Source organism: Thamnophis elegans, chromosome 3 (genome assembly GCF_009769535.1).
Source record: "Thamnophis elegans isolate rThaEle1 chromosome 3, rThaEle1.pri, whole genome shotgun sequence".
In the NCBI taxonomy this organism is placed as follows: domain Eukaryota; kingdom Metazoa; phylum Chordata; class Lepidosauria; order Squamata; family Colubridae; genus Thamnophis; species Thamnophis elegans.
In genome coordinates this window covers 31678563-31750651 of record NC_045543.1, presented here as the reverse complement: position 1 = coordinate 31750651, position 72089 = coordinate 31678563, and the positions used below count along the sequence as shown (strand labels likewise).

At 39.7% G+C, this 72089-nt stretch overlaps 1 protein-coding gene across 1 annotated transcript; it reads left to right on the top strand.

The window, feature by feature from the left end:
* Nucleotides 1–43707: 43707 nt before the first annotated feature.
* On the top strand, nucleotides 43708–69936 carry ADGRF5 (adhesion G protein-coupled receptor F5). The gene is given in 31 exon segments (XM_032213039.1): nucleotides 43708–43792; nucleotides 45263–45343; nucleotides 45346–45411; nucleotides 46787–46899; nucleotides 46901–46967; nucleotides 48140–48231; nucleotides 48233–48259; nucleotides 50283–50341; nucleotides 51907–52043; nucleotides 52835–52981; nucleotides 52984–53043; nucleotides 55646–55821; nucleotides 55823–55856; nucleotides 58947–59111; nucleotides 60218–60436; nucleotides 60645–60857; nucleotides 61962–62027; nucleotides 62030–62122; nucleotides 62728–62927; nucleotides 65105–65284; nucleotides 66191–66315; nucleotides 66317–66541; nucleotides 66543–66662; nucleotides 66664–67221; nucleotides 67223–67539; nucleotides 67772–67797; nucleotides 68400–68441; nucleotides 68547–68606; nucleotides 68950–69004; nucleotides 69007–69032; nucleotides 69856–69936. Coding segments are annotated over 31 exon segments (3915 nt in total).
* The last annotated feature ends 2153 nt before the right edge of the window (nucleotides 69937–72089 follow it).

Sequence of the window (72089 nt, the reverse complement as noted above, 5' to 3'; positions counted from 1 at the left end):
GAGGTAAAAAAATTCTGGAAAAGGATCAAAAATTGAAGAAATAACAAAGGTTAAGTTAGATTGGAAACCTGAACTCTTTCTATTAGGAATTATTATACCGACGAAATACAAAAAAAAAATACAATATCTAATATTACGCATACTTACAGCAGCAAGGATAGCTTTCGCCCAGAAGTGGAAAAATAAACTAAACCTAAATGAAGAAGAACTTCTGCCGGCGATCCATTTTGATTCACGAACGGACTCCGCGGCAGGAGGAGAGCTGGGGGCGCTGGCAGCCGCCCGCAGACAACTTCCAAGCGGTTCAGAGGCTTCTGCCAAGCGGCGGGAGCCCCGGAAGGGAGAGGAAGTTGTCTGCGGGCGGCTGCCAGCGCCCCAACCTCTCCTCCTGCCGCGGCGATCCATTTTGATTCACGAACGGACTCCGCGGCAGGAGGAGAGCTGGGGGCGCTGGCAGCCGCCCGCAGACAACTTCCAAACGGTTCAGGGGCTTCTGCCGGGCGGCGGGAGCCCCGGAAGCGAGAGGAAGTTGTCTGCGGGCGGCTGCCAGCACCCCCAGCTCTCCTCCTGCCGCGGCGAGCGGAAAATTCAATTAGAATTAGATTACTCACCAGTCAGCGCAGCTGCAACCTCTTTCGTCTTTTGGCGAAAGGAAATGGAGACTCGTGCAGGCGTGCTGAAAATTTCCCATCCCAGCCAGCTCACTGATTGGCTGGAGTCCAGGCCAATCCAATCAGTGAGCGGCAGGCTGGGCTGGCTTAAATTTGTAGGTAGTAGGTAAAAGGCTAAAAGCACACTTTTTTTGGTGCTCGCAGCTCCCGCCCATCAGCTGCTAGCTTGCTGGGCTGGCTCATCTGGTAGGATAGAGAACAGAACGATGAGCCAGCCCAGCAAACTAGCAGCTGATGGGCGGGAGCTGCGAGCGCCAAAAAAAGCGTGCTTTTTAAAAAAGCGTGCGGGACGTGGGAAAATGCATTGGAAAGCAGGGGTATCCCGCCAAAAGCGGGACGTCTGGTCACCTTAGGTATGGGTGCATTGGCATTCATTTACACTGTACTGACAACTTCTGCTAATGTGATTTAAATGCATGCTGAGTGGTGAGAAGAAAGTTTGAGAGCCAATTTGGTCTAGCGATGAAGTCACCAGGGGAAAAACAAGGAGACTGTGTGTGTCCCTCTCCACTTTGGCATGAAAACTGGCTGGGTGACTTTGGGTCACTCACTCTCTCGGCCCAAATCACCTCACAGGTTTTTTGTTGCAGGAAAAATAGGAAGAGGAAGGGGTATTCAATATAATTGAGTTATTTGTAAAAGTAATAAATGAAGGATAAAGGAAGTTCCAGTCTTATCTAAGAAACATGAGGAAGTAGACTTGTCACTTGCCCACCTTTTACAGAAAGAGCACTAAGAAAAAATTAATACTGATTTTGATCTCAGATTGAGTGCATACCTGGAATGTGGCTGAAACATGACTGTATAAATAACAAGGGTTTTTTTTCTGTATTCGAGCTGTGATGATTGCACAAATGACTTTAGAACATTACTGCTTTTTTTCCTTTTAAATATCAATTCCCTTAATTGCAAACAGAGATTTTGATAGATTTTTCCCCCAGAGGGCAACACAAGACAATTGTGACCAGAGAAGTTATGGATTCACACCTGATTTAGCATGATGTATGGAAGTTTATAAACAATGATTTAGGGTAAACACTGTGCTTGAACACAGCCATTTGTGGATTAACAAATGATGCCTTACTGCAATTTATGACTCCATTGAGGATCTATGTGTGTGTCCCCCCCCCCACCTGTACCAATCTGGTTACTTAAAAAATCCTAACCCCTAAGAAAAAAACACTCCCATCCCTCCGTGCATCTGAAATTACGGATGTAGTTTTATATACATTTAAACTTTCATTGAATTTTTAGAAATTACACTTGTGTTTTTGTGACAATTTGGCTATATCTCTTCAGCCAATGGACATTTTTGTTATCATTAGGATGCCACAGATTTCACAGTACCATACTTTATAACAAGTTAGAGCAGCTGTTCTGGGAATTTTTTTTTTGAAGTAGTCAAAATATTCATTTCTTATTTACTGCATTCTGATAGCTGTTCTGGACTGTTTATATTGCATTATATTTTTGTTGTTAGCCCTTTAGTGTTATATTTTTTTTTCTATCAAGCATTTTTTTTTGCAAGAACAGGATCTGCTCTTTTTAAAAAAATCAACAGTGTTGATCAACTGGTTGTGAGAGGAGTTGACCTACCAGTCTGCCAATAAATAAAGAATACAAACTTAACAGAACAGGGACAACCAAAACAAAGAATGCAGAGAAAGCAGATAGATCATGAGCTTGTGGCTCCATGTGAATGATCGTAGTGATCAAATATTTTTGGTTTGTGGTTTTGAAGTTACATATTGATATATGCCAAACATGATTACATTTTACTAAATCAGGGCACAATCTTCCAACTTCTCTGTGCCGGAAAATAAGATGTTCAGAAAAATAATTTCAAGAAAAGACAGACAGCCACAGAATGAAAGGAATACAATACTAAAAAAAACATATCTTTTTAAAGTAGAGATTTGAGGGCACTATAGCAGTTTCTTAGGGGTGAGGTGTTCTGCTGTGGCATGGTTAAGTCACCATGTTCAATACATGTTGAAGAATTAGAAATTACAACAGGTATGACCTATACTCTCACCCTCTAGCACTTCCTCTGTATTCCAGAAACATTTCATCTAGCATAAAGGTAGAGTCAAAATGTGTATGTGTTTTGGGTATATCATATTTGAGGTGAAATAGCTATTACCAACCAATGGAGTGGGGAGAGACAGTGGCATCAGACCTTCTCTAATGAAGACTTTAAAGATATAATTATGTATGTGTCTATTTTTTCTCAGTGATCCATCTAAAGAAGCTGGAGCAAGGGAATGTGACGGGACATCAAGATAGCCATTCCACAGTTTAACTTACTATTTTGGCTGCTTTTCATTCTGCATAATAATAGTCACCTTCCAATACGCCATGATATCTCCAGATAATTGCTCTACAATGTTTAGTTGTTTAGTCTTTTTGTAAACATATCTGATATGAGTTTAACAGAGCAGTTTTGTAATGTCTCGTTTGAATTTGAGGCGTGGGAAATTCCTTAAACAAGGCAGAGCTTCCTCCAATTGTTAAGCATAAAGGAACACACTGAAACCAAACTAAAATTCTTCTTTCTTTAACCCATTCATCCAGCCTGAAAGGATAGATTCTCAGATCACTGCTTGTGGCACATACATACTGCCATTATTGAACTCTCACACTGGCTAATATTTATAAACATAATTACAACATAATCCTTTTCCATTCGGTAAGCATAATTAGGCCACATCTTACATTTATCTAAATCTCCCTGAACTTGGTAAGACTAATTTTGAATTGATAAATAAAAATTTATGATATTAGGAGACTGCACACATTTAATCAAGATGTGCACTTCTGTTTGTCTATTTGAATTTGTGCATGTTTTTCTACAAAGGCTATTGCAAATAAAGCACAAGAACATACATACATAAATTTTATGTGTTTTACGTGTTGAGCGTTGCATGCCATCTGTAGTAATAGTACTCCATTATTACTTGAGGAAATGCATGCCTCTTCTTTAACTTGTTAGTATTTCATTAGTCAAATCAAATCAATCTTTATTAGAGTCTTTATCTTTATTTATGGTCAAAGTCCAGAATAAACAGAAAGTGATACAAGAATATAAAAACATAAACATACAAAATACAAAATTAAATTACATAAAAAGCTAAAAGATATTATTTTTTAAAAAAAATCTAAAAGAAGGGGTAAAACAAATACATGTAAAACAAAATACGCTGTGATAACAGTCTAGGTCAGGGCTGTCATAATCCTGGCCCATGGGCCAGATGCATCACGCACTGGCCATGCCCACACCTGGTTTAGTGAAGAGGGGAAAGTCCCGATACATTATCTGATGCTGCCGTGACAACATGAGTTTGAGACCTGACGTAAAATCTGACGTATTTTAAGTGCTGCTGCACAGAACCAACACTATATGTTATAGCAGGGTTGGTATCTGAGAAGTGTAGAAATGTCTTATGTGCCCCAGTATTTATGCAATAATATGAAGTGAGGTTAATACGAGTGACTCAGTAGTATAGGCACTGGAGAAGCACATGTTCTATTGTCCAGAAATGCAGGGACCATGTTTCTCTGCCAGATAATCCTGCTATATCGGCCTTCAAGAATCACTGAGGGGAGATCATGACATCATGCCAAAGTAAAGTCCTTCCATGATTAGGCACTTTAAGATTTGTTAAGTAGGCCATATGAGAGGCAGAGTATCGTGTTTCATTGGAATCATATGGATGAGAAGGAGTAATTTAGTAATCATTTCCAACCACCTCCTCAGTGTGAGAATCCACATTAAAACGTCCCAGAGGCATAGTGTCCTAACCTGTGTTTGGACACATCGAGTGAAGTGACCACCTCCTGAATACTTGGTTTCATTGTTGAAACATTCTTACTGTTAGGATTACATTCCATCAGAACCTTTTTCCTGTAAATCTGTATCCTGCATTGAGATCAAAGAGAACAGGAGTTGACTTTATTCTTTGTAGCATTTTTCAGTCATTTGAATATGCTGTCATGCCCTCCCTGTTGTCATTTCTCAAGGTTCAACATCCTGTATGGGAGCACGATGGCTCAGTGATTAAAGATGCTCAGCTTGAGACCCAAGTGCTTCCATTATTTGCCCCAGCTCCTGCCCACACAGCAGTTCAAAAGTATGCAAGTAGATAAATAGGTGCCACTTCAGTGGGAAGGTAACAGTGTTCTATGCACCATGGTGTATTAGTTGTGCCAACCACATGACCTCGGAAATATCTTCAGACAATTCTGGCTCCCTCGGCTAAGAAACAGAGATGAGCACCGCTCTCCTAGACTCAGACATAATTGGACAGAGGAAACTTTACCTTTTCAACATTCTGCACTCCATCAAACTCTTTTTATAGGACAGTTGTTAATCCTCTGATCATCCTTGTACTCAGATTTCTCTGAATCCTGTGCTGCCTACAATTGTTTCGCTGTTGCATGACTGTCTTCTTACTCATTTTTTAAATTAACTGCTATCCAAGTTGTAATAAATTCTGGCCTCTCACAGTGCCAGTCCTGTTGGGACTAGCTTATTGAACTGGCTTATGTTTTCCACAAGGCCCAAAATTAAACTATAAAGAGTTGATAAAATAATTTAATAAATAATATTTGAAGCTCTTGGCATATATGACAATCATTCAACTATCGGTAATTATAATTAACAATTTGCAGGCTGATCCAGAGATCTTAAACAGTCAATAGTCAACGGGCCATGTCTACATGGGGCTGCCCTTGAAAAGTGTTCGAAGAGTTCAGCTAGCCCAGAATGCAGCCGCGCGAGCGATTGTGGGTGCACCCAGGTACACCCACGTTACACCTATCCTCCGCGAGCTGCACTGGCTACCAATTGGTCTCCGGACATGCTTCAAGGTGATAGTCATTACTTATAAAGCCCTGCATGGCATCGGACCTGGGTACCTGAGAGACCGCCTCCTGCCAATTACCTCCCAAAGACCGATTCGATCTCACAGGCTTGGCCTTCTCCAGGTTCCATCGGCCAGCCAATGTTGGCTGGCAACCCCCCCGGGGGGAGAGCCTTCTCTGTTGCTGCATCGGCCCTCTGGAATGAGCTCCCCGTGGAGATCCGGACCCTTACTACCCTCCCGGCCTTCCGTAAAGCTACCAAGTCCTGGCTGTTCCGACAGGCTGGGGGCTGTTGAAATATCCAGCCCCACCTCAATTGTGAATGTTGTGCATTTTTAAATTCTTTGTATTGTCTTATTTATTTCCCTTTCCCTATTTATTGTGAGCTGCCCAGAGTCCTTCGGGAGTGGGCGGCATACAAAACTAATAAACAACAACAACAACACACGTTCAGCTAAATGACAGAAGGATTAGAAAGAGCATATGCAAGAAAAGGTGAGGGATGCATGGAGTGACATCAAGGTTTTGTGCCAGAGCAAAGAAAGTAAGAGCTCTTTGGAATAGCATAACACAAATACAGGTGTGAAAAGAAAAGAAAGGACATAGAAATGGAGAATGAAGAAAGAGAAGGTTGTATTTTGGGGGACAAACAAATTCTGGTGTGAGGAGAGAGCATGAGCAGAAAGAAAAAAGGGTGTTTGTTTGTTGCTGTCTTGGAAGCTGTTTTAGCCTCTTCTGGAAGAAGAAAAGAATAGGGGCGGGGGAGAGAGGAGAAAAGAGAAGAGCTCAGTTAAGCAGGATCAGGTGAAAACCACTTCTCTTTCTTTGGAAAAATTAACAAGTTAAAATTAAACTAAACTAGGTTCTCACTTCAGAATTTGGGGAAGTCAAATTCAAATGAGGTGTTCTTTACCATAATGATCATTCAAGCAGAAATTCTCAATCAGTATCTGACCCAGGGATTCACTTAAACACTGATATTTATTGGGTATATTTTAATTAATTCAATAACTAAAGCTAACTGGGATTACAAAGGCATTTTAAAGACAACGAACAAATAAAAAAAAATTACCAAGACCCTTCCTGAAACAGTAATTAATAAGTGGCATAGAACATTTATCATTTAAATGAAAATATATTTAAAGTGCACTACTCCTTTCCAATGTAACTTTTTAAAAACCTTTTTATATTTTATTTTTAGGTGTATGAGAGAAGATGAATGCTTAGCGGGTGGGGGGGGAGAGTTAGTGAGAGGAAGTTCTTTTTGTTACTAACAATACATACGACTTCTGTTTTAGGGCAAACCTAGACGTGAGACCAAGCTCCATTATAACTGCATTTATTTCTCTATTTTGAATGGGCTACTATCAGAAGCAGAAGCTTGATTCTTTCATTTCATCTATTGCCATTTGTTAGCTAAATATCTTCACTGCCAGCAGCTGTTAAAACAACTCTTGAATGTCTTAATCCATGTTGGGCTTTGTTTGCATTGGTGTGCAAATGAATTTCCTTGGGGTTTTCTCAGGCAGAGCAAAGTTTCCTTTGATTGTTAAAAAAAAAAGAAAAAAAGCAATCTTGAAATATTTGTAAAGATTTTGCCTCAGCTTGCTTCAATTGTCATAACAATGGTATTCATTGGAATATCATTTATTTTCTTCCCTCTGCTTTTCCTCTTTTAAGGAGTGAAGAACTTACTATATTGGTTATTTTGAAGAAAAGAAAAACTAAAGCTCTGGTTCAGGGTCCCACAACTTTCTTTTCCCCCTAGTGACCTGCATCATCCAACATCATTAGAACAGTAATTCAGGATATTATTTTCAGTAGAAAATTAAATCAGCAATAAAGACTCAGATTCCTATTATCTCTTCAAATAAAAAATATGCCCAACTTAAACACATTTCTTTAGAAAACTAAAGATTGATTAGAGATCTAAAGAGATCTAAAATTTGATGTATAACATCTGGGGTGATTTTTTTTTTTTTAGTATGGAAAGGATTCAATTATTTCCTGGCAAGTTGTTATTTTTGCACAACAAACAAAACATGGCATGGCCCTATATTACCACTAAAGCTATACTGATAATTATTAATCATTTGATTTGTTTTGCCTAAAATGTAGCAACCTACCAATAAATAAGAATGATGCATCTTTCCATCTCTCCTCTAAGATGTATACAACAGATCTGTGTAGTTCAAATGTGTGACAAAAATGGACATGGACCAGTGGTTGGTTTCTGTCGGTTCGCACCAGATCGGGAGAACCAGATGGTGAAATTTACCGATCTGGTGAGAGGAGGTTCGACCAGTGGACCCGGAAGTAACTTCCGGAACACCTGACCCTGTTGCTCCTCGCTCACCCCCGCCCATCTGGAAGCCACTCCACTGCTCGCTCCCCCCGCCCGTCTGCACTATCCTAGCCCAATTCGGTGTCAAGTCCCATACCTGGGAGTGGAGGTGGCAAACGGAGAAGCATGGAGAGGTCCAGCGGCACAATCCACCAGACAGCAGCGGCAAGCTCAGGAGTTTTTTCCTGGATTTCTGTCAGGCCTCCTCCGTTCTCCCAAAGTTCTTTCTCCAGAGTGTGATAGCTTTCTACTGGATTCCCCTCTGTCTTGCCTCCTCCGATCTCCCACAGTTCTTTCCCCAGAGTGTGATAGCTTTCTACTGGATTCCCCTCTGTCTTGCCTCCTCCGATCTCCCACAGTTCTTTCCCCAGAGTGTGATAGCTTTCTACTGGATTCCCCTCTGTCTTGCCTCCTCCGATCTCCCACAGTTCTTTCCCCAGAGTGTGATAGCTTTCTACTGGATTCCCCTCTGTCTTGCCTCCTCCGATCTTCCACAGTTCTTCCACCAGCATGTGATAGCTTTCTACTGGATTTCTCTCTGTCCTGCCTTCTCCGATCTCTCTAATTTCAGCCCTTAATCCTCCAGTCATCTATTTTTGGGAGGTTTTCCCCTCTCTTCCCCCCCCCCCCCCCCGCTTCATAGGAGTCCCAATTTTTTTTGGCACATGGCTTGGGGGTGGTGGTCATGTGACTGAGTGTGCATGAGTGACCATACCTGCCCGGTCACATGACTGCCAAGCCACGTCCACAAAATAGGCCACACTCACAAAATAGGTTCTAAAAAAAATTGAAACCCACCACTGGCATGGACCAAGTGAGGAAGACAGTATGATTATGTATGGGTTCTGTATCTTTCACTACATTAGAACCATGCATCTGAATGGTGCATCAGTTGGAATGAGTCTTTTCTCCACATACACTGCAGAATTAGGGAATTCTGGAAGTTGAAGTCCATGCAACTTAAAAGATGCCAAGATTGAGAAACACTGATTTAGGCCTTGACTGCCCAAGTGGAATGCCTTCAGTAGTAGCAGCAAACCATGGTTGTTCAAGATCCAACCAAAATCTTTCTCCTAATGTGTAAGTTTTTTATATATCTTTGATCTGGAAAAAGATCATGATATCAGATAAAGCCATAGATAGTAATTTTATTTAAGCCAAATGCTGATTTTGGAACATTTTATAACTACAGGTATCTCGATTTAGATATTTGAGCACAACATTAGAGTCATCTTGCAATCATTAAGCAGGTCACCATGTGATTTGGCCCTATTTATGTCATTTTTTTCAGTGGTCATTAAATGGACAGAATCATCAAGCAAATCAAGTTTAACTTATGGGTGTTTTTGCTGGCAATTGAAAGTAAACACTGGAAACTAGCAAAACATGTTGACAATTGCAATTGTGTGACCATAGGACATTACAAATGGCTGTAAAGGTGAGCTGTTTGCCAAGCACCCAATATGTGAACACATAACCACACAGATGTGCATGCAGACCTTGAAAACTAGTAATAAGTAGCTTTTGTGATTCCATCATTACTTCAAATGTTCACTAAGCAAGTAGTTATGAATCATGGACTACCTTTATACTTACTGCAAATTATTTGCTGCAAAGGAAATCAGATCCTGCTTCTTGTTATTTTTATCTTTTCTTCTCTCTGTGTGTGTGTGTGTGTGTGTGTGTGTGTGTGTGTGTGTGTGTATTCTTTCCCCCATTCCTTTCTTTATTCCGTATTAGATTGTGTTTGTTTTTATGTTATTTTTAAACATAAAACATAAATATAAAATAATCCTGCAATGCCCACCATTATCATTTAATGTTCTCCTGATAGTAACCTTCTGCACACTGTCATTCACCAATGCAAGAGAGTCTTTTGGCTCCTTAAACTTTATCCTGTGGTTCTTTGAGACTTCCCAGAATATCAACATATATTATTCTTGGTGTCAATTTGGTTGATCAACCACTCCTGAGAAAGGTAACAATGGGATTGTTTCCATTTGTACACAACCTGCCTAACAATAGACTGGTGGAGTTTACACTCTTTGAAAATCACTTTATATTCTTTTCCACCCTGGTGAACATCAACAACTGTTTCTGGGTTGTTGTTGTTGTTGTTGTTTTGAGATCCTCAAAAATCTTCTTTCTTTGAGTCATGATACACTTCCACGTATCTGTTTGGTGAAGATCAGACTTTGGTAGTGAATAACCAGAATGATAGGACTTTCCACACCCAAGCCTGATTAACACCCCATCTCATTAGGAAACACTTAATTTCCCCTTCAAGTGAACTGATCCCAGTAGTTCACATACAAATATGTGGCTTTGCATCATTTTCCTCAAAAAACATATTTTTGACTAATTTCATTAATTAGGGTTTTTTTTTCTAATTTTAAGACTTGTATGGAGAACAGATTTTTGGGTCATCTTTATGCAGGAGTTTTAAACATTCAAAATGGCGCATAAACTTCTAAGCAATATTGTGCTTAGAAGGGAGCTTCTTGCCTACAATACTTCAATTGTACTTCTGAAAAGCAAACCTTTCAATAGTTAAGCATCGACTGTTGATGTGTTGCAGATATAATTTTACATTTTATCATCATAATGCTTACATAATAGCTTAACCTAGTCTAAACTGGGATTTAAGATTTTTAAAAGCTAGAATCTTTGCATGTCAGTCACTGCATACCATTTTGTACTTGGAAATGTGGTTGCTAGGTGTAGCAGTGTTAATATTCCATTCAGGAAACTGTTTCAGCCTCATCTACTAAATTTTATAAATGTGGAATAGTAACACCTGCCTGCCTGACCTCTCTGGCAGGACTGGTCAGGCTTGGCTGCCGTGATGCCTTTTCAGCAACTTTCTGACAATAACAGGAAAAGGGCTTTTAGAAAAGTTTAATGAGCTGCATTAAACAGGAAGTATCCTATCACTAGACTTTCTAGGGCTTCACTGCTTTTCCAAACATTCAGCCATCATTCTCCAGAGCCCCATTCATTCTGGATATCAGTTCTTCAGCAAATATCTTCTAGCAGGGCACCTAGCACTTTCCCTGGGACACAGATATTGTCCAACTCCTCTGCTGTATTCTCAGAGTTTATGGAATTGAGGCACTGTCTTCATCCTGCCAAAAAAGAAGGCTTGAGTCCTTCTGAAATCTTTCCTTTCCCCCACCTTACATCACTGTCCCAGAAGGCGGACAAAGATACTGAGAGTACCTTTGGAAGTAGGTACTTAGTAGCATGTTCAATGGCTTGTATTTTCAAAATGAAATTAACCCAAAGTAATGTTGGGTGTTCATGTTTGTTTAGCATAATTATCAGATATATTATATTATCAGAATTATGCAGGTGGTAGCAAGTGCACCATTTGTAGTGGCAATTACAGTTTGGGAACTTATAGGAGGAAAGTTGAAAAACTTAATCCCAATTATGTTCATAACAGAAATTATACAGGACATTTTTCCATTCAATGTAGGTACATTCTTCAAAATACAGGAGTTATATTTATTTCCTCTTCTTTTTCTCTTTTTAGTATGTGTACATGCTGCAGGAATCTAAAATGGCTGCAAAAACATTCTGCATGGAAAGCTTAGAGACAAGCTTCATAAGGACCCTGTCCATTTCAGTGGAATGGGAAGGCTGATATGCAGTCTAAGGATCTCGTCTGCTATTTCTATAACTTGTAAAATATCCCCCAAATACTTTCTATTCAAGTAATATGGCATAAATGATACATCTGAGTACAATTTTCGGATTAGCTTCCTACCGTACCAAACGTGTCTGCAGCAAGTATAATAAATCCCATTATTTCCTACCAACAAATAGAACCACAATAAAATCAACTAAAAATGGAAGGGGGGAGAGTTGTATTGTATGTAAAGAATTACTACATCTCTACATAAATACACAATACTAGGGATGAAAGTCTTCTTGAAAGTATTTGGGTGAATATCAGAGGAAAAAGAAATAACATTGCCACAGGTATGTACTACAAGCCACTCAACCAAGAGGAGGAAATAGATGCACTAAACAATTAGCCGAGGTGTGCAGGAAACATACCACAACAGTAATGAGGGACTTTAACTGTCCTGACATCAACTGGAAGGCAAAATTTACAGCGAGTGGGAGAACAGGTTTCTCACATGCTTTGCGTACAACTTTGTCACCCAAAAAGTAGAGGTGGGAACTAGAGGGCCAGCTATATTGCTTTTAATTCTCACCAACAAAGATTAAATGATAGAGGAGGTTGAAGTCACAGGTACTTTGGAGGAGAGTGACCATGTGATATTGGAATTCAACATAATGTAGTCACAAGTAATAGAACAAAGTCAAACTAGTCTTACAATTCTAGGCTGCATAAACAGAGGGATAGAATCAAGATCACAAGAAGTGTTAATACCACTTTATAATGCCTTAGTAACTACATTTGAAATACTGCATTCAGTTTTGGTCGCCACAATGTAAAAAAATGTGGAGATTCTAGAAAGAGTGCAGACAAGAGCAATAAAGATGATTAGGGGACTAAAGGCTAAAACATATGAAGAACGGTTGCAGGAACTGGGTATGTTTAGTTTAATAAAAAGAAGGACTAGGGGAGACATGATAGCAGTGTTCCAATATCTCAGAGGTTGCCACAAAGAAGAGAGAGTCAAGCTATTCTTCAAAGCACCGGAGAGCAGGATAAGACGCAATGGGTGGAAACTAATCAAGGAGAAAAGCAACTTGGAACTACAGAGAAATTTCCTGACAGTTAGAACAATTAATCAGTGGAACAACTTGCCTCCAGAAGTTGTGAATGCTCCAGCACTGGAAGTTTTTAAGAAGATGTTGGCTAACCATTTTCCTGAAATGGTATAGAGCCGGGATGGCGAACCACGGGGAGTCATTTGTCAGGGCACGAAAGGCGTTACCCCGTCAGCTGGCCAGCATGCATATGCACGCTGACAAACTGAGTTCAGCCTTTTTAAAGCCATTTTTTGCCCTCCCCAGACTCCAGAGGCTTTATAGGAGCCTGGGGAGGGTGAAAACAGCCCCCCTGGCCCTCCTGGAGGCCCTCCAGAGGCTTCAGGAGCTTCCCTGAAGCCTCTGGAGTGCAAAAAAACAGCCCTATGGGCAAACCGGAAGTTCAGGAACGGAAGCCTCCGTTCCCAGGAAGCCTCCTGAAGGTCCCTGAAGGCTCTGGAGAACTAAAAATGGCCCTACGAGCAAACCTGAAGTCCGGTCCCAAACTTCCGGTTTGCTTGTAGGGTTGTTTTTCATCCTTCAGAGCCTTCAGGGAAGCCTCCAGCTTAAACCAGCCCTACGAGCAAACCGGAAGTCCAGGAGGGCAAAAAAAGCATGCAAAAAATGGGGGGTTGTGCCTGTCATGCGCACATGCATGCTGGGGGGGTTCATGCATTGCATTGTTGGTGTGGCACGCCCACGCATGACCCCCCCCTGCGCTCCCACCACATCAAAAAAGGTTCACCATCGCTGGTATAAGGTTTCTTGCCTAGGCAGGGGGTTGGGCTAGAAGACCTCCAAGTTCCTTCAAACTCTATTATTCTATTCTATTCTAGTCTCTTAGAGACTTCAGAGAACTGATTTCCACAAACTTAAAGCTTGGGAAAGATTTCATGGATGGAAATCCTAGATGGAAAAACATGAATACCTTGAAAACTAAAAAGTGAAATATCAAGGGCCTAATACTACAGAGAAATTCAAAGAAAAGATACTAGGCAAGATGTCAACCATCCAGTTGGCAAATGCAGCAAAATAAACTCTTGGAACATTATTTTACCATAACTTTACTGATAGATCTATACAGGCACAGAAGAAGCAAAGCTTGCTCTGAGGGTTTTGTGCAAAAAAACAGCGTAGTTAATTTTCCTTTTACCCTGTTTGGGCCACCTACTGTCCACCAATCCTACAAGTTCTTTTTATTTTGAGAAAACAGTCTACCCCCTTGTGAAGTTCCCATTGCACAACCTTGAAGTATCAGGATCTTCTCAGGCTGTAACAGTGTTGGGTTCTGGATCCCATTCCAACTGGTACAGTTTGAACGGGCCCGCGTTGCCCACATGGACGCACGCAGCGTGCACATGCATTGTAGCTGCCAGCGATGCTTCCGCAAGCCTGCGTGATGCTCCAACCTTCAGGGCCAAAAGTTGTTTTGTGAAATACAAGGAAGTAAAAAAAAGTGACAAACTGATACCTTTAATCTTGGTAGTCAAACATAGTGAAAATGGATGAAGGAGATTAAAGCTGAAAACCATGCCAAGCACACCCAAGTTCAAGTGGTATGATGACTACACAAAAAACGTACATTTAATCATCTTAGCTATGTTGGATTTATAATTGTGATCCTGGTTTTTTTATTGTTTGAAATGTTGGACCCTGTAAATCTCAGTTTGGACCCCAAACACATTTTGTTTCTTTTGTTTGTTGCTGAAGGACCCTTTAAAATTACCAGTGATTTGTTATTCAGGCACCAAAAATGTTTGCCCTTTCTCTCAGTTCTGGTCTCTCATAATGTTCTGTGCACATGGGTGTATTATGTTGGTTTTCAAAAATCATATGTTGACATGGGTTTACCACAACATTTAAGGCTAGGTAGGCTGAATCTGTGGAGGTTATTTTAACTAGGCCTCATGTAGAGTTTTACTGTCACAGGTTTAAGCTTGTATGCCACTCATAGTCACTGCTGTGAGATTGGTAGTTTTATAAGATGTTTAAATAAATAAACAAAATGTAAGTTGCATGTATGAATTATATAACAGTTGATGCTGTTTTGCTTACAGTGACCCATTGGTGACTCTTTTCTCTACCCCAGCAGGATATACGTCAATGTTTCTTTTCAGCTCCTAAATCTTTAGCATGACAAGCTGGCACTTCAGGTCTTAACAATTCTTACTGTTTTTCACTACATAGCTTTATCTCAAAGGGTCTCATTCTCACAAACTCTCCTATTAAAGATTGTTTGGGTTAGGCTTTTGTTTTATAAAGGTCACTCTACACTCTATGGCTGGAAACACCAATTACTTGTGAGACGTGTTGTTGCCGTTACAAAGTCATTTTGTAAAGAAATAATATCAAAACAATGAAAGAGCACAGATTTTCTAAGGAGATATTCAGAAGAGGATGGGGAGAAACTCTCTGGGCCCATGAGCTCATGGCTCAAACCTGAAAAGCTCTTATAGACATTACTACAAAATGGCTCATTTTATTCATAGTTCACTGGCAAGTAAGCCTTCAAAAAGAAAATCAAATGTTTAATCTCTAAATGATTTTGGGCCCTAGAACCGAACCCTGCAATTGCCATTATTAAAGTATCCACTTCTGAATGTGATGGTACTCTGAAACAAACCTTTTCCCTAAGCATCTCACATCTACAATTCAAGAAAATAGCTCCTCACGAAGAAACTTACATTTATATCCCACTCAATCCTCATTTCAACAATCGTATTTAGAAACTAATACAACATGCTGCCTTGCTATGGAAACTATGGCTCCAGTGAACAGCCTTTCTCCAACTCTCCCAGGTTTACAACCAGTTGCTTGTCTCCTTTTTCTTCTAATTTTAAAGGCAATTTCTCTGGAAAGAAAGCCTGCTGCTCTCCTTCCCTATTTTTGCCATCATTGTGAACTTCTCTGGGCCAATAGACTGGGATCCAAGAAAACATTCTGCGGGGAAAAGAGATGATTAGTGGTTGGAAGCCAGGGTCTGTCTCTCAAGTATTAAAAAGCAAAATGATAAAGTCAGAAAGGACAAGAGACTTCCGACCTGATGAGGGGGATGCTGAGGGAGTTGCTAGGATGCCTGTGTAGGCTTGTCATGCCAGGTCAGACAAAGCAAACAGAGAGACTGCCCAACTTTGCTATAATCTAGAATTTTCAGGACATGATACAACTTTGTGAGAGAGGGGGCAGCAAATCAGTGCATCATTGGCCAGGGTGTTCATTGAAGGTTGGCTAAAGCCATGTTGCTCCCGAATGCAACAAACTTTTACTTAGGATATACATTGTATATTGGGATAGTATATATACTATCCCAAGTTTTTTTAGAGAGCTCAGGCAGAACGTACCACAAATATTTTCCCCTTCTTTTACTGAAAACATCAGTAAGAATGCCTTTGTGGTCTTTGAATTGCTGCCTTTTTGTGACACCACAGCTTAGGCAGCCATTTTATTCTGCCTTGTCAGCAAGTTGGCTGTGCAACCTAGTAAAGCATCTGTCTTCAGGTTGTGTATTTGCAAAGATGTGGTATTAAAAGGTAGCAATCAAGCAAAATGCTGCAAAGTACCCTAAGAAGGAGAAAGATGACATTTTAGTCTTCTGCTTCCCATATGAGCATCCCTAATGTTCAGACTGAACATTTAAACATATCACTGGAAATGGCACATAAGCAGAATCGTATGATTCTTCTGACTTTTACCATTATGAAATAACAGTGTATTACTAGATAATTGTTTTTCTTCAAGCATGATGTGGAAGTACAATAATTGTCTCATCATAATAATTATTGGTGCTTAATTTCCCCTTACAATCAGAGATAATTCCTCAAAATTAAGTCCCATTAGCTGCAATACCACTTCTGAAAGTATGCTCAGGATTGCTGCTTTCAGCAACTATAGTTCAGCAACTGAAATTATTCCAGTGAACTCCTGGGATTATGAAAATAGTGACCTTTTCATACTTTCCTGAATTAGTTTCCTCCTGGCTACCAGCATCCTGTAACTTAATTACTTTTAGTTCCTCACAGTTTCCTCCTGAGTCCTTTGCATAATTTATTTCTGCACATCCAGAGAACTGGAAATAAAAAATATTTTAAAAAGAATAAATCAAGTCCTTGTTGCCAGGTCTTCTGCTTAAACCTGTAAGAGGAAAAAGTGCCTTCTAGTATTTAGATTGATACCTGAGGGTCAACTTCTTCTTCTTAATCATTAAAAGCATTTCTGCTTTCATGACTGCATGTAAGCATGATTGTCTAGAATTGTTCCACGCTTTTACTATAGACAGCAAGAATGATAATCTTCATAATTATGGCCAGCAATTATCATGGATCAGCATAAGTAATTTTTCTGTGAATTTAGAATACCAATACTGAACTTTATTACTCATCAGGGAAAATGAATTAAATCTATTGATCAGTTGGTAATGACTGACGGTATTCTTCAAGTCTTCCAAAATAGTCACGTATTGGTTCTTTAGTTTGCCTTCTGACCAAGAGCTTGCGCTTATTCAAACCTGCTAACCAATTTTTAGCCTGACCTTTGTTCCAACATCACAATACAGGAAACAAATTTCTTGCCCGGTGTATGATTTCACTAATTTGTAATGCCAATTATTTTTGCAGTAGGTTTTCAAACTGCCCAGGTTTCATTGCAGCATTCATGGGGATCATTTCTTGTTTTTTTCCTTAGCAGATTTTTCCCAGGAAAAAAAAAAAGGATCAAAGTCAAAGCATAAAAATTGGAATGGATACAATTGGAAGATGACATTGCCTAGGGCTACTCTGTCAAATCACACAGAAATCTGGAATCATCTGGAAACACATAAAAAGGAAAGGAAGTTTCCAAATAAAGAGTTATAATAGTTTCACAGTTAGATGTCTTAAACTAAATTCTATATTCTAAGTCATATCACTTAATAGGCTATTTAAGCATATTGCATCCAGGACTATTATCAGACACACTAATGAACAAAAATATTAGGAAGTATTTCACATTGGTACAAGTTTCTGTTAATGCAAATAAATGATTTCTGGCAATAATCAGGAAATGATAAAAAGATAGGAGATATATTTCTGTACAGAATTTTAGAATTTTGAAATAAGACATAGAAATGGAAAATGTGTTACAATAGAACAATAATGAGTATTACTTTGGGGAAACTATTTAAACGTATGGCAATAAAGAAAAATACAAAATATCATCTCACTAATATTTTATAAAAGCTTTATAATATGAGTTCTGATCAATGTCAGCTACAGCAGGACATCTTTGTTTATTTAGGCAGTGTCAAGTTATTTGGAATTTGTTGAGGAAAGAAAAGTGTTAGATAAGATCAAGGAAATAGCAGGGATAAGGAGCATTTCTCTTAGGCAATGAAGGTTGTCACACATGTTTATTTTGGCTTTGGCTGGAATTGCTCTGCAATTGATGTGCCTTGCGAATCAACAACTACAGCATCCTTGACAGACTGGAAAAGCAAAGCTTTATTTAACAAATGGAGAAACCACTGGACAGTAATTGTTGTTTTCCCTGGTATATTGTTTTTTGCTGTTAATTAATGCTGCCTGCTGCCCATAGTCTTTATGGCATTGGACAGCCTTACATTTGACTAATAAATACAATTTAAAAAATGGAAGGACAATAGATAAGTATTTATTTACAAAAGTCTAACATGAATTTCTAAGACTATGAATACCTTTATTATGGTGTTATGAATTCTGCACAGTCGCAGTAGATTCAAATCTATTTTCTTTTTCAATCACCACAAAACAGAAAGGCACTTTAGGACAAAAGGAATGCATAGTTCAGAAAATTATGTTGTTGAATATTCCATGCAGAAATGAGCATTTTGGATGGCAGATATAAAGGAATACCTATGGCATTTAGGCAATGCCCTTATGCCTGTGATGAATTTTAAGTCTATAACATGTTTTCCTAAGGTATAAATTCTATGCAGAGCTGAGCTGTCAGTGAATTTGCTTTCTAATGACAAAACTGCCTGATTGCCAAAATACCTAGTTATTTTCTGACAGTATCCTGAAAACCACCCTTTTAATTGCTGAGGTTTTTGTTTTAGGCCTACAGCTATGTTGCATCCAGATTTATCCATAAAGGCATCCCATCTATTAAACAATGTTATTATATTTTTGGACTGTGTTTTTAACTAGAGAAAATGGTTCATGGAAGAATAGCTACTCCTGAGCCGCAGTTTTTACCCACATGTTCACTGTCACCCATCTTTCCACAATCATTATCGGATGCTGTTGATCTAAACAGCAAGAGGACAATCTAATCACAGATTTTAGTCATTGTGTTTAATGACCCTCACAGAAATCCATCCATTAAATGTGAAGGAGCTTATTTCCTTTGCTTGAACTTGCCTAATACATTCTTGACAGTCCCAAGGCACATATTAGAAGGCTGGCAGGAAAGGACATAACTCTTTCCTGGATTTTTTTTTTAACCTCAAAGAAACACTCATATTTGTGAACTTTGTTTTGTGACCTCAAGAAACTACTGCACAGAAAGCCTCAAAATCTTGTTTCTGGTTTGCTTGAAGTGCAAATTAAGTTCCACCGCATAAGCTTTGTTTCTGATCCAGATCGCACATGCGTCTGCGGGTACTCTGTGCATACCACACCGTCTGGATGTCCCTGGCCATTTCTTCCCTCCTCTTTTGTACATCCACTGAATAAAAAAAAGAGAATAAAAACTGAATGTGAAATTCTAGCATTGCTGCCTTTTAGTATTATTATTCTTGTATTTATATTTCACCATCTTTTACAGCTCCAGACTGCATATATAATGCTCCTGCCTCCTTCTTTTGCTACATCAGTCCTACAGGGTGGGCTGGGCTGAAAGACAATGACTTGCCCAAAGTCATCCAGCTGGCTTTCATTCCTAAGAGAGATTAAAACTTACGCAATAGTTTTAGTTTAGCACCTTAACCACATCTCCTAGAAGAATGAAATATTTTGAGAAATATTTTTTAAAAGGCAGGATAAAATATTTCCCCTAAAGGAGAATCATGTTTTTAGAGACAGAAACCAGCTCCATGCCCCCAGCAAATATTTGGTGCCCTTTAAACACTGGGCAAGCCTATCTAGAAAATAAGAGACCTTCAGCTCCAGGGTGTTTAAGGCATGACCCTCCAGGACCTAATAGAATTATCTAGCAGAAGAGCTCACACATAGCACAATCACCCTCCAGCCTTCAACCAAACTTCTCAGACAACCTACAAGGTTAGCTATGACCCCTACAACAGCCAATAGAATACATGCCCTTGCACAGGAACAGGAAGCTCAAGGGCAAGGCCCAAGAGAAGGTATAAATAACCCTCACTCTCAACTCCATGTGGTTAGTTGCCTAGGACAGTGTTTTTCAACCACTGTGCCGCGGCACACTAGTGTGCCGTGACATAGTGTAAGGTGTGCCGTGGGAAAATTACTTTATATATAGTCAATATAGGCACAGAGTTAAAAATTTTTAACATTTTCTAATGGTGGTGTGCCTCGTGATTTTTTTCATGAAAAAAGTGTGCCTTTGCACAAAAAAGGTTGAAAAACACTGGCCTAGGACCTCAAACCCATGTGGTCCTGTTCATCAATAAATCATCTTTCCAATCAGTCTCCATGTTTCCAGTGTCTACCAGCTTGGAACTGAATCAGATGGATATTTCTTCCAACACCACTATGCTAAACTAAAATAATTTAGTTGTTTATAAAACTGGGCTTTCACTCTTATGGGAATCTGGATGGGATTCACAATTCTACAGAACTGTGGAATCACAGTCTACAAAATTGTGCTGCTGTTCTTCCATGAATCTTCTGTATAGCAGCTTGGGCAGATGAAATTAGATATTTCTTACCAGCAATATCAGTGCAATCTTATATGCCTAAAGCCATCATATAGGGATGCAGGTACCTATACAGGTGGAGGTAAAAGTGATTTGCTTTTTGAATCCTTTGGTCCTCATCCATCAGATTGTCTTTTTTCTGCCTACAGTTAATGTAAAGTATGCCAGTTTGGAAAAAAATTGCTTATGAAAATGAAGTTGGAAGGTTTTTAAACCTTACCTCTGCCAGGGGAAAAACTAATTATTGAGCATAACTGCACAATAACAATTGAACAGACAGCACACCACAAAAAACTCACTTTAGGATTCAGAGATTTATTAGAATTTAAAGCATAACAAACATCAAACACTTACATTAATGACATTGCAATGAGGGTCAATCAGAGAAGCAGTCAAATGGGTTAAGTTGAGGCTGATTGGCAACTTCCTATTATTCGCCTTTGCCTTTTATACCTTAAAACCACAAACCATATGACTTTCAGGATCTGTCCCTAATGTCAAAGCAACTAAGTCAGTTGCCCCTTTTTCCGATCATAATCATGCAACTTGCCAACCTTGCCCACCTTCTCTTGCCAACCTCAATCTTACACCATTGTAATGTTACACCATTGTTCTTTTGCCAAAACCATTCTTGCAATGTTGTCCTTTTCCTATGTGCTATTAATACCTATTTCCCTAATTCCCTCAACCTCAATTCCTCCTATTCAGTAGAACAAGGAACAGAAATTGCAAGCAAACAGGAACCATACCTTAAGACATACTTTTCAGCTAACAGACAAAGGAAATAATATATTACAACATATTTCTAAATATGCAGTTTAATATTCAAGTTTAGTTTTCTTATAAGTACTCAAGACTAAATAGTCTATCTTTTCTATCCATACTCAGTCTTCAAAATGGTCTTTTCATGTTAGTCTATTGGTCAAAACTGGCAATCTGTGAGACTCCTTAGTCAGGGTCCATAAAATATCTAAGATCTTACAGACCCTGACCAAAAGAGGTCCTCCCCCCAGGCCTCTCCTCAGAGATCCATTTTCCTTTCTCACCTCTAATATCTAATTAAAATGAAATACACTTGAGGTGGGCTTTCTTCCCTCCTTAGTGGTCCTTCTTTCTCAATTAAAATGCTTCCTTTAGTAAAAAAAAAAAAGTATCTCATTTTTAAACATTTGATTAATAAAAGGCGAATAATTTGTTCTCCGTGAAATGAAATGTGGCTTATCATTGCAATAAGAGTTCAATCACCTGTGTGTCAATTAAGATTTACTTCCATGGAATACAGGCTGTTGTCAGGGGAGCACAGGAGGAGCAAGGAGTATTATGTATATTTGCTACCTTGAGTTATTTATTAAAAAATAAATAAAGGCAAGATAAAAATACATAAATTAATAGGCTACTCCACCCCAGAGACTGATGAGCAGCACTCTTGCAGAGCCTGGAAAGACTGATAGGCTCCGTTGTTGCACATGAGCCTGTCTATTTTTTTCACAGAAAAACAATGATCACTAATATTACAAGTCTATAATAAAGATACTTGTCGAGTTGGGAAGTGTGGTGCAGACGGGAGGGTAGTGAAGGTTCAATTAGAGCTTATTCTGAGCCAGAAAGTAAGTTGATTTTTATAGAAATTGCCATTGCTATTTGAATATAATGTTTGGAAGGATATATTCAGGGAGTTCGAAGGAAGGCGGAGCAAACATGAGAGGAGCACAGAGGATAATAAAATATATATATGGACACGGGTAGAGGCAGGATGAGAGGAGTTAGAACGGAAACTGTGAGAAATATTTGAGGTGTTTAAATTGCTTTATAGAGAAGGAGGTAAAAGAGAAAAATTAAAGGTTTGGAAATGGACACATATTTAGATAAAGAGATAAGGCCCCTAGCTACAGTAGAATTTTATTTGATTAACTCACTTGGTTTCCACATAGTTTGAAATCCTGCAAGTAATAAATTAACTGAGATTAGGAATGATGCACATTGCTTAAGTTTTAATAATGATGGGAAGCTGAGCTTAATGTAGAGAGTTTATTGATTTTTCCCTTTTTTTTTTTTTTCTTTCTTTATTATTCTTTTCTTTTTTCCTTTATTTTTTATCTTTTAATTCTTAATCTATTCGGTTTTAATATACTCCAGACTGTGCTTGATAAAGAGTTATGCCGGGAATGGGATCTGGGAAGTCGGAAGGGGGCTAGGGAGGGGGGGTTCATGGGGGGGAGGGGGGGGAGGGTGGAGATATAGTTTCAATTTTCAAAACAATAAGAATGCACTTGTATACTGTTGCTCTTTTTCTTTTTTTTTTTTCTTTTTCTTTTATTTTCCCTTTTTTTTCTTTTCTTATAATTTTAGTGTAAAATACAAATTGAATAGATTAATGCATAGTAGAAATACACCGAAGTGAGGAGTAGAGGGAAAGAAGAGGGAGGAGTCAAGAGGGAGTAGAGGGGAATGTAAGGAGGGTGAGATGGAGGGAAGGGGAGAAAGGAATGTCTGAGGGGGAGGGGAAGTAGAAGAGGGGAATGTTGGAGGGGAGAAATGAAAGTTGGAGGGGGAGAAGAAAGGGTGTATGGAGGATTGAAGTGTTATGTTGGTTTTCCATGGTGGTATAAAAGATGAGTTGTGTTTATTGCTTTTTCAATTGCACAGTATATAAGTGATTGTATAAAAAGGAAAAGGAAAATGAAATAAAATAGTTTTCACATCAACAATAAAGATACTTGTCATTCTTCCTCTAACTTCAATCCCAACCTAGCATTTGTCTTGTTGGAATGACCCTGACTGAAATCTATCAACCAAAGCCAGTTCTATAAATTAAGCATTTTTATATGATTTGATTTATGTTTTACTTTTAGTCATATTGACCATAAGAAGGAGGGTACTATATGACCAGTTTCATCCTTGGGGTAACCATACTTCCTTGGAAAAAATAAAGAACAAACCTGAAAAAGGAGCAAATCTGAAAGAGGTTCATATGAAAAAAAACCTCAATTGTTTATGTTTATAACTTTCCTTTACAAATCCAAATTCATGAAAAAAAAAAACAAGAAAATCTTTACAAAAATGTATGTTCTAATTAAAATATTTAAATCAAGCATTGCATATTAATATATTTTAAAAAGATAATTCAATCACCATACTTTTTGCATGAATGTGAAAGATTGTGCATTAAATGGTACCATTTGTATGATACACATTAAATGACTAAAAGAAAAAAAATGAAAAAATTAAAGAATAACTATATCTAAAATATAGTTTTCTGAAAAAAAAGGACTGTCCTTTATAACAAACGAGGTATAGTCACTGTGGACCAGTGTTTCTCAAACATGGCAAATTAAAAATGTGTGAACTTCAGTCCCCAGAATTCTCAAGATAGTAGCTATGTAGAAAATTCAAGTTGTCAAGGTTAGGAAACACTGCTGTAGACATAGCACAGCATCTGTATTTCTATGGTCAGAGCTTAGGAGAAGGTGGGCTGCATGTAACATTCTGATAAATTCTATGTCAGGCCTGCAGTTATATTCCTTTTAGAACAGTGGTTCTCAACCTGGGGGTCACAACCCCTTTGGGGGTCGAACGACCCTTTCACAGGGGTCGCCTAAAACCATCCACCTCCACCAGCGTCACCCATGCTCAGGAGCACGTCCTGAAGTGGCAGGTGCATGAAGAGCGCCAGGTGGTGAAGCAGCCTCCTCCCAGCTCCGGACACAACCTAGACGCCGTCCCACCCGGTCTCCATGCCAGGGAAAGGCTGAGGCGCTGAAGGGGGAGAGAGATGGGTTTTTCTGGGTGGTGGATCAGCCTTGGCTCCGACAGACATCCAAAGTGAGCGCGGTTGGTGGTGCTGCTTCAGCCCAGCCACCTGCACAGGGTCTCAAAGACGCCCGGAGAGCAGGAGACTGGCAGGGCAGTTGGGCCACCCACTTCAGCTGGCGGGACGGGCTCTCACCCAGGCAGGCACATGCCAGGATTCAAGCCACCTTGGGCCTGGATGCTGCCTTCGCCTCCCCCGCCACCGGTCCTGTCCTGCGGGCTAAACTGAGTTCAGAGGCTTTTTGGCCCCCGGGAAGGCCTGGAGGGGAGAGGCCAGAGGGGAGGACAGGCCCCGCCCACCCATTCCTTCCATCCCAAGGAATTCCACTCGGGACGGAAGCACAGTTTGATGTAGCTTAAGCCTCCATTTAAAATCCCATTTAAAGGGCAACTTCTTAATCTGTGTTTAAGAAAAAAAAAAGAAAGAAAGAAAGAAAGAAAAGGGAAGGAGGGAGGAATGGAAAGAAAGAAAGAAAGAAAGAAAGAAAGAAGAAAAGGGATGGAGGAATGGAAAGAAAGAAAGAGAGAGAAGAAAAGGGAGGGTGGAATGGAAGGAAAGAAAGAAGAAAAGGGAGCGGGAATGGAAAGAAAGAAAGAGAAAGAAAGAAAGAAAGAAAGAAAGAAAAGGGAGGGAGGGAGAAATGGAAAGAAAGAAAGAAAGAAAGAAAGAAAGAAAAGGGAAGGAGGGAGGAATGGAAAGAAAGAAAGAAGAAAAGGGAGGGGGGAATGGAAAAAAAGAAGAAAAGGGAGGGAGGAATGGAAAGAAAGAAAGAAAGAAAGAAAGAAAGAAAGAAAGAAAGAAAGAAAGAAAGAAGAAAAGGGATGCGGGAATGGAAAGAAAGAAAGAGAAGAAAAGGGAGAGTGGAATGGAAGGAAAGAAAGAAGAAAAGGGAGGGGGAATGGAAAGAAAGAAAGAAAGAGAAAGAAAAAAAGAAAGGGAGGAGGGAGAAATGGAAAGAAAGAAAGAAAAGGGAAGGAGGGAGGAATGGAAAGAAAGAAAGAAAGAAAGAAAGAAGAAAAGGGAGGGGGGAATGGAAAGAAAGAAAGAAAGAAGAAAAGGGAGGGAGGAATGGAAAGAAAGAAAGAAAGAAAGAAAGAAAGAAAGAAAGAAAGAAAGAAAGAAAGAAAGAAAGAAAGAAAGAAAGAAGAAAACTGGGTGGGTGAGTGGGGGGAACGGAATGTAAAAAAAAGTAAATGTAATAAAGTGAAACTCATGTAAACCACAAACTGCTGCTGATCGTCTCCCAAACCAAGATTGGCAGATTAATCACTATGCTTTAATTATGTTCAATTTGTAATAATGAAAATGCATCCTGCATATCAGATATTTACATTATGATTCATAACAGTAGTAAAATTACAGTTATGAAGTAGCAATGAAAATAATTTTATGGTTGGGGGTCACCACAACATGAGGAACTGTATTAAAGGGTTGCAGCTTTGGGAAGGTTGAGAACCACTGTTTTAGAATCTTTGGCCTGCCACACTTTCTCTCTCTCTCTTTACTATGCTGTTTCATTAGTGGGCAATTGGGAGGGGGGAATAGTAAAGAGTAGAATTGTGGAATGTGTTGTTATCATTCCTTTCTAGAAATCAAAGTCATCTTTTGTCTCCGCACCTCTGCAACTGACCGGAACTAGATGGGTGGAAATGCTAGCACGGCCAAAGAAGATTGGACCATGTGATGGATTTATGGGTGTGGGGATAAGATCATGAATTTCCAACTGGGTGGAATCCCAGGAAGCTTTTAGATTTGGGATTCCACAGTTTGTGCCAACATGTCTGTCTTATTAAATTGAAACTTTAAGGATAGCTCTGCCTTGGATTCTGATTTAATTCTGCATGATATTTGGAACGCTGACATTCTATATATTTCTTCCTGCAGCAATTGAATGCCAGGATCTGGATAAAGTGAATGTGCTGTATATAATACAGTAGCCATCTAAATTGTAAAGTTCTGTGTGTTCAATTCCTGGTAGAGGATTTCAACCCTATTGAATAACATTTGGCCTCCTCCTTTAAGTCCCAATAAGGATTATTCCTGGTATAAAAACACCACACAGATTATAAATTTGCTTTTAGGAGGGATGTTGGTAGAAGAAATGTGTTTAATTTTAACATTATTGTTGTTGGGGATATTGACAATCCAGACATTATCAGTACAGTGATGATTTCCAATTAATGTCTATAATCTCCTTTTAATGTGAAATAAGACTTTCAACAGAGCTGAATTGCCTAAACAAAAATCAAAAGCAGAGCAATTAATTTTACATTCTCTGCTAGTTTATGGCTTCTATTCTACTTCTGAAGTAAAGACAATATAAAAATGATAATAGTCTTTACCTCATTTATACATTCTAGAGGCAATGCCAGTGGGTAGGATCCATTATCACTTGAGTTGAGTTGAGTTGAGTTTATTGGTCTTGTATGCCGCCCACTCCCGAAGGACTCCGGGCGGCTTACAATAAACAAGGGAAGGGGATAAATAAACAAAACAACACTTTAAAATAGACAACATTCACAGTTACTGTGGGGCTGGATATTTCACAAGCCCCCCAGTCTGCTGGAGCAGCCAGGACTTGGTGGCTTTGCGGAAGGCCGGGAGGGTAATAAGGGTCTGGATCTCCATGGGGAGGTCGTTCCAAAGGGCTGGAGCTGCAACAGAGAAGGCTCTCCCCTGGGGAGTCGCCAGCCGACATTGGCTGGCAGATGGAATCCGGAGGAGACCTAACCTGTGAGATCTAATCGGTCTATGGGAGGTAATCGGCAGGAGGCCGTCTCTCAGGTACCCAGGTCCGATGCCATGTAGGGCTTTATAGGTGACGACCAGGACCTTGAAGCAGGTCCGGAGACGAATGGGTAGCCAGTGCAGCTCACGGACGATAGGTGTGACGTGGGTGTACCTGGGTGCACCCACAATCACTCGCGCGGCTGCGTTCTGGACTAACTGAAGTCTTCAAGCACTCTTCAAGGGCAGCCCCATGTAGAGCGCATTACAGTAGGTCACAAGGGCGTGAGTGACTGTCTGAAGGGCCTCCCGATCCAGGTAGGGTCGCAATTGGTGCACCAGGCGAACCTGGGCAAAGGTCCCCCTGGTCACAGCCGACAAATGGTGTTCTAAAGTCAGCTGGGGATCCAGGAGGACTCCCAAATTGCGGACCCTCTCTGAGGGGCATATAATTTCACCCCCCAGCCTGAGAGATGGAATACTTGGCCAATCTTTGGGAGGGAACATCAGAAGCCACTCGGTCTTGTCTGGATTGAGTGCCAACTTGTTTACTCCCATCCAGACCCTAACAGCCTCCAGGCACTGGCACATCACTTCTACTGCTTCGCTGAGTTGGCACGGGGCGGACAGATACGACTGCGTATTGTCTGCATATTGGTGGTACTTAATCCCGTGCCGGCATATGATCTCACCCAGCGGCTTCAAGTAGATGTTAAATAGGAGGGGGGATAGGACCGAACCCTGCAGCACCCCATAATTGAGGGGCCTTGGGGTTGACCTCTGCCCTCCGACCAACACCAACTGCAACCTGTCCAAGAGATAGGAGGAGAATCACCGAAGGACGGTGCCTCCCACTCCCACCTCTCGCAACTGTCGCAGAAGGATACCATGGTCGATGGTATCGAAGGCTGCTGAGAGGTCAAGGAGCACAAGGATAGAGGGGTGACCCCTATCCCTGGCTCGCCAGAGATCATCGATCAGCACGACCAAAGCAGTTTCAGTGCTATAACCAGGCCTGAAGCCCGACTGAAAGGGATCCAGATAATCGGTTTCATCCAAGGACCGTCGGAGTTGAGAGGCCACCACTTTCTCAACAACCTTCTCAACAAAAGGCAGGTTGGAGACTGGACGATAGTTGCTCAAAATGGCTGGGTCCATAGATGGTTTCTTCAGGAGGGGTCTCACCACCACGTCATTTAGGAAGAGCGGGAAAATTCCCTCCCGGAGAGAGGTGTTAACTATCGTCCGGATCCAGCCGCGTGTCACCTCCCTGCTGGTCAAGACCAGCCAGGAGGGGCACGGGTCCAGTATACAAGTGAAAGCACTCACCGCTCCCATGGCCTTGTCCACTTCATCAGGAGAAACAAGTTGAACCTCAATCCATAAAGTATGCTTAAGACCTTCCCCCGGTACCTCGGCTGGTACCGTACAATTGGAGTCCAGTTCTGTCCGAATCTGAGCGACTTTATCCATTAAATACTGAACAAATTCCTCAGCTCTACCTTGTAAAGGGTCATCCGCATCCCACCCTTTCAAGAGGGAGCGGGTTATTCTAAACAAGGCGGCTGCGCGCGATTTGGCGGATGCAATAAGAGCGGCAAAATGCAAACATTTCGCCGCCCGTATTGCCACGAGATAGGCTCTGATAAAGGCTCTCATCAGTGCTCAGTCTGACTCAGATTTACTCGTCCTCTAGCGGCGCTCTAGGCATCTCTTTTGGCGCTTCATCTCCCGGAGTTCCTCGGTAAACCAAGGGGCCCTCCTGGATCCGCTGCCTCGGAGAGGTCGCAAAGGTGCAATCTGGTTTAGAGCACCCGCTGTCGCTGCATTCCAGGCAGCGACTAAGGACTCCACCGGATTGTGGACGAGAGTGTCAGGTATTTCTCCAAGCGCCGTCTGAAATCCCATAGGGTCCATCAGGCGCCTGGGGCAGAACCACCTAATTGGTTCCCCCTCCCTACAGTGGGAGATTGGTTTCCAAAAGTCAAGCCTCAGTAGGAAGTGATCAGACCATGACAAGGGCAAGGTCTTAATGCCCTTCAACTCTAGATCACATCTCTACTGCTCCGAGAGAAATACGAGGTCAAGCGTGTGACCCGCTGAATGAGTCGAACCCCGAATTACTTGGGTCAAGTCCATGGCTGTCATGGAAGCCATGAACTCCTGCGCCCCGTCAGAGCGTTCACCAAGTGTAGGCAGGTTGAAATCCCCCAGAACCATAAGCCTGGGGAACTCCACCGCCAACTCGGCTACTGACTCGAGAAGCGAGGGGAGGGCTGTTGCAATGCTGTTGGGAGGTAGGTACATTAGCAACAAACCCACTTGACCACCAAGGTCCAACTTCATCAACAGGGACTCACACCTGACAAGCTCCGGAGCAGGGATCCTACGAGGAACTAAAGACCTTCGGACGATGACAGCCACTCCCCCACCCCTTCTCTGGGGCCGCGGCTGATGAAGCACCTGAAATCCTTCTGGGCACATTTCAGTGAGGGGGACTCCTCCCTCCGGGCCCAACCAGGTTTCAGTAATACATGCCAGATCTGTCCCCTCATCTAAAATTAGGTCCCAGACAAGGGGAGCTTTGTGAACCACAGACCTGGCATTTAGCAACAACAGCCTGAGACCAGGGCCCTGACAGTTCTCGCCATCTGGCCCTGGAGTGGAACTAGCAGGGCCGGAAGGAGGGATCTCTGTGATGTAGCGAACCCTCCTTCCCCGGTAATGGCTAGCCCTGAAGTTCCCATCGTACCTGCCTCTCCCCATAGTGACCGTAATGCTCCAGCCCACCCCCGCACCTGTAGACCCCATATCCCCTCCCACAGCCTCCGCTCCATCCGGCAGGCAATTTTTGTCACTCATTCTGGGATGGGAGGTAGGCCTGGGCCCCCTACCACTTCTGCAATAGCACTCAGTGGAGGAGGCACCAGGCTGTACTCTCAGTCCTCACATACATACACAGCCACTCATCCATGCAATCCCCACGTTTGTTAATTAAACCCAAAAAATACAACAATATGAGGTTAAAAAGGTGGGTACAAACATCAGCCAGGCACACCATTCACACTACATTCCTAAAATGTGCAGAGCACTGCGCAAGTACGGTTAAGAGAGTCAATGGTGCGGAAGGAGGAGGGAGAGCTGCTCCGCCACTCTCCCTTCCTCAGGTCCTGAAAAGCACCCAAAGTCAAGGTCCAAAAGAAAGCCGTGTTGGGTGGGCGATTGTAAAATAGAGGGCAGATGGAGTGATGTCCCTGATAGTTGGAATAATATTCTTGGGGTAGCGGTGGGCAGTCATAGTCACAACAAAAGGAGCAGAAGTCCGAGAGTCCAAGTTCGTAAACAAAGTAAACAGAGAGAGCCAGATGGTAAAGGGACTTTCCTCCCAATTAGTAGTGCAGTTTTATGAAATTTTAATCAGATATAAACTTCTGTGGTAAAAGAAGGAAGGAGGCTCCGTAATCGCAGAAGAAAGCAGGGGAGGGTTGCATTGCAAAGAGGCTCTGATCGAGTAGAGCGGATGAACTGAAAGATTTTGATCCGCTGTTGGGAAGGGCAGATTCTTTCTGGTGCAAGTGGCATCAGGAAACTCAGTGTTCTTGCTTTAGGGATAGTGACATTCAGTTTCTTCCATTGTTTAGATTTGTTGTCTAAGCAGCAACGCCCCATTCAGTTTCACGAGCAGGCTATATTTGATGCAACTTCCTTTCAATCTGCAGCAAAACAAGGATCACAGCAGCGAACAGGAGAAGGAATATACAATCACCCCAGCTTTTTTAGAAGAACTGTCCAGGACAAGCTGGCAGGTAAGAATGGAAGTATAGAATTTGTGTATGTACTTAATTTAATTTGTGAAGAAATGAAATTTAAAATAGACTGTCCTTGTTGTAACTTTGCTCTGGTTAGCTCAGGCAAGAATGTGACAAGTTTGAGCAGGAAATAAAGAATGGATTAGGAATTTGTAGGAGGTATGCACCTTAAGAGTCTTCACTCAGGAAATCAAGTTTGCAGATAGCTAAGTGGCTGACATTTGAGGACAAATCAGTAGAGCATATCTCTTCAAAAACATCCAAAAATCAAAGTTACACTGGAAACCAATCATCTGATATAGATACTTTAGAAAAAGAGCTAGATTAGGAACAAAGTAATATTTTGACCCTTTCGTTGAATCTGAACTTGATTGCAACTTTTGATTTTTTTTAAAAAGGGACTTTGCTATTCCCGGTGTCCGCATGTGTTTTAAAACTCCAAAATATTTCCAAGTTTTACTGTATTTGGTGCTGCCTTTGAAATTATTGCTTTGATTGTGTTGATCTCTAAAAAATATTGTTATGAGTAGTTCTTGTAGAACGTTGCAATCTAATTCAGTGTTTTTCAACCTTTTTTGTGCAAAGGCACACTTTTTTCATGAAAAAAATCACGAGGCACACCACCATTAGAAAATGTTAAAAAAATTTAACTCTGTGCCTATATTGACTATATATAAAGTGTTTTTCCCACGGCACACCTTACACTATGTCACGGCACACTATTGTGCCGCGGCACAGTGGTTGAAAAACACTGATCTAATTTACTCATAGGTAATAGTGGACTTTCCTCCCAATTAGTAGTTCAGTTTTATCAAATTTTAAAGAGATATAAGCTTCTTTGGTTTTAATGGACGTAACTCACAATGATTAACTATGCTTCAAAGTGCAGCTGGAATAATGCATACAACTGTAGATTAAATAACTAAAAATTACATGATGACTAAAAAATGTTCACCCTAAGCAGCAAAACATTCCTAAGGATTTAGATATTGTTATAGAAATCCAGATGCTTTGCACTGAGTGTGTTGATTGACAGACAGATAGATAGATAAAAAGACCGCATGTTTTTTCTAGTCTCTGTGAGTCAAAGATAGAGTTTTGTTGATGTTCAATGACCATAGTTTCTAATCATATTTTGATGGCCATGTTGCCTTTCCTCCGCCCCTGTAAAATAATTCAGTTGCACAGGCCTAGATTCTAGATGAAAATTATCTGTATTTTTATTGCAAGAAAAAAAATGAAAACAATGACTGGGATGGGAACCCCAGTTATTACTTTCATACTTTATTGACATCCATTCACTTGCACAATTGGTTAACAACTGGGTAAAGACATATGACTATTTGGATTAAAAGGTTAACATTGTGTGAGACACTGGGAAGTTAATCAGGTAAAACTAGAGGAAATGTGACTTATCAGAAAAATTTCCTATTTCCTTTTGAGAAGCATGCCTCTCATTTTAGATGCGTAAAGCCTAAATGTAATAGCTTTTCAGTTCTCAGTCTGCTTCCTGAGGATTTGAGGGCAATAGCTTTTTGCTACTCTGGATACTTAAACTGAGGTGACTCTCAGTACAAGATGTGAAAAATCATGGAAATAGGAATAAAAAGAAGACTCTGAAGTGATAACTTTTGACAATACCAGAGACAGAACAGTATTAAGCATATCTGTGAATTAGCTTTCTCCTTCCAAAATGGCAAATCAGATGCCTATGTGAAGGCTACAAGACCAGAGGTGGTATTCGGCCAGTTCAGAGAACTAGTAGCGGAAATTTTGAGTAGTTCGGAGAACCGGCAAATAGGCTGGCCCTGCCCCCGCTGCCTCCCAGCCTTCCAGCTGATCTTCTTCTGTTGCCCTGCACAGGAGAAAGGAGCTGGAAAGCAGGTTAGTGCGGTGGGGAGGGAATGGGGATTTTGCAGTAACCTTCCCCCAGGAGTGGGGAGGGAATGGGGATTTTGCAGAATCCTTCCCCTGCCCCTCCCACAAAGCCACGGCCACAGAACCAGTAGTAAAAAAAATTGAACCTCACCACTGTACAAGACCAATGACATTCTCCTATTCCTGAACTAATGGAAAACCGGATACTTACTAATTTCCGTATTGGGATTCATAGCTGAAAAATTCATGAATTTGCATTTGAAAGCTACTTTAAATAAAGTTCCAGATTCTGTAAACACTTATGAAAGAACAAGTATGTGACTGTACTCTTTTCCTGACTTCACCTCATTCATCTGAGGCACAAGGAACTCTGGTGGTCCACTGGGCATCATGCAGCCCATTGCAACTAGCTTATCAGCTGCATACCTTTCCTGAACAGGGTGGCCTGTCTGTGGTGGTTGTGCTCTGTCAACATTTAGTATACCAACGCCCCACAACCTTTTGGGCACCATGGACTAGTTGTATAGACAGAGGTTTTTCTATGGACTAGAGTGGGTGTGATTTCATGTGATGCTGCATCACGTGGGATGGGACTTTGCTAGTTCGCATGGCCTAGCTACTGGCATGCTGCAGACCGATGCCGGTCCACCAATTGGAGATTGGAGATCCCTGTTATATATATTTCTGCAAGGACTTTATCTAGATTTGTTCCTGAAGATGATATAGAGGCTGGATTGATGATTGAAGGATCCTTTAGATGGTTTGGACTTTCATATAGTAACACTTTTCTACCCCAATATTAAGATCTATGATGTAGGCAGGAAACTCACCTCAAGGCCTCATGACTGGGCAAAAATGCATTATCTGAAAAGGGAAACAAAGCTTTTTCTTTGAAATACAATGGTTTGAGAAAGCCCTTCTCCCCCAGCACCAGATTGGCCCACACTGTTGTTCAGCAGTTCCAGCTGAATATTTGGTTTTCTCTTAGAGCATTTGTTGAATGTCCCTTGGGAAAATCTTTGTGTTTATATTGTACTAACTGTTTTACTCCTGAACAGTTTTACACCCAATTTTTATTGTGTTGCAAGTATGCAAATCTTACCCCATCCTCAAAAGCTCCCATCTTAAACACGATGGTTCTCCTTTTGCATCATTTCGGTTTCATAATGCTGTTTCCAACAGAGCACAGACCAGGACATAGCCAAAGATCAGTTTGTTCCAAACTTACCTAAGACAATGCAAGAGGGTAGACGTCTTTGGGGTGATGCTCTGTTTTCTATAAAAGTCAAACCTTTCAGCTCCTCTGTGCATGGCTCCCATTTGTTCCTGCGTGGAGAAAGGCAGGTCTGCTGTGTCTTGTGTCTTACCCTTTCGTTAGTTGATCTTCACCTTTCTTTATCTGATTAATTGTGCATTTGGAGCAGATGCTATTGAAGAGAAAATTATATCTGTCATCTACTTCGTCACAATTACATCTTTTCATAACATTATGATTTCTTACGTTAAGTCATCACTATTTTGTAAAAGTACTAAACACCTATTCAGTATTCCTATAGTACCCTTGATATTATTGTTGTAAGCTGCCCAGAGTTATGATCTAAGGTGGGCAGCCATACAAATCTATAAACAAAGAAGCAAGCAAACAAAAGCCCGCTGGGAATATGCTATGTATCATTTCCCCCTTGAAGATGGAAATGAAAAGAGGATCAGACATCAACTGCATTTTAGTTTAAAGCTCTGGATGGCTTTTTCTAGGAGTGTATTTTAACAAGCATGGGAAGAAGATGGAATGCTTAGGCATCCAACATGGCCACAAGGCAACTTTCTGTTTCAAGTCCTTAAGCACCACTTCCTTCCAGGAAAAAGACAAACCATGGAAAACATCCTTCTAAGGCTTATCCAGACAAAACTACTTATTAATCCTCTGTGACTTGTAAGCCATAGTGTAGTAGTCAAGCCATGAGGTGACTTGTCTGATCTCTGAGCATGAGCAACTTTGAAGAGCAGAAATGTATACCAATTTAAGAGATTAAAGAAGCAATTAAGAAAGAGATTAAAGAAGAAAATTATAATTGGTAGGGTGACTGGCACAGGTAGGCTGTCAGCACTAAAAAAAATACATAGAAGAGAAACTAGCAGTACCATGACTGATGATGAAAGAAATTAAAACAACAAAAGCAATATCAAATATATGGAAGGAGGCATGTATAATAATACAAAAAGGGAATGACCTGAGGAAACCTCAAACATATAAACCAAATTCTTTTTGAATATTGATTTCAAGATGTGCACTGTATATTAGCTGAGTGTATGAGGAAATACATTCTCAAAATTATACACAGGGATCAGATTGTTTTATAAAAAGGAAAATAGCACCTTTTTCATAAATGCACTAGAATTTATCAACATTGGGAGAGAAAAAACGACTACAGTACTATTTTCTACAGAAAAAAGCTTTTGACAATTTGGAATGATCTTTTTTTTTTAATTTGGAGGTCTTAAACAAAATATATCCCAGAAAAGAATTCAAAAGTTGGAACGAGAGTACGTGCCAACAATAAACTATGAAGGTTTATTTAAACAAGAACCCTAACTGAAAACTTTTCAATTAGTGTCCACTTGTATTGGTATTTGTAATTGTTCTGCTGAAAAAGATCTGGAAAGATAAATATGCAATTTGGATCAAAATCCAAGGCAAGGAATACAGGATGAAAAGTTATACAGATGATGTGGTATTAACAATTGTAAAACCACAAAGCTCTATACAATAAAACTACTCATATATTTTCTTTGATTTTCCAGATGCAAAATCAATGAAAAAAAAAAGCCCACAACAAAATAATAAAGCATCTAACTTCCAAAGGAAAAAATATAAAAAAGTGACCAATTGTAGAAGAACAATGAATGAATGAATGGTGAAATGTATAGAACTTTACATGACAGGATGCAGTAAAGATGTATTTCAATAACAACGAATTATGGAAGGAAATAAAGTAAGATCTTGAAAGGCAGAAAAGCTTAGAATTTTACTGGTTAAAAATGACTGTATTACCCAATATAAACTTTTCAATTCAAATATTAGCAATTCAAGTCCCAAATTAAAATATGGCAGGATTAGCAAAGACAATTAATATATTTACATGGAGTTGGAAAAAAGGAGACAAGAGTAAATTTCAAAGTTTGCAAGACGTAAAAAAGAGATGGTATAGTTTTTCCCAATCTCAGATTATATAATAATAATAATAAACTGTCTATATTAAAAACAGAACGGATAAATTTCCCCAAAAGCAGAATATCAACTATAAAAGGAGCAGGTTTTGAGGATGTATTTATGTATATATGTATGTATGTAAAAGAAAGTCTGTTAACATTTGGTAGGATACATACTACCATTTCACCATTAGCATCACTATCAAATCCTTTTTATTTCAAAGACAGTTACAATAAGAAAGATTTGGTACATATGGCAATATGATACATCTTCTAATTTATGTTAGATTACTCTACAAAACTTTCTATCCAATATTTGTGTTTATAATTTCAACATATCTTTCTTTTTCTCTTTTTTCTTTTTTATATGAATACTATCTTTAAAAAATGGGAATAGTCAAATAATGAAATCTCAGTCGGAGGCAGAAATGTACAGGTAGTCCTTGACTTGCAACCATTCATTTAGTAATATTCCAAGTTATACCAGCACTGAAAATTGTAAGTTTTTCGCACTTACAACCATTGCAGTATTCCCCATGGTCATGTGATCAAAATTCGGACCGCTGGCAACTGACATGTATTTATCACATTGCAGTGTCCTGAGTCATGTGCTCACTTTAGGTGACCTTCTGCAAGCAAAGTCAATGGGGAAACCAGATTCATTTACTAATTGTGTTACTAATTTCACAACTGCAACGATTCACTTAACTACTGTGGCAAGAAAAGTTCTGAAATGGGAGAAAACTCACTTAACAACTATTGCTTAGCAACATAAATTTTGGGCATAATTGTGGTCATAAGTTGAGGACTACCTGTAATTTGAGTAAGTGCCTCTCCCTTGTTCAGTAACCTGATAGTAGAAGTAGTATCAGCATTCATAATTCTGGCATACTGGTCTGATCTACCTTGAAAAGCTGATACCAATCATGCATGTTTAATGTGCTTTCCCTTCAGCCTGCAACAGCTTCACTTAGTAGGCCAAGGATAGGGTTATAAAGCTAGCCTAGGTATCATCAGCATTCTCACCCATTTAGCTCACCCAGCAGCTTTATCTGGATGTTAAACCAGAGAGGATAAAATAACAAACTGTAAAACACTCTGCTAAGTAAAGGCCCAGTGTAAGACCTTTCCCAGCCAATCAACAGTGCCTGGAACCGTCCCAGCTGAAGGAAGAGAACCAGCACAATAAAGTGTCACCTACACCCTATCTCTGAAACTGTCCTGTTCCAGGCCACAAACTCACATAGTTGCTAGGTGAGGAAAGCAACTTACTTAAGTCTGAGTTGAGAAAGAAGAAAATGTAATCCACAAAGCTTCTTGGTAAGAAAGCTTTCCTGAGTGGTTTTGCTTTCAAAAAAAGCACATTGAAAAGTAGTCAGATCCAGTCCAAATTTCAGAGAGCCAAGTCAGAGTCAGAGATTCACAAGAATGATACACCAGAGCAGGAAATCAGATAGTTGCTTTTAATGGAGAAATGTGTTAGTGTTATATCTGAACTCAGGTTGCAGCCAACTGTCTTTAAGAGAATTACTCCCTTTCTTGGCAAGGAGCCTCATTGAGCTTCTTTGCTCTGCTGTCTGCTCTACTTGCCAACTATGAAAGTTTGGAGACCGTATATCATCAACTGGCTGCTCCAGCTGTTCTGATAGTGCCCGAGTATGATCAGCTTCAGGTGATTCCTGGCTTAGTGTCTCCTGAGGATAACATTCCACTGGTTCAGCTGGAATAGCTTCTTCAGAGTCTGAGTCCTGGGCCATGACAAAAACTGATCCAGAAGAATACCATGGTTGATGGTTTTGAAAGCTACTGGGATATCAAGGATGTGTACACTTCTTTCAATTTTGTCTACCATCCAAAAATTTGATCATGCCATTGCTTCCATTCTCAGGCCTGGATCCAGATTGAACAGAGTCCAGAAAATTTCTTCATTCAGAATCCCCTCCGCAGTTGCTGTGCAGGGGTGGGTTCCTGCCAGTTCCTGCCAAATCTACAGTGCCGTTTAGAACCGGTTCCAGCTCCCTCCCCCCCCCCCGCTCATCTGCACATCATCAAGATGAAGAGCGAGAGGAGGAATTCTGGGAGTTGAAATCCACAAGTCTTAAATCTGACAAGTTTGAACACCCCTGGGTTTTTTTTTCCTAAGGGTTAAGGGTGCAAGGTCTTGTAACTTGACAGCTTTAAGACTTGGACACTTCAATGCCAGAGTTCCTGAGCCAACATGACTGGAGGAGGAATTCTGGGAGTTGAAGTCCACAAGTCTTAAAGCTGTCAAATTTGAACACCCCTGGGATTTCTTTTCCTAAAAGGTTAGGGGTGCAAGGGTCTTGTAACTTGACAGCTTTAAGACTTGTGTGCTTCAAATGCCAGAGTTTCTGAGGCCAATATTTTGGTTGGTAAGCAAGAGCATTGTTAAGTGAGTTTCACCACATTTTACAAGTTGGCCACGGCCACCCAGTCACATGACTGCCAAGCCACTCTCACCCAGTCACATGGCTGGCAAGCCACTCCCACAAAGCAGGCCACACCTACAGAGAGGTTCTAAAATTTTTGAAACCCACCACTGTTGCTGTGCAGCCAACTTCTCACAACCTTTCCTAAAAAGAAAAGAAAAGAGGACAAAAATGTGCCAAACTGTCTACCATTGGCTTCTTAAGGCTGAACCAGAGGTGGTATTCAGGCAGGTTCTGACCAATTCTGGAGAACCGGTAGCGGAAATTTTGAATAGTTTGGAGAACCGATAATACCATCTCTGACTGGCTCCACTTCCATCTATTCTCTGCCTCCCGAGTCCCAGCTAATCAGGAGGAAATGGGGATTTTGCAGTAACCTTCCCCTGGAGAGAAGAGAGAATGGAGATTTTACAGTATCCTTCCCCTGCCACGCCCACCAAACCATGCCCACCAAGCCATGCCCACAGAACCGGTAGTAAAAAAATTTGAATCCCACCACTGGGCTGACCACTGCCTGTTTAAAAGGAGGAAGAATCAGGCCCCTCACTCATGGAAGAATTCAATCACATGTCACATCCCGAGTGGTCTTATCAAGGCAGGTTGGGCATCTACTATATAGCTCCCAGGCAGGAGGATCCCATCTGCTTCCTCAGCTCTAAAAGGACCCAATTTCTCCTGGATAACTAAGCAAGACTATAACTAACTAAGCAAGAAGTATCTCCACTGAACCTACTCCAAGACAGGAATCTAGCTGGGAGCAGATCTGATTTTGTGATTTTGTCCAACAGAAGCCAGGAATATTCTTAGCCATAAAAGCCACTAGTTGACCTTTGCTACCATATTCTCTTCAAATAATTGTTTGATGGAGAAAAAAGAGGATCAAAATATCGTGCATTGAGCTCCAATGGCAAAAGCAGGCAATAATAAACAATAACTATAGTAAATACAAGGCATTTCAAAACAACAAAGGAGAGTTTCCTATCTCGTAGAAAATAGGGAATGGTGCTGACTGTTAGGAAGTTACTTAGGACTTAGGCCAGTAGTTTATTAATTAACCTTCCCAGCAGGGTTGTACTGAGGATAATTGGACAATTGTGTATATTATTAGTTGCCCTAAAGTTGAAAGGTTTGGGTAAAACAACAAGTTAATAAAAAGTGATTGTATTCATGTTGTTACTTAAAGCCAGGATTTGCTTTATTTGGATTTGCTTTATTTGGTTTTGCCTTATTGTGTTGCATGCAAGATATGAATAGTTGAAATATAGAGGTGCTTGCATTTTAATAATGACAGAAAATGTTTGACTATTGAATACATCTGAAACATGCATGTAGAAGGTGGTATGAAAGACAAGTGAGCATTCTTTTTCTGTGAATAAAAAACTTGTCAGGAAACTTCAGAAGCAATCTAGTAGTACTTTATAAGAGTAATACATTTATTGTAAGGCACAAGCTTTCAAGAGCTACAACTCAGTTCATCACATGCATGGAGTGACTTAAGTGATGTAGGATTTCAATATATTGTGATGAAGTGGAGGGGGAAGAGAGAATAGTTATGCAGATGAAGATAGCAATAGCAATAGCAATAGCAGTTAGACTTATATACCGCTTCATAGGGGCTTTCAGCCCTCTCTAAGCGGTTTACAGAGTCAGCATATCGCCCCCACAGTCTGGGTCCTCATTTCACCCACCTCGGAAGGATGGAAGGCTGAGTCAACCTTGAGCCGGTGAAATTAGAACCGCTGAATTGCAGATAACAGTCAGCTGAAGTGGCCTGCAGTACTGCACCCTAACCACTGCACCACCTCGGCTCTGATTTCATGGCAGACCTCATGTTCCTTACAATTATCAAATATAATGTGCTACAAATCTTACGTGTGTATTTGTTGCGGCCCATACTGATGTTGTTGATGTATAGTAGATGGGGAGGCAGAATAGACATTTGGGTTTGGGCAGTCTGGTTCCCATGTTGGTGTACCGTATTTTTTGGAGTATAAGACACACCAGACTATAAGATGTACCTTAATTTTGGGGGAGAAAATCAGGAAAAAAATATTTATGCCTCTTTCCCAGAAGCATCCATCAGTATTCATCTGGCTAACATCTTTGCTGCCTCAGTTGGAGCCTGATTCCCGAAGCTACCTGGAGAACTGCAATGAAAAGCCTTTTCAATGAAAGAGTTTTGGGGCTGCAGGGTCCCCTCCCCGATTCCAAAAAGGGCACGTGCAAAGGCCAAACAAGTGCATCGTGTTTCAGGTGGCAGGCAGCTCCAGCATGCGCTGCCACCTGAAAATGCTTTCCTTCCCAGTTCCCCAGTGCACATCGCAGAGCCACGCGCCCTCCTCCTCTTCTACAGACTCACCGCCTGTTTTCTCCTGGCCAGCACTGTTGGCTGGGGGAGGCAGGGAGAAAAGCGAGAGGGCAGCGCAGTTGGGTAAAGATGCAGAAGCTGGGCGTGGACACAGGGCAGGCAGATTAGAGGCAGCTGGCCGATTGCCGGCTTAGTGGCTTGGCTGCTGGCCACTGGAGTGTGCAGGCAGCAAAGGAAACCCGCGTCATGACTCTATTAAGATGCCCATTTCACGATGGGGTACAATTTGGTGTTGGCAGGTAGGGCAGGGAATGGGGTGGTCTGGCAGGCCACTTCTTAGAACCCACTTCCTTAAGTGTCGTTGCCAGCGACCATGGTTTCGCATCCCCTCTCCTGGATAACAGCCAACAGGAGAGGAGAGGCAGCGCGCCGGACGAAGTTTCACCATCCCCACCCCAACAAGTGAAGTGGAGGGGGATAGTCCAGCAGCGCCCGGGGCACTTCTTCGCCACTGGCAGGGATGCCAGGCACCCCATTCGTGGTGGGGCACAATTTGGGGTGGCAGGTGGGGCAGAAGATGGGGTGCCCGGCATCCCTGCCAGGGGCAAAGAAGTACCCCTGGTGCTGCTGGACTCTCCCCTCCCCTCGCTTGTTGTGGCTACCTCTAATCTGCCTGCCCTGTGTGTGCACCCAGCTTCTGTGCCTTTGCCCAACTGTGCTGCCCTCTCGCTTTTCTCCCTGCCTCTCCCAGCTGACAGTGCTGGCCAGGAGAAAACAGATAGTGAGACTGTAGAGGAGGAGGAGGGCTGCGTGGCTCTGCGATGTGCACCAAGGAACTGGGAAGGAAAGCATTTTCAGGTGGCGCGTGCTGGAACTGCCTGCCACATGAAACATGATACATTTGTTTGGTCTCTGTATACCCCCTTTTTGGAATCAGGGAGGGGACCTTGCAACCCAAAAATGCTTTCATTGAAAAGGCTTTCATCACAATTCCCCAGGCAACTTCAGGAATCAGGCGCCATGTGAAAGTGAGGATCCCTGCCGCATGGAACCCCCCTGAAAATGTGATGCGTGGAGCGGGGTGGGTGGAGCTACATTCGGAGTATAAGATGCACCCAGATTTCACCCTCTTTTGGGGGGTAAAAGATGTGTCTTATACTCTGACAAATACGGTAGTTGTCCTGTTGTTTCTTGTTGCATGTGACAATCTGCTTCAAATTGGGGTATTGACTGTATGCAAATAAGGACCTGTCAGCCAGTGGCTCTGAAAATGAAATAACATTGTCCACGGGAGCCTAAATATATGTAAATAATGCATTTGAATGACTTGAGTTGTAGATGAAAGCCAATGATATTCTATTGTTCCATGTTGGTGGTCTGTCTTCTAATAAGTCCTTCCTGAGACTGAGTCTGTCTTTACTGATTTGTTCAGGAAGAGTATATGTTTTCTGATACCTAAGTGATCAGTCAGTTAGTTTATTTTGGTTACTGACCAGCAAAGCAGACCTAATCTATATACCTGGAAGTTAGCACGAGTTTATTAAAAGATATTGGGCCTGAGATTACTAATCTAACAGAAGAAAAAGCTTTAAGAAAAAGGCACTCATATACCAAAGGGAAGCTGGCATCAGCTGAACAGGATAGGTTTATTTGAGGGATTGATTTCTGATCTGGTCAGTTCCCAGGCCACCTTCAGTTAGGAATCCAGAAAAAGTGCTAGATTGGATACAGGAGGCGGAAGAGGATTAATATTTAGATATGCTGAAAGAAACATTAGAGGACAAAAGATGTTACTGATGCTCTCTGAGGGAATTTATTTGCAGACCAAGAATTGCTATGCATTGCAACTGAACAACTTGCACAAGTGGTTCTCAACTTACAACCACAATTATGCCTAACATTTCTGTTGCTAAGCAACAGTTGTTGTATGTTTTCCTCCATTTTACGACTTTTTTTTCAACAATCATTAAGTGAATCACTGTAGTTAAGTTAGTCATCTGGCTTCTTCATTGACATTACTTGTCAGAAGATTGCAAAAGATGATCACATGTCCTCAGGACACTGCAACCATTATAAATACACACCAGATGCTGAGCATCCAAATTTTGATCATGTGACTTAACTTTTAAAAAGTAAGTTTAATTTCTCTGGGTTGACTTTGAGTAAAGAACAAGGTGTTTCTTTTTTATGAACATAAATAAAACTGTTTTCCTTTGGTGCAGCAACAAAACACAGAAAATAATGTTCATTTGGAGGATAGCTGTGTTCAGCGCTCTCATGAGGGTGTACACCTCTTCCCAGATTTCATGGGACTTCATCTTGGACACCTTCATCTATTCATCTGTGAGTACGTATAATGTTCATACTTGCTTTGGCTGCGGATCAGATGTTACATATGACGTAGTAACTTGGAATTCTGAGAATCTATAGTTCTGACTATCTAGAGACTACAATAAGAGAAAGTGGCATGTGAGTCTCCAAGGAGCAGTCTTGGATATCGCAGTTCAGCAGCACCTTGATTTTATGTCTTTCCAAACACTGTGTGGATCACACTGTCAATAGGGAATGCTAGAAGCTCTCATTGCTGGAGGTAGCAAATTCTCAAAAGTGGAACTTTCTTTTGAGAATTGCTACCTTCCAACAAGTATAGTTTGTGCAGGATCCAATCTGGGTTAATCACTTGGACCAGAGGTTTTGTCTTCCGAGCTTTTGGACTCAGGCTGGTGCCCATCTTAGGGAACTCATTTCTAGCCTAGGGAGGGAGGGAGGGAGAGAGAGAGGAGGAGAGGGGAGAGGGAGAGGAGAGGAGAGGAGAAGTTCCCTGAGGCTGGGCTCGGAAGACAAAACCTCTGGTCCTGATGACCAGCCCAGATTGGGTTCCTGTAACTTTATTCTGGGACACATATATTCACCTTCATTCATTACTATTATGTAAATGTGGTCTCCAGACAGTTGAGTCATTAGGTGGTTGAAATTCCTGCTGGTTGATTCACCAGGAATGAATATTTATGGTTTTCTCTGAAAACCCTCCCCCAATGTATAAATCTTTTTTTATAAAGAGGAAAATGCCTATCTTTCAGATTCATAACAGTGGGGGCGAAATAGAGGACAACACCGCACAACTAGAGTTACACAGACAAAAGCGTGAAGGTAGGTGGATATCTTTAATGTCTTTTGCTAACAAATAGTAACTTCATCTTCGGATACACATCAATTTGTACAATCGCTTTGCTTTGGTAAATGATCTGATTTCTGCCTTGCTCGCCAACTGCAACCGGGCCTGACAACTCTGTGTTAACAGTGTGATCATAAAGTAAATGTCACTTGACCATGCCTGACTTATGACATCAGTTCCAACTGCAGTTGTGAAGCAAATCTGGTGCAATTGTTAAGCACAATGTTATATACTGATAGAGGAGAATATTTGAGCTCAGGGTTGAAATGAGGGGTTCTTGGTGCCCTCTGAGCTTGCTTGTTTTCCTTGCAGATGTTTTCTTAATATGAAGAGATGGGATGTCAATTTTGATGGGCATATCAATGTTTGCAATGTTAAAGCACATTGGTATGAGAGCTTGCCCATTCACAAAAGGATGGCAATAGAGTATAGTCAGTCTCAAGAAAACTGGGAGAACATCCCAAAGTCATCAAGTAAGATGTCACTGGGATCATTGGGCATCACACTGGGGGATGCAGAGATAGGATGCAGTGTAGCTCAAAAGCACCAATGCTTGTTGTGGTAAACATACAGTATAATGTATTAAATGGAGTCCTCAAGTTACAATTGCAATTGGGACCAGGACTGCCCTCACTAAGTAAAGGGGCCATAAAGTACAATGTCACATGACCACACCACTTAGCAATAGCAATCCAGGCAGTCCTGGTTGTTGTTGCAACTAATATGTGTGAGCCATTAAGTGGGGAATGTAGGAAGTTCCAGGTAAGGAATGTGGGGGGTGGGTAGAGAGGTCCTGGAGCTGATGTGTGTGTGCATGTGTGCAATTGTAGGGAAGCCATTGAAAGAGGACTTGGCGTGCTTGTAATTGCAGAGGTGCTGGGTGAATGCATTTGTGCAATTGCAGGGAGACCAGGGTGTGTGTGTGTGTGTGTGTGTGTGTTTGCACAATCACAGAAAGACCGAGGAAAGAGGGCACAAGCAGAATTTGCAGCTGATCTAATCTTTTGGATGAGTGTAGGGGATGATGTTCCAAAAGATAGGAACCATGATAAAAAGACTCTCTTCTTGGGTCCGGACAAGATCTATAAACATGTCAATCTTGATGGGATGGGTAGATGTAACCTGTGAGGAGTGGTCCCTCAAATAACCCAGCCTCATGCCATGAATTTATTACCAACACTTTGAATTCAACCTGGAAGCATATTGGCAACCAGTGTAGCTTCTGGAACAGAGGTAAACAAGCACTGATTGAAAAATGCATGTATTTGCTTACATTTCTGCTTTCTGTACTAGATGAAACTTGCAAGGTAGTTGACAAGATTGTAGAGGCTCCTGGGCCTGAGATTTTCTGACATGGACGGTCACTGAGAAAAAGATAGCAGGAGATGGCTGAGTCACTCTTATTACATAATTAATTATGACAGATCATTTTTCTCCCTTGTTAGGCATGTCGCCAGAATACACAATTGCTGTTGAGATAAACTTTGTAGACACCTCACTCCAGGAGGACCTCAGAAGGTTTTTCAAAACCTTAGTCTCCCAGTTTCAGTCCCACATTCAGATATAAGCATTTCACAAATTAATATTACTACTGGTAAGTAGTCGTTTACCATTTGCCTTTATCAACATTTGCTTTTCTATGTGTAATTTAAGTGTGTGTGTGTGTGTGTGTGTGTGTGTGTATAAAAATAAGTAGCTGGCTCAAAGATCAAAGATCTCCCTCCCTCCTCTCTCCCTCTCCCTCCCTCCCTCCCTCCCTCTCTCTCTCTCTCTCTCTCTCTCCCTCCTGACAAATTTGGGGTTGAAGTACTTCTAAAGTATTTATCTTTGAACCAGGGTTGCTAGATCTGTGGTACAAAACTAAACCAGCAGTTCTTAATTATTTAATCTCAGTACCCCTTTACATTCTTAAAAGTTATTGAGGATACCAAACAGTTTTGCTTTGTTGGGTTTATTTATTCATTTAAAAATAACAATAATAAACCCATTACATGTTAACTAATTTTAACCCTAAATCTGAGTTATTCTGAAAACACACATATTTATATCCTAAACATGCTACCTTTAAAAACCCTAACAAATAGGCGAAAACACAAGTACATATGAGGACTTCATCACTTGTCATGTAGCCCCTAAAAAACTGCAGTCTACATTTATGAGAATAGGAATGGAAAACTTAAATAATATTTTAGTATCATTATAAAATAGTTTTATAGAATTTTCATATCTCCCCCCTTGAAAAGGTCCCAAAGACCAAGAGTCCACAGAGAACCATTGATTTAAGCAACCACTAATGTTAGATCATTTTACCTTTGCTGGCATCTCACAATTTTGGCCCCTGTCCAGGAGCCAAGGGAAAGACTGTATGTTCAGGAATAGCTATCAAGAGACTTATCTATTCTTTAAAAACAAAACAAAACACTTTCTATAAACATTTGCTAATGCTTGACAGCTCTTCTAATATAAAGAAAGGGAAAGTCTGCTGGGAACACAAGAGCCTCTTATTACGGTATAGGGTGGCTCTTTGCAGTTCAACCTAATGGAATTAACCTCTCTTGTGTTCCAGGAAGGTGTAAGCACATTTTGTTCACTTAGGTTCCTTTCTCCTTGTATGTCCTGATCAGAGGTTGGAGGGTGAATTTCTTTTGGAAGTCATAAAAGGACTCAGAACTAAAATGTATTAGGGAGAATTAAGATAGGCAGGAATATTTCTAAAATATTTCTAAAAGATTAGCAATACTTCCTGCAACAGATAAAATTCTATAAAATAATCTGATTTATCAAAAGTTCATATATCTTCAAGTGGCCAAAGTTGAGAAATACTGGATTAGGATCTTGGATATTCAACCTGTCAAGTTTGTATAAGGTTTGAATTGGGCATATAGAGTAAACATAATCAATGAGATGGATAACATCAGCAAGATGCAATGATTTAGATCTTTCTCTACCTCCCTCTTTTCTCACATTAGTGTGCAACTCAGCTGGCACTAATCTTTCTCATTGTTTCTGTGAACCTGATTATGAATGGTCTGACGAGATCTGTAAAGCATATCCTGTCTGCCATAATACTACAACTGCAGTGGGAAAGAGCTGCAACCTGTATTGCACAGCTTCCTGCTCAAGGGACCTTTTGTCAACTTCAATCAGAAGGTAAGAGAAGGTAGCAAATGGGGATGAATGGTGGTTTATGGGCAACAGCAATTCATTCATCAAAAAATAACTTTTCATGGGTAAATCTGCCAAAATGGAAGCTTAAATTATTTTCAAATCAGAAAATTCTGGTTTTTACATGCTCTAGGATAGCAGCTCATAGCCTTTTCAGCCTATATTTTACAACCACTGCTATTTTCCAATTTTTCACTTTCTGGATTTGTCAAATGTCATCTAAATAATATTTGACTTCTATAATTTATGCAATCAAACAAAATACTGGAATTTCAGATCAGAAATCTGATTCAGATCTTTTAACTTCATGCTATGATTTGCAAAATTGAAAAGCCATTTTGCAGCTGCATGCATTATATTTTATTTGACTTTGCCTAAATCCCCAATGTGGGGTGACTATGCACTGTTTGGTGCTTGCGGTGCTACATCTAATTGTATTGGTTTAGAATATTTTGATTTTGAAATTGAGTGGGAAGCTAGCTTGTAGCAAATCAAAGCATGGATCTCAAGCATGCTCAAGCATTTCTCATGGCTATGCTCCCAACACAGAAACTGGAGGTATTCTTAGAAATAAAATAAGAGGATGGGTGGCTGCAATCTTCTGGTACATGGGTTCTTTGTGAATAACCGTATCTACCACCGCAATCATGGTGGGAAAGTGCCTATGACATTTGATCAACATTCCAAATATGTCTGCTGATCTCCAAGCATGGCGACCTTAGCTTGGTCTTTCTTGCACACATATAATTGGCACTACCTAAAAGTTATCTTTTCACAAAGAGCCCCTTCTCGGTCATTTCATATTGTTTGTGTTCTGTTCCCATCCTCCATATTATTAGTTATTTTCATTTAGTTTCTTGTTTTAAACTTTTGTTATATTACTCTGCTCCCACTCCAGTCCCCATGATTCCCCCCCTCTATTGTCAGTATTGTTTCATTGCTCACACTGCCAGATTTCAGATTATTATTCCCATCTCCTCTTCTCCATGTCCTCCTGCAAGCGCCAATAAAAGAATATATAACTAAATTAATGCAAATTTTAAATGAATGAACTATTAAACATTATAGCCAAGACTGAATTTTATGATTTAAATGATACTTTATTTTCAAATCTCTATTTCAGCTAATAAGATGATTTCTCTTCTTTTTTACTGCAGATATTCCTTCAGTGCTCATAACAAACATGTCTGTCCGACTTGATATACCCTTCAAGAATGATCTATGGGATTCATCCTCTGCCTTGTTCAAACCAATACAAACATGATCTTGAGAAGGCAGTAAGTCTGGTTCTTCAGCTAAAACCTGACAAGATATTTTGAAACTCTTATTATTTAGCTGAAAATGGTTTCTTTTGAAGGTGTCTAGATAGTTTATGTGATTAAAACAAATGCAAGTCCCATTTTATTAATCTGGATGTAATCTAAAACCACTAAGCTCAGGGTACTGCCAATGACTTGCGTCTTTGTAGTCTTTTTAGTGCTTCAGTTAAACTCTTAACTGAAGCCACCCAAATAAGCTTTCTGTAGGCCTTTCATATGGCACGTTTTCACTTTCGTGTCCATTTACAATCTATACTGTTACAAAAGAATTTGAAACTGGCCTTGGATTATCTTCATTTCTAGTGGCTCAGAGCAGGCAATAAGCCAATGTGTTCTCTTCCAGATGACCAATAGGAGGGTTAAAAATTGTTATTGAAATAGCCCTGAAGTGCCACAGCTCCTGGAGCAACAAACATTGGCTTTCTCTTCCACAACACTATGGTTGTTGGGTTTTTATTATTGTAAGTGTATATAACTATACTGAAAGTGTGAAAATGGTCTGTAGTTGTCTATGGAAAGTCATAGCAATAGCAATAGCAGTTAGACTTATATACCGCTTCATAGGGCTTTCAGCCCTCTCTAAGCGGTTTACAGAGTCAGCATATCGCCCCCACAGTCTGGGTCCTCATTGTCACCCGCCTCGGAAGGATGGAAGGCTGAGTCAACCTTGAGCCGGTGAGATTAGAACCGCTGAACTGCAGATAAACAGTCAGCTGAAGTGGCCTGCAGTACTGCACCCTAACCACTGCGCCACCTCGGTCATAGTTATCCCAAGGTGCTTTTCAAAGGCAACTGGACTGCCTTAGTTTTTTTTCCCTTGAAAATATTTTACTTCTCATCCAAGAAGCATCTTGAATGGAAAGAAAAAGTTTTCAAGGGAAAATATTAAATAAATCCTGTTGCTTTTTGTGTGTAGTTGGGAATGGAGCTGATACTTTAAGTGATCTATGAAGGATGATGTATTTTGATGGGACTGATAGTATCAAACTTACAAAAACACAAACATATTTTTAATTGAAACACCTATATAACAGAAAGTATTAAATGCTTGCTGATATATGTGGGTCCCAAGTTCCTAATATGGAAGATAATACATACATATATTCAACTGGGGATTATCTGTCAATAGCATGGTGGAAGAGTAGAAGAAGCATTCCATATGCAATATATATTCTTTAATCTATAAAGGAAAATATTTGTAGCTCAGAGTGAAATGAGGGGTCCTTAGTACTCTTTGATATTGGTTGTTTCCTTGCAGGAATTTCATTATCCAAGCTAGGTAACAACATTTGTGCTAGTAGGGAATGGAGTTTGCCCTGTCAGTTTATGTTCTAGTGCCTTGCCCTGTCAGTGTTGTTGGGTCTTGAAGGTTCTTTGGTTGAGCTGTTTACCATTACCCTGTTTGGCAAGGAACTGCCAAAGCCTGTGAAACTATTAAGCCTGGGAAAGTATTTATTTCATCTTGTTATGACAGGAATGAATGGACTTACTTTGATTAACTCTGGCTTTGAATTAAGATTCAGGGTAAACTAACCTTTTATCTAATACCTTTCAGATGTTTTAGAGCAACATTCCCCAATCTTTTCAGCTTGACAGACATTGGAGGTAGCAGGGGTGGGCGTTGGGAAAAGGGATGGTTTTGCATGCACTTCCTCGCCACTTTCATAAATGAAGCTTCCCAGTCGCCCACCACTTTCCACAGTCTGGGGAGCCCTGTTTTAGATAACAGTGTTCTTAATTGATAAGCATGCTGATTGGGTGTTATGGGTATTGTAATTTAATGTATCTCTTCATACACTTTTAGTAGATTATTTCTATATTAGATTCGGCAAAGAAGTCTCAGCCCATGTGACCAGGATTGTGAAAATCATGGTCTTTGTTTGATGTTTCATGAAAGTATGCAGGATGTCTGTAATAGTAAGTGAAGTAATGTGGCCTTAATTAATAATAAATACTCTGCAAATGTATTGCTTTCTTTCAGTTTATTGAGGGCTATTCAACTTTACCGGGTTTCATAAATGCAACAGTTACAGGATTCAGGTATGAAAACCTTTTTGTTTCACTTGAAAAAATGATTTGTTTTGACTTGGTATAATGATCCAACTGATAAATGCTAAGCATAAAATGAAAATTAGTTTCAAGTAGTGCAAACTTATAATGCAGAGATAAGCTTTTCTGCAGTAAAAGTCAGCAAAAACTTCCCACTCTATAGATAATACAATCTCTATAAACGTAATCTACAGATAATTGAAAGACAGGTTTGTCATAGTTAAATAATATTGTATTAGGAACAGAAAGCCCCTTGGCATGGAAACCAAGTGGTGACTTTGGGCTAATCACTGTGTCAGCCAGAATTAGAAAGTTGAAAAACATCCATGAACAAGGTACTAACTAACCACTTTTTTTAAAAAGGTCCTAGAAAACTATATAGATCTGTTCATGTAGTCACCTGGAGAGTCAAAACTCACTCAGATAATCATAACACCTGCATAGATATTAGAAGAAAGCAAATAATTATATTGGCCATGATAAAAATCCTCAAATCCATTCTAGAGCTATATCTTTGTTGTCTGTGTTATAATATCTATTCTAAGTTGAAGAGCTTGTTCCTATCATGATCACATATCAATGATTATTTTTGGTTCCTATACAATATGTTTTCCCCAATCCTAATGTCAAATCTCCAACTAGCAAGGGATTGTTAAGGGCATTTTCATTATATTCTAGAGTGTCCAATCAGAAAAAAACCTTTCTTCTTCCAGTTTGAAATTCCCATTGCTCTGATTATATAATTAAGAAAATAGCATATAGATGCATAGGCGTTATAATATAGGTACAGTAATTGAGTTTGATAGTTTTATATTTTCTCCTCATAATAGAAATGCAGAGATATACATGCAAACACAATGTAAGCACTTAAAACAAAGCAGTCAATATTTTAATTCATCTTTACTGTCCATTATACAATTCTAGCAGTTAAGATACTTTGGGTTACCCTCAGTAATGGTTTTTTTGGTGGGGAGAGGTTGAAGGACAGCATTTTCTAGAAGAAACAAACAAACAAACAAACAATTTTCAGGAAGATTGATGGGCCATCTGAAGTAGATTTGGTGACTGAGGAAGATAGAAAATCTACTGCAGAAGCAGGAGTTCACCATGGAATATGCCTTTGTCCTGTTAGCCATAAACTATCACATTGGATTATACTGCTTTTTGAGTAGATAAGGCAGAATTGTAGAAGAGAATGATGAGGCAATCCACGTCTGGTTTTCTTTTCCTCCAGCTACCATGAAAATATAGCTTTAAAAGCCATTTAAAAAGGTTAAAAGTTTCCCCTGTCCAGTCATCTCTGACCCTAGGGAGGCAGTGCTTATCTTTGATTACTAACTGAGGGAATCAGTATCATCTGAAGATGCTTTTGTGGTCATGTGGTCGACATGACTATATGCTGAAGGTGCAGGAATGCTATTACTTCTCATTGAAGTGGTGCCTATTATCTACTCGCATTTGCATGCTTTCAAACTGCTATTTTGGCAGGAGAATGATATTGTGTATCATTTATTACATATGAGCTTGAAGTTACTGGACAATATTCTTTTACATAGGCCTGGAAGCGTCATGGTTGGCTATGAAGTAACCTCAGCAAGGCAGATCCCGCTTGAAAATGCACATCCCAAGATAGCTGCTCTTTTATATTACCCCTACAACTTAGCATCTTCCACATTTGCAACAGAAATCTTTGGTAATGTTTTAAAATATCTTTTATTAAAATGTGTATTTCTGTTTTGGTGAATATAGTTGCTGTCCTTGGTGGTGAGAAAATATCTTTAGAGTTTTAATATAATTTTAACATCCACAGGCCAAGCTATGGTAGTGAAGAATCAAATTTGGAGATTCAGCCTTTACCATGGATTTGTGAAAAACTGGCCATTGATTGGCACCACTTGTTTGAAAATGATGTTTGTATTCTTAAGCTAAATTATTGTTAATCACCTTGGAAATCCACATGCAAATTATCTCATTTCCTGAACCAGAACTCCTTTGAACTGAAGACATCAATGTTTAAGGCAATTAAGATATCCCTGCCAATGTCTTAATTTTGCTAGGTAGTTTCAGTAGATTTCCAAAACATGTTCAGAAGAGTACAAATAATACTATGAAGTAGCTGAGCATTATAAAAGCAATACTCTATATTATATGTTAGTTCACATATGAATATGAATTTTAGAATTCATATTTTGAAAAGTTAATATTTTTTCATGCTGAAACAGTGTGTCTATATGTGTGTGCTATGGTGTATATGAATGAAAGATTAACTATATATTGACTTATAGGATCACATATTTATTATTTTTGCTCCCAAAGATACTTCGGAGTCCAGAGTCCATCTGTGTGTTATATCTTAAAATAGCGCTGCAACTTTCCGTAGACTGAACACCAATTATAAATTGTACATTTCACTAAATATATAATGGTGATAATAAACATTTCGATTTCCACTAGTTTTGAAGAATTCTCTTTATGCCATGCTAGGTAAAGTAAAATCTCTATTTTCTCCTGAACACGTTTTCGAGGGAGATACAGTAAAAATAACCTGCACGACAGAAGATACTTCAAGAAAGGTGTCCTGGAGTTATAATGTCATCATGTCTGACAGGTTTACATTGACAGAAGAGATTAAATGGGAAGCAAGATAGCAACCCTGACAATAATAGACATCAAGCTGAACGAATCAGGTAATTCTGAATTTTAAATAGAAGAGTGCTGGAGCTGTTTGTTTGTGTTGCCTGATAATCAGCAGTCAAAGGGTCAGAAACAATTCTATAAACACCCCTAACAACATTAGCAGGGTAAGCCATTGTATATAAACAGGGAACAAGCCCTACACTTCCTCGCACTGGTGATATTTCCTAGTAAGGAACAAAATGTCTGCAATCAAAAATCAAGTCCAGAGAGCATCAAAAACAGTTCACCCCGAGCCTCAGATACTCTTTCCTTATAAACAGTGCAGTACAAAGGCAGCATCAGACAGAAGATACAATAGATCCAAAAGTTTGTGGTTCTTGCAGTCCATTATTGGAGCCAACAATGTACCTTTTTAAACCAGGATGTTTGAAAATAATATTCTCATAGATCTAAAATTTGGGCAAGTATAACCAAACACACACAATCTATTATGATGTGGAAACTATATGCTATCACTATCTCTAGGCACACATACTGAAGTGTGTCATAAAAAATGTTACTGTCCCTTGAACACTGCTGGTCTCCCAACTGTAGCCAGACTATACTAAAAGATTGGATTAATGCTGGCAATATCATGGAACCTGCTCTGATCTATTCCCAATAATAATCCTGCTTCAGCAAATTTTCCTCCATCAGTGGTGAGATTAGCAGCAGGCCTAATCTCAAACAGAATATCAGCCCAAGCTGTGTGCTGAATTGAAATCAACAAGCAGGAATTCAGGGCAGTGTGTGTTCTGGTCACCATTCCAGGCATTCCTACCCTCCTCTAGTCATTTCCATTTCCATCAGGATCTGCATTTTTCCTACCAATTATTAGTCAGATTCCATGCCTTCAACAACTCCTCCTTGATTCCCTTTTCCCTTTCTCAAATATATTTTGCCCTTTTGCAAACTTCGAAGGCTGCTGAGATGTTGATTGTATGGCAGACACATGGCATTGATTGTGTTGTGCTGGCAAAAGTCAGAAAACAGCAGTCTGGAGAAAAGCAAGGAAAGATGGGTAGAGATGGCCTTGGTATAATGGTCTGGGGTGTGGCTGAAGATTATTTATGAGTTTCTGTCCTCAAAAAAGAAAACAGTGAATGGGCCATCCTTGTGCCAGGGCAAGCAGCACCTATGGATGAGCTGATAGCTACCTAATACCATGTTTTCCCGAAAATAAGACAGGGCCTTATTTTCTTTTGACCCCCCCCCCAAATAAGCACTTGCCTATTTTCGGGGAGGCCTTACTATTTTTGAGGTGCGGAGGCGGCAAGCATGGTCACCTCATGGCTGCTGCTGTGTTGTAATATTTTGGAGAGGGCTTATTTTTTGGGGAAGGCTTATTTTAGCACATGCACTCAAAAGCATGATTGGGTTTATTATCTGGGGAGGTCTTATTTTGGGGGAAACAGGGTAGTATCAGCATGTTCTCTCCAGTATATCAAAAGCCTTAGTCAGTCATTCCAGCAAATGTCTCCATTTTGTGGTGGGAGACGGTGGAGGTTTTGTTGGGAAACAGTGTTAACTTTAACATGAGTCCTTTGTTTATGGAACTAGCAAAGACCAGAAAGAAAGTTATTACAGGCCATCATGGAGAACGCCCTTCTCAGAGCAGGAGATGTAGAACTTAGATCATTCCCAACAAATAGCTGGGAATCCCTATTTGGGTTTCCAGTGGGGAAACGCTTACCACTCCTCTGGCCAATTGGCTCCACCTACACTTATTCTTAAAAGGTGCTTCCTAATTTTCTCTCAAAAACTTCATTGTAACTTAAGTCTTCAGAATTATTGGTTTGATTTATGAATTTCTTCAGATAACCTGTAAAGTGCTGACACATTCTCTCTCAACCTTCTCCTGTCAAGTGTCAATAGACTCAATCATAAGCATCACAGCAGTGTAAGGTTACATCAAAATGACAGCAGGCACATAATGAAGACATGTGAAATTTGCCCTTACATTTTTGTTTCTCAGTGGTGAATACAAATGTGTACGTCATAGGTTTTGTGTGCTCTGACACTTGTCTGCCCTCTGCAGTTGCCTATGGATCCTGTTTTTGTCCAGCTTTCCACACAGCACTTATTTGATTGGTCATTTGGTGGCCTTTTTTGAACCAATGCTAATTTTCCTATCTCATTCGTAAGGTGCGGTGCCTGAAATGATGAAGGCAAAGTATGTTTTGTCACTGTTACATGATTTTTATTGAATAACTTTTTTTACCAAAATTACCAAAAATTATCCTGCCAGCCTATATTATTGCTGCACTCTCAAATTTGAACAAGAGTTGGGAAACTCTCAAGAGCAGATTTAGGATGGAAAACAAATTCCTGTTGCACAACTAGAGGTCTGCTGACTGGTATGATGTTACCTGAACTGTTATTCTATTAAAGCAAAATAATACTGCATTATACTTTGTCAACTCACCTTTCTGGCTCATGCTCAGTCTGGGACTGATTATTTCTCTGAGATATGTCTTCATGTATTAGAACTGCAACATAGATTTTATTAGAGAACTGTGATAAGCTTGTTGTATTTCAAAAGTGGCTTTTGTGCCTAACAAGTGTGTTATTTTAGGAAACTATGTTTGCCCTTAACATATTTGTCTTTTTTGCAGATAATTACTTGCAGTTTTAAAGACGACTCAGAGAAATTGCCCTCAATATACAGAGGTGAAGTTAATGTAGTGGTCTCTCAAATTAAACTTGTGCCATCAGAAAATGTTTCTATTATCTGTGATGGTACAGATATAAAAGAACTGAGCTGCTGCACAGATAGAGACATACAACTTTTCTCTAAATTGGAGACCCAACGGAGCAATAAATATTTCAGGTATGTAGCAATATCATCTATACTAAGTGCTGATTATAGCTGATCAGTTTTTACTTTCCAGCACTCTTTATATAGAAAGTGTAGCTGTCTTGTGTTGCTTTGGGGTTACAGTAAGCTGGACAAAAACATGGGCTCGGAATCTGACTTTCATACTTTCCTCCATCAAAACAAAATCAAGACCTGAACTGAAATTCTGTAACTCTTGCTCCACCATTGCCTAACTTGCACCAGCCAATGTGTTAAGCAATAGCAATAGCAATAGCAGTAGACTTATATACCGCTTCATAGGCCTTTCAGGCCTCTCTAAGCGGTTTACAGAGAGTCAGCATATTGCCCCCAAATCTGGGTCCTCATTTTACCCACCTCGGAAGGATGGAAGGCTGAGTCAACCCTGAGCCGGTGAGATTTGAACCGCTGACCTGCTGATCTAGCAGTAGCCTGCAGTGCTGCATTTAACCACTGCGCCACCTTGGCTCTATGCAAATTCACTGTTTGCTGCCTTTGCAGACCAAAAAGATAATAATTTTGGTCATGGAGAGCTCCAATCTCTTGATCTCAGTTGGAAAAGTGGGGCAGAAAGTTATGTGCTTTCCTATTTCTGTTTTCTCTTCTCCTTCACAAAACCTAGAGTTCCGAATTTGCCTGCAAAGGGGAGAATGAAAGTAGTTGACCTGTCAATGGGATATGTAGCATTCCTTATCAGAAAATTTGAGATTGAAAAATTGAGTGGCTGCCACAAAGAAGAGGGGGTCAGTTTATTTTCCAAAGCACCAGAAGGCAGGACAAGAAACAATGGATGGAAACTAACCAAGGAGAGAAGCAACCTGATATTAAGGAGAAACCTCCTAGCAGTGATGACAATTAACCAATGGAAGAGCTTGCCTTCAGACATTGTGGGCACTTCATCGCTGAAGGTTTTAAGAAGAGATTGGAGAGTCACTTGTCTGAAATGGTATAGGATCTCCTGCTAGAGCAGGGGACTGGACTAGAAGACCTCCAAGGTTCCTTCCAGCTCTATTCTGATTCTGATTCTGAAATCAAAAAGACCTGAATGGTAATGGAGATACATTGCATAGAGATTCACACCCATTCTGGTGCAAATCCCAATATGTATTTTCAGAGGATTGGTCACCTAGGGGCAACTAGTTAACCATAATGTAGTTATGGCTATGAAGAGGGGAAGAAGAGGAGTATATGTGCCCTGTACTACCTCCTTATGACATCCCCCCACCCTTAACACACAGAAAGAAATAATAGCTCAAATATCTCCCTGCAAAAGGAAAACCTTTAAAAGAAAATGAGAAGACTAGACACAGGCAGGTAATTTCAGTTGATGCACCTGGTCTGTGGAATTGGCTGTACTAGAGTTTCAATTTCTCCTTCTGCAGACTGTTAAAATTGAACCCCTGGGGTTTGAATAATTAATTATAAAGTACCACACACTAGGATTTACTTGACTGTCTGGTTTATTTTTACCACTTTGTAAACTCTGGATTGATGGATGTTGTAGACTGCCACAAGGCTCTTTGTAGTGGAGATAAATTCTATCAATCAGTAAATTTATATGCTTGCGATTGTAGGAGAAGAATGAAAATATTTTCCATATTACTGGCACACCCAAAGTCAATTGCAGTCAAACACACACTTTCATTATCTGTACATCTGGGGTACTTCAGTCATAACCCTGTTTCTAGAGCTCCTCTTACTTTAGTTCTAGGCCTTCCTGCATGCATCTAATCCAATGCATTCATCAGAGAACCAGTGTGGGGGCAAGAGTTAACAGTGAGAAGCAGGGAAATTTAGTTTCTGCTTCCTCCTCGGGCATTGAAGCTCTCTAGGTTGCTTTGATCCAACAACTCTTTCTCAGTCAGCATTTCCTCCAATTTCTTATATGCCATGTGCGGAAAATATATTTTGACTAGTTTTCCCCCAGCCAGAGACATATTTATGTGCCAAATGCAAATATATGATAAATTGTAAATACATGCAATAGTGACATGTTAAAATGTTCACATATTTCTTAGTTAAAATATATAAAGTAAAAGGTATAATAATATATCACACACATCCTTCAAGGCATTGTCTCCTAGTGTCTAGATCAGTGTTTCTCAACCTTGGCAACTTGAAGATGTCCGGACTTTAACTCCCAGAATTCCCCAGCCAGCGAATGCATTCGCTGGCTGGGGAATTCTGGGAGTTGAAGTCCGGACATCTTCAAGTTGCCAAGGTTGAGAAACACTGGTCTAGATGCAAAGGAAGGAACAAAGGAACAAAGGAAGGAATGAAGGGAGGGAGGAACACATTACATGAAAAGCTTTTAGATAGACACCACTCTTTCTTCCCCTTCTTTCCCTCCTCTTTGGATGTATTCTGACCTTTCTTGAACTTTAATTATTATCAATTTAAAATTTGAAATGTTTATAAAGTTAACAATGACCCTGGACTTTATCTGCTCAGAATGCCACACATACTAATTAAACTTTGTTTTGGAGGAAGGAGGCTCCTCATGTACAGGAGACTCTGAACTCATGTCAATGTGCCTCCACTTAGACCTGATCTAGAGCTGCAATTGTGAGGCTAAAAAAGGATCCCCTGCCTACTGTTCCACAGCTTAGCAACACCAATCAGCCTTTGCTGCTGCAGTCATGAGCCCACAGTTTATTTATTTATTTATTATATTTATATGCTGCCTATCCCACTATCTAAAGCAGCAATGTTTTCGGGTGGCTAAATTTGTTACTATTATTTTGGGTAACTTAGGTTGGGTTACTATTATTTTGCATGCATTCAACCTTTTCCTGTTTATGCATGTTCAGTAAAGGGAACACAATTCTCAGCTCAACTCATCTCACAGGTTTTTGTTGAGGGGAAATGGAGGGGCGAGGACTGTGTATACTGCCTTGAGCTTCTGTAAGAAAGGTGGGATATAAATTTAACCATCGCAACAACTTACAAATTCCTCTTCCATTCTTCTTCCAATGCATGCAATGTATAAGTACTATAGGAGGCAGAAACTCAGATACTACATAGCTTTATTTCAAGCATCAGCCTTTCTTCAATCTTTTTCAGATTGATTGCTTTTCTTTGCAGGAAGCACTAATTCAATGAACAACTGTACCATCTACTTGCTGAAGGCTAGTGAATCTCAATGTCCAGCAGATAAGTCTGGTACCAGCACTGATTACACATGTGAGCTAAATACCACCTATGGTGCTCGTGCCAATAGAATAATCAAAGTGACATTTTTTCGTGTGGGTAAGCTTTCTTTGGATACTGCGCCTGTTTTCTGGCTATTGTGGATAGATTCAGTAATCATCTGAGAAAATCTGTACTACTAGATTTAGAATACAGTATTGAAGTTAGCACTTTTGCATAAATGCTTCTAGCTAAGATGCAGTTTAAGGGATTGACTATAAATGAATGTGGACAAAATCATGTATAAAGTTTGTGGCAAGAGACCAGGATCTTGAGAAAGCAAGAAGGGGTTTTTTGTGACACAGTACAGCAAGACTTTGACCCATGGAAAGCTTGTTTAGTTCCTCCACTGGATTCTAAAAGTTCTTCAAACATTAACTGCTTATTTTAGACTTTGCTCTTAAATTTTTGATATAGGTAGTGGGTTTCAATTTTGTTTACTACCGGTTCACTCGTGCACACGTGCACGCTTGTGCATGTGCAGAAGCGTCCAGGTGGGTGGGTGGAGCCTCCTGCTGCCGCCACTACTGTTTCGCCTGATCTGAGCCAAACCGGGAGCATCCCACCACTGGCTTGACTCATACAATTCTCCATACAACCTTTCATCTCACTTCACATTGCTTTTCTGGCCACACATTGTTTGTAAATATGTGTTGTATTCTTTTTGTCCTTCTGATATTATAGAATGGAGGTGGGGATTCTGCTTTTTTTTTTTTAAAGAGATTGAGACAGAGTTGAAGGGGCGGGGTGATTTCCAATTTTTCTGCTATTGAATCTTTGCTAGAGTATGCCTGCCAACTAATGGGCAATCTTCATAGGCTATGGTGAAACATTCTGGAGATATCAAAAACCACCCACAGCAATTAACAAGATGATGTAAACATATTTTTGTGCCAGCTGTTTTAAAAATACAAGGAGAAATACTTTATTAAACCATGCTAAGGAACACAGCAAATGATGGAAGCAAAACATTTTAGGACTGAGGATCTAGAATGGTCAATAAAAGATTAGAACATGTATTGTATGGTAGAACTAATGTCTTAATATATGAGAACTAATCTTCGTATTAGGAAGGCAAATCACACAATTCTCCAATAAGTCTCTTTTGTAATGCTGGTCTCTTAATGAAATACTAAATAATGTCTTTTTATTTTGTGTTTCACCAGCAAAAATAACCCTTTCAAGTTCAAAGGACATTGTTTCCGAGGGAGATGCTTTCTTTTTAACATGCCAGAGTGATGTGAGCAATTATGACACAATTGTTTGGAAAATTCAGAATGGCAGGACTATAAAGGAAATAGGTAGTATGTGGTACACCACCACGAAGAGCTCCACAGATGCCACATCTGTGCTAACTGTACCTAGGGCAAACCAGGACTGGACTGGTGAGTCAAAACATGAATCATTTCACTCAGCCATCTCATTCATGAAAAAAATAATTTTATCAATGAAATAATGTGTTCACTAAAGTGCCTTTTAATTCGTTTCTACTCCTTGATTTTAGAGGACTTGAATGATAGTTGCTGCTGCTTTAAACCTGTCTGTTTTTAATTTCTTTTGCATTTGTTAAACCTGCTGGTTTTATTTTTCTAGGCATCTATACATGCAACTTTTCCCAAAGTTTTTTGAGCAGCTTTGGAAATATAACAATTAAAGTTATTCCGTTGCTCCAGCCTCAAGAGATCATAAGAGATCCCATAGAGACAGTAGTTTCTTGTCCAGAAACAAGACGTCTGGAATGTTGTACACACCGGATGGAAAATTACACTGTTTATTTTTTTTCTCATGATCACTATATTAGGGCAGGTAAGTAATCATAGGCTGGGTGGAAGTAGAGCTGTTGATGAATAGCTAGATATCCATTTCTCTTGAAAACATAATGGGGGTTTGGCAAGGTCAAATGCAACCATGAAAATCACAGTTTGCTTCTACATCAGTGTTTCTCAACCTTTGCAGCTTTGAGATGTGTGCACCTCAATCTTTGCTGGCTGAGAAATGCTGGGAGTTGACATCCACACATCTTAAAAGTTAGTAAGGGTGAGAAACACTGTCCTGGAGCTTTGTAGCAGGGGTTGAATAATCTGAGATTCAGCACCAGTTCCCTTAGTGATTTCCATATACTTAATTCCCTAATGTTGATTAGTATTCAAGGAAAAACCTGTATCAAGTGTCTATGTGAAGGGCTCCTTGGTGCTCTCTGAGCTTGGTTGTTTTTTTTGCAGATGTTTCATTATCCAAACTAAGTAACATCATCCATACTAGTAAACATTCCCATTCCTTAGTCGCACTGATGATGTTACTTACTTTGGGTAATGAAATGTCTGCAAAAAAACAACCAAGCTCAGAGAGTACCAAGGACCCCTCATTTCATCCCTGAGCTATAAATATTCTCCATTTTCAGGAGTCTAAGTTATAGATGGTAACTGGATGAAAACAGGGCCTAAGCCCTCAGAGTCTCGACTGAAACTGTCAAGCCTTTTACAAACAGTTAAAAAGTTGTTTTCTCAGAGATTTAACACAAAATGTCTTCACCTAACTACTGTGTTTCCCCGAAAATAAGACAGGGACTTATTTTTTTTGATCCACGAAATAAGCGCTTGGTCTTATTTCCAGGAGGTCTTATTATTTTTGAGGTGCAGAAAGCAGCGAGTGTGGTCACCTCATGGCTGCTGCTGTGTTGCAATATTTTCAGGGAGGGCTTATTTTGGGGGGAGGGTTTATTTTAGTGTATGCACTCAAAAGCCCAATTGGGCTTATTATCCGAGGAGGTTTTATTTTGGGAGAACAGGGCATATATGAATACATCTATTTTAATAAACCTGACTAATATCTAGGTTAAGAGTGGGAGACTAGCTTCTTACTCTGGATGTTGAAACCTTAACCCCACATTAATAATTTGTTCCTTTACAGAAAAAAGAAGAATAAATAATCTCAATTGCTACTATTCCATACAAAGTTTCACAGACATACACTGCAATTCAGAAGGATAGCACTCCAGATGCATTGTATGTTTATGAATGAAATCAATCAAAATGTGACAAGTCCAGCTATAGTCCTACGTTTTATACCAGGTAAGAGAGAATGCCATTGCATAAATCAGTCACTAATGCATGCAAATCAATCTTAATAATATAGGATTATCTGCTTTATCTCTAGTACAAACAGGTTTGCTTGAAAAATATCTGGAGTATGCTAAGAGATAATTTGTTTATGTTGGGTCTTTTACATTTTGCATTTTTTCTGAAGGCTCTGCCTTTCACACTGTAGAAAAATGGGGGGGGGGGTTTTTTTCCATTCCAAAAATATCTTGTTTGATGCTTCCTCATTGGAAAACAGGAATTTTAATGTGAAGACATACTTTCCTTTTCCTTCCAAATTAAAGATCTACATAACTGTGTCCTTTAAAAGCCATCTTCCTTTAACATCTAAAAATTAGGCTATTTGGGGAGGGGGAAAAATCTCCTTCATCAATTATTCACACACTTTCACTGGAATAAACTACAGGATTTTTCAGTTAAAAAGAGTTTCTTTGTAATGTTGTAAGAAGTAGATGTTTTGTTCATATGTGCAATGGAAGAGTTCTTATTCCTGATGAACTGTAGCTAGCTTTATAAATATGTAAGTAGACATGTGACTCAGAAAGCAAGATGTAACTTTTAAAAACCTTTCTTTACAGCAAAGAATGTAGTGTGCAATTCCTCAGACATTGGTGTGGGAGCAAATGAAGCACAGATCATAAAGCCTTGCTTAAATTTGCATGGGACAAGTAACTCTGTGAGAGGAAACATCATTTATAGATGTGATCGTACTAAATGGACTGTTCATAGAAACAACTGCCTGGCTGGTCCCATCAATGACCTTTTGAATTCTGCTGAGGTAATCATGCTCCAGTCTCCATTGTAAACCCAGGCCAAGTCAGAGGAATTGAGGTCTATTGAAACAAAGTGCTCTGAGAATTGAGATCAATGAAAGAGGTCTGAGTGAGCTTCCCTTTAATTCTTCAACCTGATTGTTACAACCAAGGGTTTTCTGCCTCATAGGGAGGACCAATTCTCTCTTTTACTGATGTTGTCTAGGAAGAAGGAGGTCCCAGTAGTTTTGATTAATGGTCAAGAACATAGATTCATTTTTCCATCGCATTCCAAAGTCTTTGAACAGCTGGACAGCACAGGTGGCCCTTAGTTTCTGAATGGGACTGAATTGCTAACAACATGGCCGTAAAGTGTTGCATTGCATATGCTGCAACAGTTTAAGGTTCCTTCGAATGGCCACTAAACAAATGGCTGTAATTCAAGGACTACCTGTACTTCAACAAACTACATGTCAGGCTTCCAAATAGCATCCAAAATTAAATCAGAGTCCAAGGCAAAGTATTGCTCAAAGTTCCAATTTATTAAGAGAACCATGTTGGCACATCTGTGGAAACCTGTATCTGAAAGCTTCCTGGTTTCCCCACCCAGTTAAAAGTTTATGATCTTGCCCCTACCCACCCACCCACCCACAACCCATCACAAGGCCCAATCTTCCACTGCCATGCTGGCAGATCCACCCATCTAGTTCTGGTCAGGTGCAGAGGTGTAGAGAGAAAGGATGACCTTGGATTCTAGAAATGCTACATAGCATTTAACTCCATACCATCCCCCCTCCCATTTTCCCACAATAGAAACAGCATAGTAGAATAATAGAAAGTGTGGCAGGCCAAAGATCCAAAAGGAATATGGCTGCAGGCCTGACACTACACACCAAACTATCTCTGTGTGTGTGTGTGTGTGTGTGTGTGTGTGTGTAGATATAGATATAAATAAAGATTAGATATAGATACATATTTTATTAATTTGGCTTTACACATAGACACACAAAGACACACACAAGATACATACATGCATACAAATATTTACAGTATATCAGTAATATATTACATATCTATTTGCATATGTCAAGAAATATCACCACTCTCTTGAAGAATATTCTGGAATTCTATCCTAGATTAGACTATTGTCTGTGTCTTGTTGATCAGGTGAGCTCAGCTTTTTCCTTCTGACTCTCTGTGGAATTATTAAAGTTAAAAAACATAGTTCCACTTCCACACTCTCTCAAAGGGTTAATTAATGATATTTTTTATTTACATAACTTATATAACTGCCTATCTCTTTAAATGATCCAAATGTCTCAAAACAAGAAAATAGATATTAAAAACAAAAACATCCATCTCTGCAGTTGACAGACCAAACAGCCTCCTGGATTAACCCTCATCCTAACTCAATATTGGAGGAAAGCTAAAAGGATAGGGATCCTTCAGATTGTAGGCACTAGCCTTTTAGAATTGGGGTGACCATTGAGAAGGCATATCGTATCAGATGACAACATTTAAGGACCTCAAGCATGCCCTTCCTATCTAACCTAGTAAGATACTGTAGATATACCTTCAGGATGAGGTACCCCCATAAATAATCTGCCCATGTGTCATGCAAGGCTTTAGAGATAATAACCAGCACTTTGAATTGCACCCAGAAGCAACTGAGAGTCAGTGAAGCTCACACAGTACTGGTGAATTTTCAGGCAAACTATCTGGCATCCGAAACTATGTGCTGCCACATTCTGGATCTGTTGCAGGTTCTGGATAGTCCTCAAGGGCAACCCCATGTAGAATGCATTGCAATAAACAAATGGGAGATGACTAAGGCAGAAATGACCATGAAAATCTCCCAGTCCAGGAATGGGTGAAATTGGTGGACACTATGAATTTGTGCAAGGGTTTCCCTCGCCCCAGCTGCTACCTGCTCTTCTAGCAGAAGGTCTTTAGCCCCAAAAGGGAAAACGGTAAATTAATATGGTGTCTTCTTCAAAGTGGAATGTCTCTTCATCCCATTGAGTGGCAACTGGACATTGTTAACTTGTGAAAAAACTTAAGTGATGTGTCTTCATTGCCATGTCACAAGCAGAGTTCCCAACATTCAGCACTTTTTTTCAAGCAGCCAAAGCTGTTCAGTTTAGCTGATGATCCAGCCATGCCATCTAATTTATCTTTAACATGTCTTTAATTCTAATTCTAGTCTTTGGCCTCCAGTCCAGACTCCCAGGAGAAGTTGCCCTCATTCCTTAAAAAAATGAAAGAAACCACCGAGCAGACACAGGCGGAAATAAACAAGTCTGCTGCAAACCTAAATGCTGTTCTTGAAACCCTGACTTTGGTATCAACCATACCAGTAGAGGCGAATGAAGAGAATATGGGAGTAAGTAGCAAACGGCTTGGGGGTACTTTACTTGCTATCTACTCGAAGGGTGTTAGTGTCAGTATCGAAAGCAGAATAAGAAACACATAGCACCCTTTTTTTAAACTTGAAAAGTCTTAAGTTGTCTACAGAAGGAGCTAATCCTCATGACCTTTTAAACCAACTTTTCCCACCCAGGACTCCTGAACTTCTTTTCAGTATTGTAGCCAAAATTTCCCAACTGCCCAGTTGGTCTCTGCCAACACTACTAAAACCCAAACTGATTTAATATAATTTCTTTCTCTTTTTTTCTGGCCATTTCCTTTTTGGGAGTGCTATTTCTGGTGATTACGTATGGACACATATACGTGAATATAGATAGTATAGATGGGCCATATAGTACAGATGCCTAAACACGTTTTCTTGGGTGGGTCAAAGCTCCCTGACTGAGACTGACTGATGACAAAGTAAGAGCACTCTATAGGATTTTGTGCTTATAATTCTTTCTATTTATATTCCTTTTTGAAATACTGTAGGGCATTTGAAATTACAATAACTATGACACAATGATGGGGAGGATCATGTTACATTCATGATGAGTTTGGTGATAACCTGAAAATTAGAGCAAAGTTCCAATTTTGATGGAGAAATGATTAAATATCACTATGTAGACCCTTACTCATAAGATGCCTAGATGATGCTAGTAGAAGTTAATGACTAATCCTTTGTATAATTCCACACTGTTATAATGTACTATCATATCTGAACTTAATAACATATTTCAAGTGTTAGAAGAATTTTAGACTTTAACACTAGGATCTTGTGTTGGAAGTTGGTAAGTGGATTGAGATACACTGACAGGAAGAGGATTTTCTAATGCAATCTGGTAATTAAAAAGAGTTATTCCCCCCCCCACTTTTTTTCCAGAACTTTGGGTCTACTGTAGAAGCTATTATCACCAGTCCAACAGAAACTTGGAAATATGTACAGAATGGGACTTCTCAATTACTTGGTTCGGTAGAACAATTTTTAGAATCACTCCAACCAATTAATCAATATTCCTTCAATCATACAGAAAAGTCTTCAAATCAAAGGAACTGTTCTTGGCGAAAGCAATCCCTCCATTTATAACAGCAGCTTTGCTTTTTCACAGTCTGCAGGCCTCATGGGAAGTGTGCTTATTGAGGGTGCATATTTTGATACTGAGAAATCAATCACGATCGTCAGTGTGGCTTATTCAACACTTGAACGTATCATTCCACAGTATAGAAAGGAAATGAAATAGTTTGGTAATGTCGACAGTAATAAATCCCCAAATAAATGAGGATTTCCAGATCAAAATGGCTTTTGCAAAGCGTGAAAAGGCCATGAACAATCCACAATGTGTCTTTTGGAATTTCGTTTAGGGCAGAAGAAGGAGACTGGGATGATACGGGCTGTGAAACTAAGGATGACGGGGACAGTGTCATTTGCTCTTGCAATCACACAACTTCCTTTGCCATGCTCATGTCTCCCGATGAGGAAACGTCACTGGATGAACTGACTTATATCACTTACATTGGCCTGAGCCTTTCTATAGTCAGCCTGATTATTTGCCTTGGAATAGAACTGGTTGTGTGGAAATCAGTCACTAAAACAAGAATTGCATACATGCGCCATGTTTGTATTCTGAACATTGCAGTTTCTCTCTTGAGTGCAGATATCTGCTTCATTGTTGTTGCTGCAACACATGACCAAAATTATGCAGTGGAGGGGAATCTTTGCATAGTGGCAACTTTTTTCGTTCACTATTTCTACCTCTGTGTCTTCTTTTGGATGCTCGCTTTGGGACTGATGCTCTTCTATCACTTGGTCTTTCTTCTACACAATGCAAGCAAAACCATCATGAAAACCCTTGGCTTCTGCTTGGGATACATCTGTCCTCTAATAATAGCAGCCATCACAATAGCCAGCACCCTTATATTCTTCTTACACAAGGAAAAAGAGCTGCTTTCTCAACTGGGAGGAAAGCAAAGCCGTCTTAGCCTTAGTGATTCCTGCCATGATCATTGTTGCTATTAATGCTATTGTTACTGTTGTGGTTATAGCAAAAATATCAAGACGTTCAATTGGGGAAAAGTCCATCAATGAAGAAAAGAGTTCTTTGTATCGAATTGCCAAGAGCATTGGTGTACTGACACCACTGTTAGGTCTTACTTGGGGATTTGGACTGGCCACAGTTGTTCCAGGAAGTCCCAAAATATTCCATATGTTATTTACTTTTCAATGCCTTTCAGGTAAGTGGATTGATAATATCAGCTGTTTGGAATAGTAGATGTCAAAAACATCAGCGATATTTTCTTTGGGTATCTCTCTGTGTTATAATACATAATCTAACTAAATGAGGGGTGATTCAAGCAGCTCTTTCCAACATGCAATCTAATGATGTCATTGATATCAGCATCCTATAATGAACCACGAGTTTCTGGAAAATCACATTGTTCTTGAAAATGGCAATGCTAATCGTAGTTTTTGCCATTGGGGTTATTTTATTAGTGAGATAGGTGGCATAAAATTTAATAAATTTAATAAATGAATAATTGAATGAATGAGTTCAGTTATCTGCTTCTTGAATTTTGGTTTAGCATAGAAATAAGCCAAACTACCTTGTGCAAAATAAATTATCATAATTACCTCTGTGGATTTAATTGGCATATACTTTGCCAAACTAAACAAATCAGTGACGGAACTACATGGTATCCAGAGTGTGTAAAGTTAAATAAACAAATAAAGTAGCATTTCTGATCTCTGAATCTTGAGAACTGTGGGGAATCGTGTTCTCTTTCCTGATTCCTAGCTACGTGTCCTGAGACAGTTGTTGTTTCTGAATTCCAGACCAGGGAGTGATCAGAACACCCATTTCTTTTTTGAAAATTTGTTTCTAGTATGAATCAATCTTTTGGTTATCAGTCCTTTAAAACTTTGTCTTAGATTGTTTGCAATTTCTGTACACTGAAATGGGCTATTTTTGTTCATAATCTTCATATTTCATACTTTTTCCTCTGTAATAATGCTCGTGGGAAATCAGTCGTATTGAATACTTTGTATAGTAGTGTAAGAGCTGAAAGATGTAATTTCAATCTTTGAATATTTTCAGGGATTATTCATTCTGTTGGGTGGAACTCTCTGGGATAAGAAGGTAAGAACACAATTTTAGGATATTTACTGTTTTGGTTTATTGTTTTATTACATGCAACTACATACATGATTAAGCATTAAGATTCATTTTCTATGAAACACACAGGTACGAGAAGCTATACGGAATAAATATTCTTGGTGCAGGTGGAGTTCACAACACTCAAAGGTAATATTCATTCTAAATAAAGGGGGAATCAAATACTCCTTCTACATGGAGAAAATGACTTGTGTTGATAAAGGGGCCATGCTATACAGTATCTGGCTTTAGCTCGAGTGCATGGTGGATTTAGATTCAAAGATAGCATTCCATCTCGGCAAGTGAATCATGAGAAGATTTTGTCACTTATTTCTGTAGTTGGGAGATGAAGAAAACTAATTAATCCATGCTGATTTGAAAATAAAAGCATTGTTTTGAGAGAGATTTATTTCTAATTGTGTATATGGTTGGCAAAATAAAAATGTACAAGCACATGTTTGATATCTTATTAGTATATGTTTCCCTTTTACAGTCAACATCACAAGGCATGTCGGCTCCTGCACTTTCCATCAATTCAACTGTTTCAAGAAGTTAAATAATTTGTTTGGTAAACAGGTATGTGATGAAAAAATGTGACATTTCCCATTGTGTATTATTCTTTTTTTTTATCAGCTCAACCTCAAATATATTTTATAAGCCAGTCAAATTCCTCTATACTGTTAAAGGATTCTTAGACTGTTTATGGAATTGCCTTAAAACTAAACACTCATTAAATCATAAAGATCCAATTAGTCCAATTTTAGGCTTGGTACACTTGAAATGTACATACAATTTGCCTTCTCAGTTATTTATGTAAATACATTCAATATAAATGTTCCTTTAAATGTTCCTTTTAAATGTACAATCTATTAAGGATCTCTGAGGTGCCAGGGGTCTTATGACTGCAGTCATCATGTCTGGAAAACGGCTAAAGATAATAAAATAAAACTCTGGTCTGACCTTGATATGGGGGTCCTTGGTGCTTTCTGAACTTGGTTGTTTGCTGCAGATGTTTTGCTACCCAACAGGTAACTTCTTCAATGATAACTCTTCCATGGTCCTGGTGTGTGGCCAATAAGGCAAGCGATGTGGATATTTCATTATCTTGAGCATTTTCTAGATATGGTTGATACTGTCACACTCGAAAGGCAGGCAGTGACACGGGAATGCAATTTGAAAAGGGTTGTTGATTGTAAGACAGGTAAGAATTGAAGAGGACTATTTACAATTACTATGAATCTGCATATTTAATTTTGATGGTCTTGCAGGCTTATCTGTTTCTTTGGTTTCCTCTTAAGCCAAAGAACAGTTAAAGGCAACTAGGCTTAGGAATCTTTGTGTTTATACTGTATCTAATAACTAAGCAAGACTTCTTTACCATTTTACTTTTACTCTACAGAAAATACCAAGTCTCTTTACGGAATCATCAACTATATTGTCTGAAGCACTTCGAAGGCACATTACACTGACTGACTTCTAAAATGCCTGCATATTTGAAAGAGCTCAAATATTTTTCAAATGATAACTACAGAATAAATAGTGAATAGTAGAATGTTGACTTTACAGATTGTGGAAAGGAAGTAGCTTTTAGTTAACTTTTTTTTTCTGGTATACTACATAATGAACGGACAAATAATTGAAATCTTTTAAGCTAGACATTCTGTGACACAGGCTCTAATGCTATTTACAGAATTATTTATTTTACAGTATCGTTCAATGTAGCCATATTTGTTCCAATCCAGTGTTAAAATGGATCAGTGGGAAAGGCATATCACAGCCAAGAGCAAACATACTTCCCAAAAGTTATGTTGCTCAATAAATTGTAGGAGCATTTGTTTATTTTCCTGAAAGGAAAAAATCGCTAGTGCAATCCTAGAGATGTCAGTTCAGAAGTAAGTATAATTTTCAGTGGCTCTCTTCATACCCTGGTACATCCTTTTCTAGGACAAAATCCAGTATAAACTCACCTGGGAAGAACCCATTGAATTGAGCAAGACTGGCTTCTGAGTTAAAGCAATGAAATTGCGCCGATCACCTTGTAAATAAACTGAAACATTTGTGCTATCAGCCTCTACAGAAAGAGAAGCACTTTATTTTTATATTATAGAAACATTTCCAGTCCTGTTACTTGTTTACTAGGAAAAAACAAAGGGGACCTTTCTATGTAAATATTATTTATGAGGATATGACTTAATAAAACCTGCTTGTCCAGAATTTCTTAAAGTGTCTTGCTTGTCTTTGCATGACTATCTTTGTGGGCTTCTGCAAGAAATTTCTAGCGAGAGGAAAAGGAGGAAAACTGCAACATGGGATATAATTATAAGGGGGGGAGCCACTTTTTCTTCTGGCCATGCTTTGTTAGTGACTATTGACTTGATGTAATCTCTTATCGCAAGACAAAATCCAAATCACAAAATCCATCATAAGACTCACTGATGACTCACAGCTGACCCATCACTAAACCCTCACTTGATATACCTATACCTGAAGCCCTTATAAACAGAGAACACTGACACTGACATCCCTTAAACTCTGCTGAAGATGTTACCTATCCTGGTAATGAAACATTTGGAAACTAACCCACAAGCTCATAGAACGAACCTTCACCGTCTTCCTACATCCAAGCTACAAATATTCACCATTATTGCACAGTACAGAAGAGTTAGGGAATGCTGGACATTTTTTTTTTCATGTCCACTGATAATTGTCCATCTGACAATTCACTTTTTTTCCAAAAAAAAAAAAAAAGGGGTTCCATGTTGTAGACTTGTTGTCTTTCTCAGTCCCATTTGGAGTGGCCGGAACTTAATCTCAAACTTTTTGTATTCAAACCGAATCTTTCTAAGGTGAGTTTCAGAAATTTGATCTTGAAGCATTGGAGAGCATTCTAGAGAATCTAGAATCTGCCTTTTCCAACAGGGATGAGGCCAGGATTTGTAGGTAAGCCCGTGCAAATTTTCCAAACTACAAAAGAGCTTCCATATTTTAAAATAATATCTCTACACCGGTTTGCTACTAAAAAGAAGCAAACAAATATATTTTTAGAATATAAAAAAACCTAAAGAGCAGATTTTTTAAATTTTATTTTTAGACACTCAAATACAAAGACATAGACATAGACTACATTTATACAACACACTTGAGCTTCTTGTAATAGCAGTTTTAGTGGTACATTCTTATTTACAATGTTTTCCCTCCTAATATATTTCACTTAAATTTCACAATTTTTAACTTTCTTGTTTCATTATCTTTTACTTATCTATCTATATTGGCTGTCTACCTGGCAGACTTTGTTCCTCTTATGTATATGTAACATTTTCCTTGGTTTATAATTACTATCTTTCTTAGGTTCTTGTCATTAATCTTTATTTCTTTTCTCCAACCACCTGTACCATTTTCCCATACCAGATAATATTCTGTCTCTTCCTTTCCCTGAATTTCTTTTGTTAACTTGTCCATCTCAGCACAGTCCAGAATCTTTATTATTTCCCTTCATTTGATGTTGACTTGTTTGTCCATCTCTGAGCGAATGCAATCCTAGATGCAGTCATTATATGTAAAATTAGATATAGAGTCTCTTTTTTATATTTAGTCGTCGTCATTATACCTAACAGGAATGCCTCTGGTTTCTAG